General features: G+C 37.9%; 1 protein-coding gene across 3 annotated transcripts; it reads right to left on the bottom strand.

Annotated features, from left to right (window-relative positions):
• Window positions 1-22,255: 22,255 nt before the first annotated feature.
• Window positions 22,256-65,163, bottom strand: DNAJC10 (DnaJ heat shock protein family (Hsp40) member C10). 3 transcript variants are annotated; one of them, XM_024561461.4, is made up of 23 exons: window positions 64,908-65,152; window positions 63,067-63,415; window positions 61,302-61,467; window positions 59,343-59,393; window positions 52,943-53,025; window positions 52,560-52,691; window positions 51,239-51,332; window positions 50,088-50,165; window positions 49,399-49,442; window positions 48,621-48,758; window positions 45,635-45,724; window positions 44,744-44,857; window positions 44,193-44,307; window positions 39,242-39,369; window positions 38,153-38,269; window positions 33,016-33,117; window positions 31,603-31,758; window positions 30,494-30,627; window positions 29,412-29,465; window positions 28,998-29,145; window positions 27,724-27,843; window positions 25,811-25,915; window positions 22,256-24,646 (listed from the first exon to the last, which is right to left on the bottom strand). In XM_024561461.4, the coding sequence occupies exons 2-23, from the start codon at window positions 63,268-63,270 to the stop codon at window positions 24,635-24,637; spliced, it is 2,385 nt and encodes a 794-aa protein (XP_024417229.2). In that variant the 5' UTR covers window positions 63,271-63,415; window positions 64,908-65,152; the 3' UTR covers window positions 22,256-24,634. The 3 variants fall into 3 exon arrangements, with proteins under 3 accessions (XP_024417229.2, XP_024417230.2, XP_071076775.1); XM_024561462.4 differs by having other exon boundaries at window positions 64,974-65,152; XM_071220674.1 differs by lacking the exon at window positions 31,603-31,758 and having other exon boundaries at window positions 64,908-65,163.
• Between the last annotated feature and the right edge of the window lie 6,926 nt (window positions 65,164-72,089).

The raw sequence follows: 72,089 nt of genomic DNA, 5'->3' as shown, positions 1-72,089 counted from the left end.
TGAATTCACTGAACCCTGACAACAACCCACAAAATCAGTACTGTTACTCTCTTCATTTTACAGTGAGGTAACCGGCACCAGGAGAAGGGGTTGAGCCCGTGTAAATAGCAAACGGTACAGCTCTGGGGCTCAAACTGGCACCCCGGCTCCATGGCACCTCCCTTTTTCGACAATGAAGCTGGAGGTGAGTTTCATACACAAAGTAGAAATTGTGAGGTGCTGCAGTCCTGCTGGAGACCGACCAGAGGTTTACCTCTGAGATTTTTGGCAGACAAAATCGAGAAGGAAAAAACGATCAGTTACATGATTCACAGTGTTTAGGAGATAAAAAACAAGCTAGTTGCTCAAGAGTAGCATGATTATTTCTGGTTAGGAGACCAGGAGGAAAATTCTCTTGTAAATTCTCACAAAGAAGTCACTATGTAATGAAGGGGACACTATTCTGCAGTCAGGCTGACAGAGTTTCACAGGGCTGTTTCTTACAACATCCTTCACTGTGTCATAATGTACAACTGGCACCAAAGCCAAATTCAGTAAAAGGCAGTTCTGCAGGGGTGGGGATTGCAGAAGATGTGGGCAGGTTTGTGGATCTCTGCTGGCCTGGCTTAATTTAGGAAAAACATTTCAGGCTATTTAGAGGGAAGAATGGACTTTGGATCTGGCAGGCCACTGTCTGTAATTATTATTCCTCTCAATCGAGCTTTTGTGAAATGTTGCGGGGTAGTGAGTTCGAGGTTATTTCCTGTCCAGGTCCTGGAGTGCCACTCTTCGGTGCTGTTGGTGGAGTATGGAGTATCAGCTTTGGCAGTCAACTGAGCTGGGACAGGAAGGGTTTTCCTGTGAAAGCTGAGGAAATGCAAAGATACTGTGTGAGCAGAGGGCCACCCACTCTGTGCAGAACCACATTCAATGGCTTTTGACCACGCCCAAAATATTTGGAACCAAAGTGACGTGGTAGAGATCAAAAAGTTTCCCACAGAGAAGTGCAATCTGGACTTCTTAAAGCAGGTGTGACCAAACAACTACTTTGATGATTAAAATATCACAGTAAAGGACTCCTAAAATTTGTAAACTTCCAAATAAAGCCAATATGATACATACGTAGGCATGATTTTAAAATAAAATAGTATAAAGAAGCTTAACTAAAAAGGTAATGTCTTTGCACCAGACCTCTCCTTTCACTCACCAGAGGCCACCGCATAAAACTTGCTTTTGTTTTGACATGTTATGCAGATATACCAATTCTTAATATTCCCTCACATTCGCTCTATCATTTTCTCACCCTCTATACAGACACAGACTGACAGACACGTAATTGTTTTGAGTCATTGGTGAGTAGTTTGCTTACATCTTGGATCTTTACCCTTAAATACTACAGGATGTATTTCCTGAGGACAAGTCGAATATTCTTTTACTTAACCACAGTGCAACACTCAAATTCAGAAAACTTAGCATTGTTCAACATTTTAAATAATCTATGGTTCACATTCCAGTTTCATCAATTGTCCCAATAATGTCTTTTAAAGCATTTGTTCCCTTGTAGTGCAAGATCCAGGTCAGAGGCAAGTATTGTATTTATTTGTCAATCTTTTTAATCTCCTTTATTCTGGAAAAATTCCTTAGGCTTTCTCTTTCACAATCTTAACACATTTTTTCATTTTTAAACAAACTTTATTGATAAAATTGCCACACAATAAACTGTATATGAATTGTACAATTTGATAAGTTTTGAAATATATATATTTATAATATATGTAAACATATATAAAAAATAATATTTCCACACATCCCTTTGTAATTTCTCTTTCCAGCCACCCCCTACCTCTGCAATCCTCATTGAAACCTAATCTGTTCTATTACCAGATTAGTTTGTGCTTTTAGAGTTTTATATAAGTGGAATGCAAAAGTGTGCACTACCTTTTTTTCAGCCTAATTATTTTGAGATTCACCTGTGGTGATGCATGTGTCGGTATTTTATTACTTTTTATTGTTGAGAAGAATTTCTTTGTATGCATATACTATAGATTCTTTACCTTCCACCTGCTGATGGACATTTGGGTTGTTTCCAGTTTGGGGCAATTACATATGAAGCTGGGAACATTCATGTACAAGTCTTGTGTGGACATATTTGTCTCCTAAGATAAGACTATAAGCATTATGTGGATTGCGTGGTGGGTATATATTTGACTTAAGAAACTGCCAAACTTTTCCAAAGTGATTGTATAATTTTGTATTGTGACAGTGCTATAGGAGAGTTAAAGATACTTCAATTTCTAGCCAACACTTTTAAATTCTAGTGAATTCTAGTGTGTAGAAGTAGTGTCTCATGTATTTTAAACATTTCCCTAATAATTTTGAGTAGTTTTGTATGTTTGTCATATGTATATCTTCTTTGGTGGGGCGTCCTTTCAAACATTTTTCTTGATATTGAAATTTTTTGAATGTTACTCAATTTGAGTTTATCTGAAGTTTCCTGTTTATTAGATTTAGGTTGTTCATACATGTTTTCTCCTTGGAACTAATAAGCTATCTGTGGAGAGAGACTTTCAGACCATGGACATGCTCCTGTTCCTCATCAAATTTCCCCTTGGATTTAGTATCCTTGATGTTTACTTCCAGAACTAATCCTTACCAGTATCATCACAAAGTGTCAACTTTATAACTAAACCCTTCCTTCTACATTTGTCAGTGTACATTCCAGTGTGAGGTAGAGCTTGACCACTTCTCTCCCTCTCCGCGTTGTTTCCGCCCTTCTCTTTCTCTCGTCAGTGTGAACTCACAAATATCTATTTTATTTAATGGATTTCAATTCATTTTATAACGTTGACGTTCCAGATTTGGACAGATGGTGATCCTTCATGCTACCTCATGTGCCCTTATGACGTGACCTCATCACCGTTTAGCATGTCCTTACTTTCTGCCACCTTGTGTCTTTCCTGTTGTAGCCCTGAAATTAGTCATTTTTCTAACTGTGGAATGAAATTTAGAAACTAAGACCTGAGCATTACATGTGCTTATTTCTACTGGAACACAATTCCTTCTAGGCCTTTTAAGCAAATAGAGCTAGGAAATCTGTCTATCCACCTATCCACTGTCTACCAATGAACAGGAAATGATGATGAGGGTGACAGTCAACGTGGAAGCGTAGATAAACATGGCTTGCCTCCTTGAACAACCACAGCAGAAATTACAACTAAACTACAAAACAGCTATCACCCAGAATCATCAGAAAATCAGGCTGTTTTGGAAGTCTGACAACCAGAGAATTAAAGAAGTCACATTCATTCAGATGGGCAGGAGGGGTGGAGACATGGAATGGGTGGTCCCACATCCATGTGTGGTGGATAAAAGTCAGGAGGGATATCTCAGGAGGGAGGGATCTCAGCCCCACACCAGGCCCCTCAGCCCAGAATTCCACTGCCAGTAACATAAATTCCTATAACTTCTGGCTATAAAAAGCTGTGGGGGTAGGGGTGGTGGGAGAAACTGCAGGACTCTCAGGCATCCCCTCTTAAAGGGTCCACAACAGATTTAGGATTTAGACTCACTCCCTCTGGGATCCGACACTGGGACAGTAGCTTGAGGGGCACCAGTGGCACACAGGGAGAAAGTGAAGTGTCTGGCATCAGGTTGAGTGCCAGAGTACAGCTTCCTCCCAGACAAAACTCCAGAGTCCAGGCAGCGCCATTGTCCCTTTTCTGAGCCCTCCCCACACATAGACAACACCATATCTGAGACTCCATAGACTTAGTTCACATGGGTTGCTTTACCCAGGTGATTATCTGAGGAACTGCCCCATTCAACTTATGGGTGCACTTTTCTACATTAGGCTGCACTACTAAGACAGGGGGTCAAAACAGCTCTACCTAATACATAGAAACAAACACAGGGAGGCTGCCAAAATGAGGAGACAAAGAAATATGACCCAAATGAAAGAACAGAACAAAACTCCAGGAAAAAAAAAAACCCTAAAAAATGGAGACAAGCAATCTATCAGATGCAGAGTTCAAAACACTGGTTAAAAGGATGCTCAAGGAACTTAGTGAGGACCTCAACATCATAAAAAAGATCCAGTGAGAAATGAAGGATATACTAATTGAAATAAAGAACAATTTACAGAAAAACAACAGTAGAGTGGATGAAGACAAGAATCAAATCAATGATTTGGAACAAAGGGAAGTAAAAAACAACCAATAAGAACAACAAGATGAAAAAGACTCCAAAAACAAAATGAAGATAAGGTAAGGCACCTCTGGGACAACTTTAAATGTACCAACATCTGAATCATAGGGGTGCTAGAAGGGGAAGAGCAAGAAATCGAAAACATATTTTGAAAAAAATAGTGAAAGAAAACTTTCCTAATTTGGGAAGGGAAATTTAGACATAAAAGTCCAGGAAGCAGAGAGAGTCTCAAACAAGATGGATGCAAAGAGGACCACACCAAGACACATCATAATTAAAATGCCAAAGGTTAAAGATAACGAGAAAATCTTAAAAGCAACAAGAGAAAAGCAATTAGTTATCTATAGGGGAGTTCCCATAAGACTGTCACCTGATTTCTCAAAATAAACTTTGCAGGCAAGAAGTGTTCAAATTGTTGAAAAGCAAGGACTTACAACCTCGATTACTCTATCCAGCAAAGCTGTCATTTAGAATTGAAGGGCAGATAAAGTGCTTCCCAGATAAGTAAAGCTGAAGAAGTTCATTAGTACCAAACCATTATTATATGAAATGTTAAAGGGATTTATTCATAGTTTTGATGTTCTTTTTCTTAAATATTAAAATGGCAACATTCTCAACTATCAACAATTGAATCTGAAAAACAAACTGAGCAAACAAGCAGAAGAGAAACAGAATCATAGATATGGAGATCATTTGGAAGGTAATTGGTTGGAAGGGGGAAGGGGGAGAATGGGGGAAAGGTATAGGGATTAAGAAGTACAAATTGGTAGGGACAGAATAAGCAGGGGGATATTAAGAACAGCGCAGGAAATGGAGTAGCCAAATAACTTATATGCATGACCCGTGGACATGAAGTAAGGGAGGGGATGCCAGAGGCAATGGAGGGTACTGGGTAGAGGGGGGCAAAGGGGGAAAACTTGGGACAACTGTAATAGCATAAGCAACAAAATATATTTCTTAAAAAACTAGCTGGTGAGGGTGAGGCAGGTAGTGGCAGGAAGCCCTAATTTTTAGCATTTGCCAATTACCATGGTATAACTATTTCTACTATGGATGGTTTTAAACTACCATTATTAAGTCACTAAACACATCTCTGGGAAAAAATGCACAATTGTCACGAACCAATAGGAGTCAACTCCAGCACACCACCCTATCATAACTAGCTAACCCACCTATCTGTCCATCCATCTGTCCATTTACCTCCAGTTCCAATCCAACCCCACAAGGTTCTTCAACTTCACTTACTCCATATTTTTACCTTCCATCTTCTATAGTGAGAATTAACAACACTTACCTGTTAACTCATTTACTCATTTTTATAATATAGACAAAATTGTGTAAAAATTGCTATGTTCATATTACTACCAAAACAAGCCAACTGAAAAGATTTCCAGATTTATTTGAATTTTCCCAGACTGCATGTGCATAGCCAATCAGGCTTTAGAAGTTTCCTGGATTAGTCCCATTCCCCTTCAGTCTGCTTATGCTGTTCATTTGAAATATAATTGGGTTCATTTATATTTGTTTGCATTCAATTTTGGGGTTTTACTCTCTTCTTTGTTGACTTAATTTTATTTCTTAAGTATGTAGAACATTAAACGTGACTCCAAAAGTACAGAAAGGTGTCCTTGGAAAAGTATTGCTTTCTTTTCTATCCCTTCCACCCCATTCTACCACACCCCTGTAGGTCTCTAACTTTATTAATTTCTTATTTATCTTTATTTCTTTTTTTGCAAAAATGTGAATGTGTATATTCTTTTTCTCCTTTCTTTCTCAGACAGAGGTAGCATACTAGAGATGCTATTTTGAACTTTGCATTGTTCATTTAACAGTATATCCAAGAAATTACTCCATGTCAGTTTATATAGGTCTTCCTCTTAAAAAAAAAAAACAAACAAACTTAGAAAGACTTTCCACAGCAACGCAGTACTCCACTGAGTGTATATACTACAGTTTATAAAAATCCATCTCCTATTTATGAGCATTTAAGTTACTTGCTGTGTTTTGCAGTTACAGATGCTGCTGCAGTGATCAGCTCTGCCCATGCGCATTCTCAGAGTGCCAGGGTGTATCTTCAGTGCAGATTTCCTTAAAAGGAGGCTCGCTGGGCAAAATGTGGGTGCAGAAGTAGTTTTGTTATATGTTGCAACAACCATTTTTATTAACTAATTTTTTTTTTAGTTTTTCAGGCATTTGAGTAACATGCTTATAGTGCTTTTAAAAATATATTAATTTACACGTTGGCATTTGATTTCCTATTATGATAGGAGAAGATTTAGCACATTTATATCTTTTTCCTTCCTCCTTCTTCCCAGTACTATGTTATGACTTTTCTCCAGCATTGGCATCTGTGAGTGGCCGCGGGAAAGGAACTTTAGCTCCCATAATTTCCCCTAGCCCCCTCCCAAAACGAACACAAATCGAATGCTGGCGCTGGGTGCAGCTTTAAGACAAGTCCCCCTCCACTTCAGTCAATGGCCCTCCCGTGTCTAAAGCTGCTGGCTCAGCTCGGGTCCTTCAAACCCCTTATTTCATTTTCTTGTCCATCTGCTATAGCAGCGTCACAAACTAGAACCCCCAGGCTGGATCTGGTATTGTTCAGTCCCCCTAATACTTCTAGGTGTTTTAAAGTAGTTGACAACACTTGAAAATTTTTTCATTAAATCCCAGATTTTGGCTTTTCTGGGTAAATTGGAATCTCCTGGTCTCTGTTTCTTCATGACAACAATCTTTTGGAGCTGAGAAATTGCTGCCCTGTTTAGATGTAGGGCATGTGCTAACTGCTCTCACTTACTTTGCCGACCGGGCTACGTGAGTTCGCAGCCCCTGAACTACAGAGCCTCCCTTCTCTCTGGAAGGATGTTAGTGTTCCACCCCTTCCCTTTATCTGAGTCAGTATATATTTATTTTTATGTTGTTAAGCTGAAAAATTAATGACAATATTTGCACTTTTATGACAAATTTCTTTCTATGTTGTAGAAAAAACATAGCTCACTGAAAGCCAAGTAGTAGGCTGGAATCATATTTCTTATTCTGTGGGTTTCATGCTATGATTACTCAAAGGACAGTCTGATTGCATTCTTTACTTCTACAGTCCACCAATTGTTTTTTATATACTCAGGTTTTTTCCAAGCCTACAAACATGGCTGTGCCCTCTGCTTCCTCCTTCCTCCTCAGAGTCTGCTTTCCCAGGGATTCTCTTTCTAACTACAATCTAACGGGGTTGTTGTTAGTCCTCCTGCACAGCTGCTGTCCTGTGATTTTGCTTCACTTTCTCTTGGGTCGGAGTCCTTGTTTCCTGGGTCTCATGCATTTGTTTATGTCTCATTCAGTGAAGGCATACCATCAACTAAGCAGCTAAGAAAAAAACACTTATTTTCTGCCTGCTATTTCTGTCTGGGTAGATAGGATGCAAATATTTTCTCCTCAGAACTTGGAAGGCATTCCTATACAGTCTTCCAGTATTTCCAGAGTCTGATTCTTGTTCTTCTGTAGGTAACTTGTGGGGTGGGTGTGTGTGTTCTTCTGTGGAAGGTTTTTGGATCTTCTGTTGGGCTCTGGAATTTGACAGTTTCACTTACAGTAAAAGTTGAAGTCTTTACAACGACATACCCTGCCCACCCCGTTCAATACTGCAACCTTCCAGCTTCTGCCCCTGTACTCTCCGAGTCCCTCTTACCCTCTTCTACCTTTCACTTTACTCCAGACACAGCTCCTTCTAACTCACTGTAACGTTTACTCGTGTTACATTTATTGTCTCTCTCCCTGCTAGAATCAAATCTTCATGCTGTCAAGACATTTACCATCTTAAATGTCTAAAACAAAGCCTAGTACCTTGGAAGTGCTCAATAAATTTTTGTTGAATGATATGAGATCATGTTGAACTCATGCAGCTAGCTCAAAAATGATTTCTATTCGGGAAGGTGAAAGGAGGGATGGCAAAGAGGGATCACAGTGTTCCCTCGGCGGAAGAGTTGAACCTAACGTCTACTCTGAGATCACAGGCTTGCAACTGATCAGGAAACTGGTATGCATTTTTAGATGGATTGCTATAAGCCAATAGGTCTGTAATTTGTGAGGTGCAAAGAGTTGTTCTTTCAAAAAAAGAGATAGGTTAAATGATAAATCCATTGAATGGGACTTTTTGGACTTTAATCTGAAGGATCAAACAGGAAGCTAGAAAAGAAACCAGTCAAATTCTATCAGGGTTGGTAATAGCGCTAATGAAAAGCTTTAGGGAAAAAAAAAGAAGTTGAATATGTCTTTTACATTATTTTTGGATTTCAAAATATTACGCTGTTCCATACCCTCAATACCCCCTCACAAAGATAGCCAACAACACTAGTATAATCTTAGTTAATTCAATAAAACACATATTTTAGCTGATGCATTTCATTCTAATGAAAACTGAGAAGGATTACACCATAAAGTTTAAAGAACAATTGTTCACTGATGGTTTATATACATTTGTGAGAATTTCTTATAAATGGACTTGTGCACCTCTTTTTCCCTTTTTTTCACTTATTCTCCAAGTATGTATTCAGGGCTCAGTCCATGGGATCAAAAGTGAACAAGACACAGCTCTGGTCTTCAAGGTTCATGTATTTGAGGGCAGGAAACAGACCAGTAAACAGGCTGAAACTTACAAGGTGGGTGGCTAGAATCTAATTTTCTGATTCTCTAGAATATTTGGAACTTAATTTAGAATTCCTAGCTTCAGTGCTTTGTAAAATGCACAATGTAACTTAAAAAAAAAAACAACCCCCCCCCCAACTTTTGCCCTGGCTGGTGTGGCTCAGTGGATTGAGTGTGGGATGCTAACCAAAGGGTCACTGGTTGGATTCTCAGTCAGGGGACATGCCTGGGTTGTGGGCTCGGTCCCCAGTGGGGGCCAAGTGAGAGGCAACTACACACTGATGTTTCTCTCCCTCTCTTTCTCCCTCCCTTCCCCTCTCTCTAAAAGTAAATAAAACCTTAAAAAAATCTTCCTTTAAAAAAAAAAAGACTTTTAACATCCATTGTTAAAATGCGAGATGCATTTTGACTACTGAACGTGTATTTATACCCATGTTGCAATTAAATGTTACACTAAAAATTCTAACTAGAAATGTTATTGAATATTACAATGACTAACATCCTGTTTTTGAAGTGTCTTATTCACATTATATTTGAGTGTCTTGAATCATAGAATTTATATGCCTGGATGCTGGATTTATTGATCAGTAAAGAAATGAGAGGCAGAATAAAGCCGTCATTATTGGAGCCAGGTTTCATTTGTTAAGCCGTTTCATGGCGAGGCCAGTTGGAAGAGTAGCTTGAAGATGAGACTCAGAAATGAAGCAGGTTTGGCCAATATTCTGCTAACAGTTAATAATCTGGTAATCATCACGGGTGATCTATTGCCCTCCCCACCCCCTGCCCCCCCCCCCCCCCCCCCCCCCCGCTAACATCAGGACACACATTGACTTCTAGCTGGGCTGAGCTTTTAAGGTTCAAGACATGTATGGGTTTTTAAAATTTCACTTGACAGCAACTCATTTGATACTAATTTGGTCAAGGTAGTAGTTAAAAATACTGTGGATAAATGGCCACCTGAATACATTTCTCCCTTAAGTTCTACCCCTTGAGGCTAGGTGAGGAGTTTTTATGTTAAGGCTTATTCACACCCAGGCATGCCAGCTTTTGTTGCCAACTACTTATGATTCAGAAGAACTAAAACTAGAGTTTCTTTAATTGGAGAATTACTGCCTGGATTCACTTTTTGTGGCTTGACCCCATAATGGATAAACTGGCCTGCTTCTGAGGGAACACATTTCATGTAGGGTAGATTGGTATGTGGGTATTTATTTATCCACTGGATTTATATAGTGTGTATTTTATCCCAAATGAAGAATGTTAAAAATATTTACTTGAAAATAAGTCATAAAGTTTAAATACCAGGATAGCACAAAGGGAGAAAGAGTAAAAATATCTAGAAGAGGAGAAGGGAATATGGTTACTTGGAAGAAGTAAGACAGAGAATAAAACAAGGACAAGGTCAAAGAACAAGTCAGCTTAACAATTAATGTAACTGACACATTAAACTACTAAGGTTCTTTAATTTTTGGTGAAGCAATTATTGTTACATTCTATTTTAAGAAAAGGGAAAATATGCTTCATTAGACAATGGCTTTTACTTTTGACATTTTATAGCAGTTTTAAAGACATCTAAGTATTATTCAATTTTATAAGGCCAAAGTATTTATGTTGTGAACTTCTCAAATTTCACATGCAGAAAGTCACGTGAACTAAATGAATAAACTACCAAATGCTTAGCACCCTAAGGTATTTCAGTAACTTTTTCTTTTTAGAGGAAAATTATTTTATTTGTCATACATCTATTATAAAAGCCATTCCAATGCTGTAGTCTCAAAAATGTGTCACTAAATCCTCCTAAATATGAGAAGCTATTTTTACAAGAATTCTTGGGTTTCTTTTCCTTTTTTTTTTTTTTTTTTTTTGCTTGGGACTTAAGGTCAATCACAGGCTGATGAGGAGTTTGGGGTAAACAACGAGGGACAAGAAAAATATTCCACATAATAAAGCCATAGATGTGATATTTTACCGCTCATTTTATCGTTCTTCATACCATGACAATACGGAGGAAATTCTCAGATACTTTCACCGATATGTCCCCTAGAGCAAGGGACATAAAGGAAAGAATAAACAAATGGGAGTTGATCAAAATAAAAAGCTTTTGCATGGCAAAAAAACCCAGCAGTGAAATGAAAAGGGAACCAACTGTATGGGAAAATACATTTGCCAATGAATGATACCTCCGACAAGGGTTTGATCTCCAAACTATATAAAGAACTCACATGACTCCACTCCAGGAAGCCAAAGAACCCAATTAAAAAATGGGCAAAGGACTTACACAGACACTTCTCCAAGGACATACAGATGGCCCAGAGACATATGAAAGGGTGCTCAGCATCACTAGCCATCAGAGAGATGAAAATTAAAACCACAGTGAGATACCACTTCACACTGGTCAGAATGGCGATCACAAACAACTTTGATGGTTATAAGGATGAAATAAATTTCTTTTGTTCTTGAAGACCTAACAACCTACTTTGGTAGACAACACATGAAATAATTGGAGAGTGATACAAAGCTGATTAAAAGCTTATGGTTTTTTTACTAGCATAAACTAAATTATGTGGTAGATAGTGAGATACTTATAGAAATTTAGAATTCAATTTGGAGTGAAGAAGTCTGCAAAGGCCTCACAGACGAGGATGGGAGTTGGGGTTTAAAGTGTGAGGTGAAGGAGGAAAAAGGTATCCAGAGGGGAAAGTACTATGAGGCAAGGTGTGCAAGCATAAATTAATGACTTCTCACAAAATATTTGGTATGGAAAAAGTGAATAATTGCAATACTCTAAAAGTGCAAATCAAAACCACAAGGTCTCATCTCACACTCATTAAGACATCTACCCTCAAACCGATAACAGCAAGGGCTGGTGAAGATTTAGAGACATTGGTACCCTTGTGAACTGGTGGGAATGTGAAATGGTGTAGCCACTATGGAAAACATATGGGATTTCTCAAAAAAGGAATCACAGAATTACCGTACGACCCAGCAATTCCACTTGTAGGTGTGTGTCCCGAAGAACAGAAAGCGGGTGTCAGATCCTTGCACACCTGTGCTCATAGCAGCATTACTGACAATAGCCAAAAGGTGGAAGCAACGCAAACGCCCCTTGACAGATAAATGAATAAACACAGTGTGTTATATACATACAACTGAATATTGTTTTGAAAAGGAAGAGAACTCTGATACATGCTATTCTATGGATGAACCTTTAGGACATCACGCCAGGTGAATGAAGCCAGTCATGAAAAGACAAACACTGTGTGACCCCACTTTTACAAGGAACCCAGAGCAGTCAAATTCACACAGACAGGAAGAATGGTGGTGGCCAGGGGCAGGGGCCAGGCAAGAACGGGGAGTAGTCGTTTGATGGGCACAGAGTTTCTGTGTTACCAGATGAAAAATTTCCGGATATTGGTTGCACATATAGTTTAACACTACTCAACTGTACAATTAAAGATAATTAATATGGTAAATTTTATGTTGTGTGTATTTAACCATGATTTTAAAAAACAAAGGAATCCAAGGTTCTAAGGAAGACACATATGACATTTATTAATTTGAAATTTCCTTCTCTCCCTCTAGGATAAAACCTACATGTGTTTAATATTCTTGCCACGGAGTCAGTAGATTCTTCTCTGGGTCTCAAATAGCTGAGATAATAGCAGTTCTCATCTCTGTGTTCTGTGAGGAAAATAGTCACTAACTCTAAGTAATCATAAAGTCCCAGAAATCAAAGGCCATTTTAGAAAATGTCTAAATATTCTACGCCTCCATTTTCTCCGGTAGAAAGTTTCCTGGCTTCCCCCTGAGATAAATGGAAGCCCCTGTGCTGCAGGAGCAGCTCACTTCTGTTCTCCAGGGCTCAGGACCACAAATACGAACATTACTTGCAGGAGGACCTCCTACTCTGAAACCATGGGAGTTTCCTCCTGGAAAGCTAGTAAAAGTATTTGGACTAAACTTGTGCCTCCATGGGGCACAGTGGCTTACCTCGAATGTTTCTGAGCCCATTCTGTGCGTGTGCATCTACACCTCACAGCCGGAACATGCGGAGAATCTAGAGGGTTTCTCCAAGGTTCCCCCGAGGACTGAATTCCCGTAACGTAGGAGGAATGATGGGCTCTACCCAATCACACAGTTCAAGGGTAAGGACTGTGCTCTCTTAGGAACATGGAAGCACATCTGAAGCCAGAGGGAAGTCTGCGGGTGTACCTGTATTCCAGACTAGAATCCCTGAGTCCATTTCCTGCATTAGTTATACTACTATTTACTGTTATATTTAGTGCCTTGGGTAATACATGTTTTTTAAGTGAAGAATGCTATTCAGAAGTCTTCAGAATCATCTGGGATAGGTGCTACACACTACACAAAACTCTCTTAAAGAGCTGTTTTTAGGGACAAAGTCTAGGTGGTGTTTTATGGACACAAGTTTTTGTATAGAAGCAGTATTGAGAGAGTAACACTAAGCTGTGGAACTGCAGAGAAAGGGTAGGAAAGAGATATTCAGTGCAAGAAAGAGCACCCCTGAGAGGAGTAGCAACTGGCTGGCCCTGTGAAGCTGTGCTATCCGTCCAGGGCAAGGGCCAGGTGCTGCCAGCTGAGGCAGCGGCCCTTGGGAACAGCACAGAAGGTCACTTTAGGGAGACGATGTACCCCTCAGGCAGATTCAGTTAGATTGCCCTTGCAGAAGATGATGAGGCCTCCGTGCATTATTAGTCTTCGGTTCGGTTAGTCTGCGTTGACTAGAGAATCTCTACTTAATTCTTTTTGTTTGAGAATCTAGTTATATGACCTGAGTGAGGAAGCAGGGTCATAATTTTCCAGCATTCTGATAGCTCGAGCCAATCGAGTAGGCTCTAAATAGTGAAATGGCTCTGAGGTTCCAAGCTGGGAGGGAGTAATGAAAGGAAAATGAATTGCACATACTCTCGTCCAAAACAGTCTTTCTTAATGCCAACCGATTCCATTTTTCCTCCAGTAATTTTCCTATCTCTTCTAATTCAGTAAACCATTTTTTTTCCTGACAGATGGTTATAAATTTGCCATTTGGGGTTCTACATGAAATTTCACTAATAGAAAGACAACATCGTGTTTTTTTTTTAAATTAGTTATTGAACAACTTCATTATGGAAATTTTCAAATAGAAAAAAATAGAATAGTATAGCTGACCGCTATTTATCCATTATTCAGCTTTGACACCTAACAAGATATAGTCAGACTTGTTTCACTGAACAACCACCTCCAGCCCCTGGGTTATTATTTTTCCTTTCTCCTTTTCCTTCCCCCGCCCCCATGTTCTTGTCACTGAATTATTTTAAAGACATTATCGTCATTTTGTAAATACTACTAGCACACCTAAACACAATTCCCCTCTCCCCAAAATACTTGATTACTGTCAACTATCCACTCAATATTCTAAATAATCCCCAATGTTTCATACAGACTTTTGTAATTTGTTCAAGTCAAAATCCAAATAAAGTCCACACATTGCCTTTGGCTGATATAACTCAAAAGCCTTTAAAAAAAATTTCCCTTTTAATCTATAGGTTACTATTACCTGTTTTTTTAATTGAATTTATTGGGGTGATACTAGTTCAGAAAACCATACAGGTTTCAAGTGTGCAGCTCAACAAAACATCATCTGTGCACAGCACCGTGTGCCCATCACCCCAAGCAAAGTCTCTTTCTGTCCCCATTTCCCCCACTTTGCCCACCTCCACCTAACGCTCACCTCTTTCCCTCTGCCTGTCACCACACTGTCATCTGTGTCTATGTGCTGTATATGGTTTTTTTTGTTTGTTTGTTGCTTAATCCCTTCACCTTCTTTCATCTGCACCCAACCCCTCCCCTCTGACATCTGTCAAGTCTGGTGCACGTATCACGCCTGATTAAGAAACCATGTCACTGCCTCACAAAGTCTCACACATTCTTTTTTCATTGCCTGCACATATTCATTTAAAAAAAAACAAACACATAATCTCATTTTATCTACATGACTACCCGATGAAGCAGGTAGAAGAGATACTTTTACCATTTAGTAAATGAGTTCATCAGGGTACAGATTGATGAAGTAAGCAGTTTGTCCAAACTTAGAGTTAGTAAATAGGTGAACCAGGGCTAAAATCTAGGAAAGCCATTTGTTAGACCAGAGAACTCTTTTTACCCAAACAGTGGGCCTCTTGTTTCATGAATTAAAGTAGTACTAAAAACATTAACAATTCTAAGGAGACTTTGGATAAAAAAGCTAATGTATTAGTACAATTTAATAAATGTTTTATGATTTCTTTTTTTTTTAAAGATTTTATTTCTAGAAAGAGGGGAAGGGAGGGAGAAAGAGGGAGAGAACCATCAATGTGTGGTTGCCTCTTGTATGCCCCCAACTGGGGACCTGGCTCACAACCCAGGCATGTGCCCTGACTGGGAATTGAACCAGCGATTCTTTGGTTCACAGGCTGGCACTCAATCCACTGAGCCACACCAGCCAGGGCTGTTTTATGATTTCTTAATAGCAATCCATGGACACTAAGTTATTTAGGAACCATTTTTTCCCATGAGTGGACATAATTCATGAAATGTCAAGCCTCAATACATGTGTGTATGTTTATGTGTCTATAGTAGCATATGTGCCTATATAACTGTTGAATTTATTCTTTCATGTCATTCACACATTTGAACATTTCTTATATAAACTTTTGGGTTTATAGTCAAAATGCAGTGTTAGTTTCTTCACAATTCTTCATAGTCAAATGTATGTGACTGACATTCAGGGTCTTTTAAGTGAAAAACGAAAGCCGATCAGGCTGTGTGACTTGTTAGTTACCACAGAGGTAGAAACAGCATTTTCTAAGAATGAAATCCCTCTGTGTCTCTGCTTTAATCTTTACTGCCATCTGCTGGTACCTGATGTTGTTCCTGATTAAAATCCTTCAGGGAAGTCTGTCATATGCACTTTTATAGAGACAGCAACTATGGAGACAAAAATTCTTTTAGGATGTTCCCTTCAAAGGAACAGTGCTTCCTGACAGGTGAAGCTACTTTAAGTGTACAATAAAAATGACTAACTTATAAAAAAAAGTTTCCATGGTATCTACTATAATACCCCCTAAGCATTATAAAAGTTGCTAATTAAACTTCTAGACAATTAGCTACAACTTTTAAAGCATAATTTAACTTCTAGCCAACAGTTTTTATCATAATTGAATTACTGGAAAATTAATTTAAAAAATTTACAATATAGTACAAAATTTCTGGCTTCATTAGCACATACATTTTATATGTATGTGCCATTTGAGGTTCTACATAAAATTTCACTAATAGAAAACATTGTTTTTTAAAAATTATTTATTGAACAACTTCATTATGGAAATTTCCTAAGAAATCGAATAGTATAATTGACCCCTATTTATCCATCATTCAACTTCCATACCTAACAAGATATAGTCAGTCTTATTTCAGTTGACAATGGCCTTCTCAAGTTTGCCAGATGGGGAGGATGTTGGGGGTGGGGTGAAAAAAGGGAAGCACTTTCAGGGCTGGCTTCTGAAAACAGAGCAGAAAACAAGAAAGCCATGGCTTCGATCCTCAGAAGATAATTGTAAATGCAAGGGTGAGAAAAAATAGGTTAATTGTGGGGGCTCCTCCCACAGAGTCCCACCCTCCCTCCCCCACCACGGATGAGAATAAGTCTACCAAGACGTGATCTGCTTGGGGAGGAAAGGTGGCCCAACTCTCAAAAGGAGAAGGGCCGGGAGCCTGTTCCTCAATGGGCTTTTATTGGGCTTAATTTGCATAGGAATACGGGGTGTATACGTAAAGCTCATCAATCATTGTCAGGCAGAAATGATCGAACAATAGATACCATTCAAAGAACTCTGAGGGCTTATTATGAATCAGGGTCAGATAGCTAAAGGGCCATAAAACTTGGAGGAACAAACTCATTTCATACTTGGACCATTATGATTTAAATTGAGGGTGTTAGCAAAGCAGATTTCACAGGATTTTATGTATTCTTTCTTAGGCCTGCTCTCCCCAGGGAATCTGCCCTTTCCAGCACAGGGCTGCACGGCCCTCTGGCATTGTTTCAGGCTTAAGTCAGGCAGGGGAAGTAAGGCAGCCAAGAGATTAGGAGATTTCTTGCAGACAGAATGAGGACTCAGGCTGTCAAAGCTGAGGGGCGAGGGTCCATCACCCCCTTTTACTATAGCCCCCCAAGTCCTTCCCTGAGGGTCCCTTTGTGACCATGCTTGTCTTAGCTAGACCCTCCCTTGAGGAATTTTACCTGTCATTGGCTTACTGGTCATCTGCTTGGGGCCAAGCAGGTTGAAGTGAAGGAGGCAGAGGCAGCACACCTGCCAGGGAGATAAGCTTTGTCTCCTTAGTGGCTTATGGTCCCAAGGTCTCTTTACTCAGCCTTAGCCATGGGGGTTTACAGCTTCTGAAACCAGGCAGGGCGGTTCCCAACAGTTAATAGTTGTGTGTATGGAAATAACACAATCATTAATAAATAATAATGCAAGAATAAACTATGTTTTGCAAACTCACAACTGGAAACCCACCTTTTCTCACCCTTGAATTGGTGAGGAGGTAGAAATTTCTTATCATTCAGGTTTTTTTCTAAGTTTATATAAGACACATCAACAAAATAAAATTTAAAATTTATTTAATCTTTGTAGTAAAATAGGAATTTTCTGCATTTTGAATTTATTAGTATAGTTAATACACGTTAAAGTATCTTTGTAAAGCCCTAATAGGGTGACTTAAATTTAGGCCTTTTGATACACCATGTTATTGAGTCTTGTATTCTTTGGTGACTTACCTGAGAGAGAATGAATTGCTGAGGTATTTAAACTGTTTTTCATTTTTCAATTATAGTTGATATTCAATTCATGAATTTTCTTTTTGTAATTGATTTCTACTTATCATTATGGTCAGAAAGATGCTTGATATTTCAAAATTCTGAAATTTATTAACTTGTTTTGTTGCCTAACATATAATCTACTTGGGAAAGCCCCCCCCTGTGCACTTGAGAAGAACGTGTTTGCTGCTGCTTTTGGGTGGAATGTCTTGTGTTAGTAAGCCATCTGGTCTAACATGCCATTTAAATCTCATGCTTTCTTCCTGAACTTCTAAATGACCTGTCCAGTGATGCAAGTGGGGATTGACATAACTTAATACAGCACTGCTGTCTGTCTAAGTTTGTTAGTATTTGCTTTATACATTTAGGTGCTCTTAGGTTTGGTGCCGAAATATTTATAAATGTTATGTCCTCTTGTTGAATGACCACCTTGTCATTATGAAATAATCTCCTTTGCCACTTATTACTGCTTTGGTCTTAAAGTCTATTTTGTCTGATATAAACATAGTTACTCCAGCTTTTTTTGGTTTCCACTCGTGTGGAGTGTCTTTTCCTCTCCTTCAGTCTGAGCCTACGTGCATGCTTGACGTGGAAGTGAGTTTTTTGTGGGCAGCGTATAGTTTGGTACTTATTATTCTTATTGCTATTCTGTCTTTTAATCGAAGGATTCAATTCATTTACATTTAGATTAATTATTGACACCTAAGCTCTTACTAATACGAACTCTTAATTGTTCTCTGGTTGCTTTGTAGCTCCCTTGTTCTTTTTTCCCTTTCTCTGCTTTCCTTTGTGTGTTGGTAGCTACCTACATGGTTTGATTCCTTCCTCTGCCTTTGTGAATATACTACAGATGTTTGTTTTGCGGTTACCACGAGGCTTACATAAAACATATTTCAGATGTAACAGTCTGTTTTATGCTGGTAATTTAACTTTAGTCAGCTACAAAAACTCTATCCTTTACTCCCCCTTTTATGTATTTAACACAATTTATATCATTTTATGTCTTATGTCTCTATTAAAAATTATTGTATTTTTAGTACTTTTGTCTTAACTTTCATACTAGATTTGTAAATGATTTACCCACCAGTATAAATTACATTAGCGTATTCCGAATCTAACCATATATTGCTGATATAAAAAACATCCAAACCTGTAAACAATTAAAAAAAGAGAAATCTCACCCAAGGACATTTTTTCATTGCTTTTAGAAACAGAGGGAGGGAGAGGTAGAGAGAGACATGTGAGAGAGAAACATTGGTCGCCTCCTTGCATGTGCCCTGACTGGGGATCAAACCTGCAACCTTTCTGTATATGGAACGATGCCACAGCCAACTGAGCCACACTGGCCAAGGCCAAACCTGTAAAAAATTTTTGTGGGACTTTGAGCCAAAATGATGACACTGACAGGAAGCAATATCTTAAATGCTCCAGAGAATGACAATGTTGCATTTTTTCTATGCATTTAAAATTAAGGAGGGAACACAGGAAGATTACATGATGGGGGAAGAAAACAAGGCAGGTATTGGATTGCAGGACAGGTAGAGATTACACGCTCTCTGAGGGTGGTGACCTTTGTAGCAAAGGTGTGTTAACCTAGATGCACAAGAACAATGGACAGGGATAGTGTAAGGCAGGGATAAACTTTATATTAAAAAATTTATATGCCCGGGGCATGACTATCCACTATGACCTGCTTAAAAATTTATGGTCAGATCACCCTGTGAGGTTACTTTCTGGAGAATGCTTTTTTCATTCACAGTATTAACCTTTACCTGTGATAGTTACACTTTCATGTTTTCTTGTTACTAATTAATGCTCTTTTGTTTCAGCTTCAAGAAGTCTCTTACCATTTTTTTATAAGGCCCATTTAATGGTGATGAACTCCTTTAGCTTTTGCTTGTCTGGAAAACTTTCTCCTTTAATTCTGAAAGATTTTTAATTGCAGTTTTTCCTTTTAATACTCGACACATGTATCAGACAGGCTCTCTTCAGCTGAAAATCTGCTTACAGTCTCACAGGGGTTCCCTTGTACCCAACAGGTGGTCTTTCTCTTGTTGCATTTAAGATTCTGTCCTTGTCATTAACTTTCGGCAATTTAATTATGTCTTCTTCTTTCTCTTTAGATTCATCTTCTTTGGAACTCCATGGGCTTCTTTGCTCTAGTAGTTAAGTTCTAGTAGATACCTACTTTTTCCAGGTTAGGGAAGTTTACAGTCATTATTTCTCCAAATAAGATTATGCCCCTTTCTCTGGGTGCAACCCATATAATACAAATATGGTCTGCTTGATAATGTCCCATATGCTCTCTTCACTTTTTTTCTTTTGGTTGCTCTGATTGGATGAATTCCTCTGTGACTTTGCTAATCTTTTTTTTTTTTTTCTGCTTCATCTAGTCCGTTATTAGGTCCTCTTGGATTTTTCAGTTGTTACTGTATTTTTCACCTCTGTGTTTAGTACGTTCTTATAATTTCTACTGCTGTGACAAATTTTTCCTTTGCTCATGCTGTGAGACCTGATCTTGCTGAGCATCTCCATGACCGTATTTTCATTAAGGCCTTTTTCTGAGTTTTAGCTTTACATTTTTATTGATTTTTATTTGGAACATATACTTGTTTCTACTTTTTCCTTGACTGTGTTGGTTTCTATGGATTAGATAAAGCAGCCACTTCTCTGTCTGGAAGGAGTGGTGTAGGAGATGAACTTCATTGTTCAATTCTACTGTAGTTCTTGACTACCTCTCAAACCTTTGTGATTGTCTAAGTAGCACTTTTTGTTCTTAATTGGCTCCCAGTAGTTGAGGGAGTGCCAAAACCTGTCATTGTCCCAAAGGGGAGGAGCTCAATCAGCACTTAGATGCAAGCTGATTGGAAGGCACACCCTCAGGCGGCAGCTTTAAAAAGTATGCAAATGTACCACTGTTGGAGGAAGAGTGGGAGATAACCCACTGGACAATTTTGAGCTGTCTCTATAGTCCTGTGAGACCAGTAGATGTAAATACCACTTGGCCACCAGGCGATCAAAGCGGTGTGGCAGCCACAAAAGCTGTGGGACACTAGATGTCTGCAAAACCTTCCCTGGAAAGTACAACCACCTCAAGTGAGGCAGAGGGAGAACACAGAGAGAGTGTTATCTTTAAGTGCCGCAGTCAGATTCTAGAGGTGTTAAATTAGAAGCCAAACCCCCAAGTTGAAGCCTTTAAGATCGCAAATAGGCCTCTCACACAGAAACACTGGGTGCATTTCAGTATGCTGCCTTTGCACGGGATGTGGGGGAGGGGAGGAGGTGAGCCAGGGTGAGTCCACGTAAGCCTGTTGACAATTGTTTCTTAATTCGCTATAAAGCTTGTCGGTCTCATGGACATAGGTCCTGTTGCCTTTCAAAGCTGGATGTTTTAGGGGCCTGCCTCTCAGGTCAAAGTTTTAAAAGTTGGGACACCAGATGTGAGGTCCAAACCTTTTGCTCCTCCAAGAAACTGGAAGCTGAGTTTTGTGCTGGTTGTGTCACTGGCCCAGAGGTGGGGCTGGATGCAAATCGTGTCTCCGTCTCTCCGACCCAGTACATCCTGGGGTTTACTGTTCACCTGATGAGTGGAAGTCACTCAGCTAGTTTCTGTGTTTCCTTCAGACAGAACTGTTCTGTACGGGGCTGCAAATTTCGTGTGTTCTATGAGAGGAGGTGAGTTCAGGAACCTCCTGTGTTGCCATCTTGTACTGGAACCTATTCATTCTTTAACCCCCCCCCCCCTTTTTTACCTCCTCAAATAAAATGTCTGGAATAGCTTAAGCATGTGCTATCAGTAGTTAAATAACATGGAACTTTTTAAATTTTTTTTGAGGGCGTTAGCACAGACCTTTCTGAATGATCACTAAACACCGGAACAGCAGGCTACTAAATAATACAGTCCCGGATTCATCAGTGATGTGAGCCCATGTGCCATCAGCCTCAGCCATAATTTTGGTTGGTTACCACTCAGTACATCTAACAAGGGGTTGGGGGCAGCATGAGTGCAGATCCACCCTTTGACATAAAAATAAATGACTTGAGCCATTTTTTATATGCCATCAATAATACATTTATACTTAGCTTGGTGGCTGACCTTTTGTCATTACTCATTTTGGAAACAAGTTTATTCACAAGAAGTATTGGGGTATATTTAAGTTTTGGTCTATGAGTAAAGTATATACTACCAGAAATATTATTTTTTTCTTCTTCAGAATCAATTTGTTCCTTTAGGTATTATAGAAAGTTGAATATGCATTTGGTTAATTGAAACTTTGTATTACTTCTTAACTCTCATGATGGGCTGAATATAAGTATAATTTAAGACACTTATCTGACTTTGTTCATATATATAAGGAGCAAAACTAGATTAATTGCTGTATAAAAATTCTGTTAAAATGGTATGAAAACATACTACTTCCTCATTGAAAACTTTCCCACACTAAATAGCTTTGTAAAGGTGTCTGATAGGAAACAATGTAGTAACTCTTTTCAGATGAATGCACTTCAAAGAAAATTTCCACTTTGCATACTGTCAGAAAACAAAAAAACAATTTTAAGAAAACCATTACAATATAAAAGTCATTATACAATAATTATTTCATTTTATTTTTCCTTTGTCTTAATCATATACTTTAAGTAAAAAAGATAGGAAAGATGTTCAATAAAAACTGGGAAACTGAGATAGGCAAGCATCATTAATGCCAAAAACAGAAATTCCAAATGGTTTCACATAGCCACGTAATCAAATGCATCTGATTTTCACACCCAGCTGCCCAACAGCACGCAGCCCGCTCTGCTGGAGATGTGCCGTGTTCCTCTGCGCTAATGCAGCCATTGAAACCTTGAATTCTGCCAGCTGTTTTTAATTACCCAGTGACGCTGATAGGACTGAAGAAAATAGCCTCTTGATATATATTACTAATACGATACACATTACTTAACGTGACTCCCAGGTAGCGCTGGCCTCAGAGCCGATTCCACAGGTATGCACTTAGGCCAAATTATAGGATATATAATTTTACTGCTTTATGTACTGCTTAAGATGTTTTTCAATTAAATTTGGAATTACAGGTAGTAGTATACAGTCACTTATATGCTGGTCATGGATTCAGGGTCAGAACTGTGAGTGACATAACCTTGGGAGACGGGGCCGATGCCTTCACTTCCATTGTCCCTCTTCAGTGTCCAGCACACTGGTGTTCATGTGACTGGTACCGTAACTCAGTCGGTATTTACCAGGGCGTCCTTAGGCATTCCATTTTGGGATTCTTTGTAGAAACAAGCTAATTTAAAGAATCTTCTAGGCTTTGAAAATTTAATGAATAAAAGGCACTTGCCATTATTGATCATAATTCAACAAGGTTAAATTAAGGCTCAAAGTGGCAATTCTTCTGTATGTGCCTACCTGTGTAAAATGAAATCCAAGATAAGGAGGTAAGAAGTACACTGAAAACAATATGGGAGAGACTACAAAGAATAGGGTTACACTCGAAAATAAAAAAAATCTATTACTTTTTCTATAAATTGTAGTTGTAAATATTTATAAGGAAACATTGGGGAAGGAGGTAAAGTGGTATTAAAAAAATAAACAAAACTCTTCCAATATAATAAAGCATAATCCTAATAAGTTTTTGGGAAAACTGAGTATTTCTTTTTAATTCACTGACCTCTTTAGATTTATACTGGGGTCTTTACCATCCCATACACCCTGAATTATATCTAACAATGTTTTGTTAAAAGGCAAGGAAACAGTATTTGGATTGAGTCTGAACAACTGAGAAACTAAGAGGTCTCATCCTTACATTTATATATTTAATTTTCTTAGAAAAATAACTTGTTATTGTGCCAATATTTATCTGAACACAGCAGCCTCCAACAGTAAATTAATAATTGTAATGACCGTAGTATTACAAGGATTATAGTGAAACAAACTGCAAAGTTCTCTTTCCTATCTGAATAATGAAGAGACCAGACAAGAGTAAAAACCAACTAGGAATAAAAAGGCAAATGTAAACAAAGATACACATCAAAAGAGTCCAGAAGGCAAAACCATAAATATTAGAAAGATGCTTCAAAGTAATTTACTAGCACAGGGAAAACTTTTATGAAAAACAATTAGAAAATAAATTAAGACATATCTTTAAAATATAGAACTCTAAATACTTGATATATTTGGGATACTCTACAGTGTTCTGTTAATTGATAAACATATTTTTTCCCGCAGATATTTCTGAATGCTGCAGTAATCTATAGAATTTGTTTACTTACTGTAAAAAATTTTGTCTCAATTGTGAAAAATTAAAATCAATTATTCAACCTTTAAGAAAAAAAATGAAGATATCTTCACTATAATACATCATGAAAATAGGATATCTATTTTGCCACATCGTATTTTTTAAATGAAATATATGGTTAGATAATCAATTTTAAAGAATTGTTAGAAGAACGGGCGACTGAAAACCAAGTTCTCCCTTTTCAGGTGAGTCACGACACTGTAAGTGATGGAGTTCACATTGTACAGCTTAGGCATGTACGAGCAGAGTAGGCTCGCGTTCGAGCCAGCCAGCCCAAACACCATTTCCAGTGGTCAGCAACCTGTGGCCTGAGGACTGAATGTGGCTTGTGGCCTGTTAGTGGATGGCCCTCAGCTAAGAATGGTTTGTACATTTTTCAAAGGGTTGTAAAACAAAACAAAACAGAACAGAACAAAACAGCCATATGTGACCAAGAACTGCATATGGTCTACGAAGCCTAAAGTATTTATGATCTGACCCTTAACAGAAAAAGCCTGCAGACCCTTCATTCATACCAATGTTGTACGGAATTTCGATGGTGCAATGACATATCCACGATACTGTTCTTCTCTTCCCACCACGGATGTAGCAGCGGTCTAAAAAGATGTCTTCCGACGTCACCACTTGTCAGAATTTCTTTCCATTTTTTCCTTCATCTTCAATGTCATTAAAGCTCATCCTTCAATAATAATGTAAAAGTAATTGAAAGAGAAAAGAACCATGAGTTTCTAATATTAAAATAAGGTAAAATACAATAATATGAACTAACCAAGATTTTACCTTCTCAAAAATAATTACTTTATATTCTTATATAATGGATCACCACATACAAAATGTACCTCGCCTACCTATAACAATGCTAGAGACAAGGGTATCAGGTAGTTCGTACTCGCCCGTGACAGACACTACCAGTTAATTACAGTTTTACACTTTCAAGGTCGTATTTTGATGTGCTCTTTAACTAAATTTCAGTTAAGATATTCTGATTTATGAGTAACAGTGTTTTCTATTTCAAATGTTTAACTTAGATAAAAGCCACGATTTAAAAAATAAAATGAGTTGAAAAAACATAGCTAAACCAAACTATCAGAAAAATATTTTTGTTTACTGAAACCACGAAAATAAACATTCTCTCTCCTAACTTTTAGGTTTGGATACAGTATAATTCTGGCAGTAGGCTTTAAGGCTTTCCATATTGGGGCCTGCGGTTCCAATGATTCTATAGAGCCGGACGTCTCAGGCCCTTCCAGGCAGTGCTGTTCTTTTGTCCTTTCACCTCACAGGAAAGAATCCAAGAAACCCCCAGGTAATTGCATCAAATTCTATTCAGAAAGCACTCAAACATTCCCAGACTCTTTGGTCTGAGTCTGTCCGAGAATGACAGTGATTTAAAGAAGACAAAAATAAACAGCCTTTCCAAAGTGTAGCAGGATAAAGGTTGTACTACTTGATAGGTTAAATCTCAAGGAGAGGCCCAGGTGAACACAGGCCCCAATGTATCCTGACTATACCAACAACAAAAGACTATTTGTTATCCAAATGTGTCAAGAGGCTCCAGTATATTTATTCCTACCAAGTCCATGTTTTACTTATATGTGAACAAAATTTCAATAATTTCTGGCCATAGTCATTATTTCTTCTTAAATGGTTTTACTTGTCTAAATTTCTAAGCATCTCTGTGTCTAGTGGTTATACTTGAGTCTCATATTTTCCTAAGAAGAAATTTCCAACTACTTACTATTTTTTTGAAGCTTCATTTTACCTGTTTATTAATACATATAAAATACAGGAAGAGTAAGTTTAGATAATGTTTGCCAAAGTCAGCTCTAGATTCAGTCCTTACCTTATTTCTCTTTCCATCTTTTTGGAGACTTTCCAATTTTTCATGTATTAAGTTAGCAATTTCTTTTGCATCTCTGGAATCTATTTGCTCTCCCCAAGTATTTCTCTAAAATTAAAAACACTTTTCTTATAATCTTTTAAGTATCTAATTAAAACATGACATTTCCATCTAAGAAACTCGATTAAATAGTCCTTAAAGTTCTAACTGTTCAAAATTGAAATTTCTTCAAGGAAATAATGCCACAAAAGCACAGTTAACCCTTACTTACCTGAAATAAATACTATGATACTGTCATGGGAACATGTCAATCAATTCCTTGGAAAAAATGCACTGCTAACTCAAAATGCCTCAAAACACCTAAGTTGTGCAAGAGAACTCAAATCATTCTAGTCTAACATAACCACTGGCACAAACAAGACCATGACTAACTACAGCAATGGAAAGCAATGTATATCCCTGGTTCTCATCTGCCCACAGCAGGAAGGTGGCTAAAAAGCTGGGGAAGGAACAGGCCAATGTACCCAACTCTTGCTTATCTGGGATCTGCAGCCACCTGCTTCCTTCCTTGTGGAGGGAACCCCACATTTGTAAGTTAGGATTTTGTCTCTTTGTAAAGCTGCCCACCTTGGTTTGCCTTTCTGTTTATTCCAGTCGTTATTTGGCTTTGGCCCTCTCACCTGGTCTGGACTTCTGGATGCCACACCTGTCTTTCAGTTTGGACAGGATATTCTGGGTCCTGATCTGTCCCCTGGACTCCTCTGGACACATGGTAACATCACCTCCCTCTATGGTCTGATCATTTCTGTGACTGCTCATTATATTGCTATTTCCCCAACATCTTTTTACACGAAAAAGCCCGTTTATCTCACCAATTTCTCAGCAGTTCTGAGAACTGCGAGGTAGAGCTAGTCATTTCAAAGAAAGAAATACTCAGGCTCAGGTTCAATCTCCTTTCCCCACAAGTTATGTCTACCCTAGGCTGTTCTTAACAGAGAGTTAGCCTCTCGGACTACTCAAAATCCTTCACTGAAAAATCTAGATGCCTCGCAATTCTAGATTTCTGAAAGTTGTCATTAATTTCTTTATTTAGCTCTATTTCAAAATGTATTATAATTATCAATAAACAACATGAGATCTTAATCTGATATTCTTAAAAAGTATATATTAAAATATTTGAAATTATCTCATGTTTTACCAGAAAACAAGAATATAGTACAAAGTAAACATTTATTCTATTGTCAAAAATGTCATTCTTTTACTTGGGAAGACAGCAAAGGTAATGAGTACTTTCAGCCAGCAATTACACTGGCTGACAGACATATGCTTGTGTATTAAGAATCATAGAAGTTATCCTCTGAATTTTAAGATCATTGGTAGATGTCTAGTTTCTTGTTGGGGGGAAAAAATGTCATTGGCCCAAAAAAGGAATTATGACTGAACCAAGGGACCCTCACATTTATCTTGTAGCCTAAACCATGAATAAATAGTAATGTTCAGGTGCTAAGGCTATTGCAAAAGTACAATAGTATACTACCCTTTCTTGGAAAAATAATTCATTTTAAAGGTAATATATGTTAATTCTATAAAAGTAGGAAATATAAAACTTCATAGAAAGTAAGCACCTTGAATTCTATTACCCATAGAAAACCACTATTATTATTTTGGTATGTCATACAAGTAATTTTCCTGTTCACGCGTATAAAAATTTTAAGGTAATGGAGACCATATCAACTGTGGGACCAATAAAACTTTTAAAATCTCGCCGTGTATATGTAAGGACCTTGTTTCAGTAATGTGCAATAAGTAATGACAAAGGGAGAAGAAACTACAGAAAAGCATTACTCAGACTAAAAGAAAAATCTTTGGTGCTCGGCCTGCTAAAGGAAAGGAACACAGGAAAAACCCGCACGTACCTTGGCCCTTTCGTAGGGATACAGCTTAACAGTTGGGTAGGCCCTGATACCAGCGTTCTGGCATATCTGAGCATAAGCCTGACAGTCTACTTTTCCAGCTTTCACTTTTCCTTTAATCATCTGAAAAAAGAAAGATATGGTTTACTATTCTCTTTGTCATAAAGTACTTTGGCAAACACAAAGCAAGGTGATAACTAAAAATTTCCAATTTCTATAAACCCAAGGATTTGTGACTTAAAAAACAAGTCCAATCAAGTAAGATTGCTTTTGAATAAGACTGCTTCCAAATTCTTACTGGCTCTTTACATTCCTATTTGTCCAGCAGCACCTCTCTAAAAGCAAATAAACTCTCCTTTGCCTCACCAAGTAAATTGAGCAGCTTTACCCTAAATATCTCACCTTCTTCCTGGTAACCACAGCTTGTCCGCCATGGCACAGACATCCCAATTCTGTCTGCACTCATCTTGTGGAAGGCTGACCACTTCAGCTACACTCTCCAGTCCCCTCCCGGTCAGATCTCTCACTCTCTTTCTCTTTTTTTTTACCTATGAATAATCATTTTATTGTTTTTTAAATTTGAGTGGTTTTATATTTTTTAAAGAATATTGTATTGATTATGCTATTGCAGTTGTCCCATTTTTTCCTCCCCTTTATTCCCCTCTACCCTGCACCCCTCTCCCACCAGCATTCCCCACCGTTCATGTCCATGGGTCATACATATAAGTTCTTTGGCTTTTCCATTTCCTACACTATTCTTAACCTCCACCTGTCTATTTTGTACCGATCATTTATGCTTCTTATTCCCTGTACCTTTTCCCCATTTTCCCCCACCCCACCTCCCTACTGATAACCCTCCATGTGTCTACACCACCCTGAATGTGCCTGATCTCCTCTGATCTCAGAAGCTAAGGTGGGGGGGGGGGGTGCCTGGTTAATACTTGGATGGGAGATCTCTCTCTCTTCAGCATATACAAATACGATCAAAAAGGATTCCTTCCTAACTGCAGGGAAGAGGAAGTAGGGAACACGCAGACGAAGTGAAGCTTTTGGCTGTTAAGGTTAGGTAGGTGATGTTGTCATCCAAGGCAGAGAAGGTATTAGCTAAATTTTTTAATAAAGAATAAAATCGACTGCAAAGATCAGAGTTATAAAAATAAAATAGTTTTTAAAATTCAGAGGAAACATTTAACAAAAACAAATATTTAAAATGTTTTAGCTAATTATTAAAACATACATGTAACTTCAACTTATTTTAGTAGCTAGGCCAGACTTACCCGAGCCAAGAGCTCAAACTCGGGAGCAAAGTTCTGGCAAGGTCCACACCAAGGAGCATAGAAGTCAACCACCCAATGGTTTTTCCCTTGTAAAACTTTTTCATTGAAGGTCTGAGGTGTTAGATCTATGGACGCTTGAGGCAAAAATCTGTGGTGAGGAATTAATGATTTTTCATTATACAAAACCAAAGCAAACTTCCAAAATATAAAACTGCAAAACTTCCTAAGTTAAAAATGACTTCAAAGAATGACAGTGTAATAAACCACAACCTTATCTTTGTGAATTCTAATTCTTTACTAAGTTTTTTAAAATGTTAGAATTTCAAACAGCTCACAGTAACTTTAAGTACAGACATAGAGGAAGGTCAATGGCATTGTGTCCATTTTATACAATGATGTATTTTAATTACTCACCCTAGGCCCCAGATTCGTAGGGAATAGGCATCCCTATTCCAACCATTGTAACTACTGCAAAAAAGAAGAAATATTAAGTTGTAAATAATAGTTTTCATTATTGGCTATATTCAGAAAATCATCTCATTGTAGCAACTGAAAAGATTAAGTGTAACCCAATGACTTTAGCATCTCTCTTCTCAGTTATAACTACATACGAACACTACTTACATGGATTCCCAAATAATATGTTTCACTAGTCTTAATGTATTTGTGTGCTCCAGACTGACGTCAGTGTCCAGCTGCCTGCTGGACATCTACAGGCCCGAGGTAATGACAAGACTCAAACGTCCGAGGATTTAGTTTCCAAATCTTTACTCTGGCTAGAACTGTCTATAAAATTCCTACCCACTTTTAAAAGCCATATCAAAAGCTACCTCACAAATGTAGTATTTCATGATTTTTTTCCCTCATAGTTGTGATCCCTTACTCTTTGAAATCCATGGCTCATTTTTACTTTTTAAATACTCATATATATTCTCATATATATACTCATAAATACTCAAACCTTTACTCATAAATACTCATATATACTCACATATATACTCACATATATTCAAGGCAATATATTCTGCCTTGCTTTTTTCTCAGTGTCCTACCTGAAAAACCATGTGGTGTTATGGAAAAACGGGCACAGACAGAACTGGGTTCACCCCAACTCCAAACCTCAGCCGCTGTGACCTGAGCTCTTTGATTTCTCTAGTCATAGGAGGGGTAATAATTTTTGTTTCTCAGGGTTTGTGTGAGGACTAGTGGAAATAATGTGAGAAAAGATCTAGTATAGTGCCTGAAACTCATCAGGAACCTAACAGATATTAGTTCCTGCTCTTACTTCTTCCTTACCAGACTGTCAGCTGCATGAACAGCGGAACTCTTCGACTCTCTCGTCATCTTCTGAGGTTCTCATTAGCACACTATCTTAGACAGGGGCTCCCTCAAAACATTGGTTGGCTTAGCATTTATTTATTCAGGATAACTTTTAAATTTTAACTGTATAAATAAATGACTGTAATAAATGTCTTCAAATTTTAGATAATACTTACTGATATTGATAACCTTTATTTGATTTGGGGGGAAAAAATCTTATCTCAGGGTATCTCTGAACATTTTCTTCGGCGCAAAAAGAATGATACTGTTGGCAGTCTATGCTGCCCACAGTGATCAGTCCAGCTAATGTCTATAAAAGAAAGAAAAAGGGATAAAGAGGTCAAAGGGATAAGAATAAATTTACCTCCATAATTACTTTATATATATTTGCAATAGAGAAACTGTCACTATGAGATAGTTACTATATTATGTGTTAGTGATTTTCATCAAATAAAGATGAGTAAGGGCTTAACACATAATAGAACATAACCTAGAAATCTAATTTTGTAGTTAAGAACTTAGTGCAATTATTGCATATTAAATAACTGATTTCATTTACCTACTACATATGGAAAATAATACCTTTCTAAAATTCAAAGTATTAAAACCAAGAACTAAGGGAGGTCTTGGCAATGTTATTTCAAAGGCTGACGTTTTCAAATGGAGACACAGGCTGTGGGGAGCATACTGATTAGTATCTGAATTTTGAAATTTTAATGAATAGAGAACAAAATTGTATTTATCTCAAATGTTAAGATACCAGAAATCACTTTAACTCATAGGTTTCTTAATTATTTTTTAATCTTAGAAAAAAATATAAAAGAGTTACTACATTTTCCATTCTGGTACTTAAATTTTAATTCCTTTCTAATCTTTCACGATTTATATAACACTATTTCTATGTGAGTGAAATTTAAAAAATCCAATGTGTCATAAATCAAGGCTATTTTTTGTTTTTGCTTTTAAGTCCTACAGTTGTGAACAAACTATGTATTTAAGATCTAAAAATAAAAAATCAGACACATTTCATTGAAAATAAAGAAGTCTGGGCTGACTTGGGCAGAAACCTGGCCAAGAATGGGTGGAGTGGCATACAGAGAGGGCGATTATCCTCTACTGTCTGCCTCACAGACAGACACGGGGTGCCATCTAAGCGGTATGGTCAGACTGTGATTAAATAAGCCATAACCTAGAGGTGGGCTCACTCATCTCAATTTCAAAGTAATTCTGTTAAATAAGCATCCTTAGTGAATGGTAAGATGTAAAAGAAACTAGTTTACTATACCCGGGCCATTCTTTTCCATTCTGGCATTAAAACTTGACATGGGTGACACCACGGAGAATAGAAATCAACCATCCAGACCTCGTCATGTTTTCTTTGTTTAACTAGTTCATTGAAAGTAGCAGGTGTCAGGGAGATCACTGAAGGGTTCCTAAGATCCTAAAGACAACATAGCTTTCATTGCAACTGATGTAAAAACAAAGTTTTTCATATATTCTTGGCAAATTAGAAAAAATTGTTTTAAATGATAAAAAGATACCTAAGGATATTTTAAAGAGAATCTATAGTGAATTATTTTTAAAAGGAAGAAATAATCCCTAATTTATTAACTTTGGATTTTGACTATCAGTCTTCTTAAATCAAGGTATATTTTGTTGCTATTCCTATGTATCACTAACATAAAGAGATAACTTTATTTAAGATTATGAGTAGATGAGGCAAGACTTCCAAGAGCTGCCCAGATGTCTACATTAGCCACAGTCAGTTCTGAAACCAATGAATGGTTGTAAATGACCCATTATTTAATTAATAATGGAAAGCCTACTCATCTCTTTTCCTGCTACTCTGACGGCAGAAACTGCACAACCTCTCGACAGATCACTTGTTCCAATGCTGTTTTAACACAGCTTCAGTCTGTCATGATTGGGTAAAATTAAGGAAGATGTTAGCTTTTCCCTGGGGAAAACAATCAAAACTGAAAACTATTTTCTAGAGGAGGAAGGAGAGAAGAGTAGAACAGAGAATGGAGTGGTCACTACATAAATAATAAGCTTAAATTTTTCATTCTTAGGAAGCCCCTGTTAATTATTTTAGCCAGTCAAGACTATTGGTGGAAAAGAAGGAGAGGCTCCAGGTACAGGGCACTTCTGCGTGATTATAATCACACAGGCATGGCATAGCTGCCCAGGCTGGAAAGAGGCCCTCCAGTGGGGGCTGGGTCAGACTGCCCTTACCCATCCACACATTGCCTGGATAATAATGAGCTTACTCCTATCTCATCTATATGGGACCTAAAAGAAATAAGCTGTGGTGGTTCTATCTGAGAAAACATGGAGGGGGCGTGGCAAAGCTTTATGAAAGATTATTTCATGTATTTAATAAATAGTTGTGTCTACTAAGTACAAGACACTGAACTAGGTAATAAACAAAACACAGACTTATTCTTAGTGTTTATAGTAAGTATATATTAAAACATTAGAAAAATTTAAGAAATTAATTTTCTTGTTAGAAAATGTTTTGGCACAAAAGAATAAATCCTGTTATTAAACATGATTAAATATTTATACAAAGTGTACACATACACAGAAGGATCTATAGCCATGAACTTATGTCACCTCTACACTTCATAATACTATAGAACTAATTTAAAATATGTCTATGTGACAACTGTAACTGAACAACAATAAAAAAACCTACCTCGATGAACTCCAAGATCTGTTCGGCGGAGTGGTGTCCTTCGTATTCGTGCACGTTGGACTGGTTGAACACCACTGTTGTTGGATAAGCCTGGATGTTATACTGTTAAGAATGAAAAGACAAACTAAACATGATTTTATACATTTAACCTATTTGTTTCAAAGTTATAACCAGCTTGCCTTTATTTAAGTAACAGTAAGATTTAAAAAACCCATTGCTAAATTGCTGGTGACCGAAAAATTTTAGCTCAGCCAATTTTTGCAAAGGAAATGATACTGCTGAATACCTAACCCTTATTTATCGGTACTCCACTAGATACAAAATCCATCGGCATGAAACATAGAGAAGTGAGCACGGGCAGTTAGGGCTTGGTGCCTTTTTACTCTCCAGAACTAAGATGCATAAGGCTGTAAAGAGCAGGGTAATTTCTAGCACAAGTCACTTCTGATGCCCTAATAAATATTTCAATTGTCTAGAGATAGAAGAAAATCAAGAAAATAGAATAGCATGAATAAAGAAATATATTAATAATTAACGTGAACATAACTATACTTTAGGTTAAAGAATTATGAATCATGTCCTAAGAATGTGGCTACTTTTTATTCTTTCTATTCAAGATAGCTTTTGTGGTACAAAACACTACAATTTCCTCCTCAGAATTAACAGGAACTAAGTCAGGAAGCATTTCTTTAAAGTTTCAATTTTTATTTATTTTTTAAAAAGTTAAAAAGAGAGCTGTAGATTTGCCGTAGTTGAACTTTACATCTTTAAAGTTGGCCCATTTATTAGCAAAATGGAATCTCTGACTAGGATTAAAACATAATTTTAGATTTATTTATTTTTAGACAGAGGGGACCTGGCCCACACCCCAGGCGTGTGCCCTGACCGGGAATTGGTTCAGTGGCCTTCCGGTTTGCAGGGCAACTCTCAACCCACTCAGCCACATCAGTCAGGGCTCAAAAGTAATTTTAGGAAGAATAATGAAAACATTTGTCAAACTTCTGTAAAATGAGTGCAAATATCAACAGTTCATTACATTAATAAAACAATTAAATGTAACATTTAAGAAGCGCTTACTGTGTGTCTAGCACTTTTTCAGCACTTCAGCGTGTAGTTTCGAATGTGTTTCTCACGACTACACTAGGAGCAGCTAGAATTTCCAGGTCATCTTTATGGATGAAGTCACTGAGGTTTTGACAGGCTAAGCGACTTGGCCAGGACCCACCAGTTAGTGAGTAGTGAATCCTGGCTTGTTCTGGGTGAATCAACAGCATAGTTTTATACCCTTGCATTTTACTCGACTACCTATAGGCTATTTAATAGTTGAGATAAAAAGTAGAAAAACTTTGGGGTGGAGGGATGGGGAGAAAAGGCATACAACTGTAATTGAATAACAATAAAAATTAAAAAAATAAAAAGTAGAAAAACCAGAAGAATTCAAATTAAGATAATTACTATATCTTTGCTTAGCATACAAGGAATTCAAAACCAAAGGCCTGTTTATTTCATTTTAAACTATTTTAATAAAATTTCAAAAGAAAATAAAAAGAGAATAATCTAACAAATACCCACATATCCCTTCCCTGTATTTAAGGAGGACTAGCTTTTTTTTTTGCCACACTGGCAGACTGCTGAAGTTCTCTTTCTTGATCTCATTCCTTCCCTTCCCGACACTGGGAGCAACCTGTAATGTTTGAGCATTTAAAAGCTGTCTGTAATTTTATCAAGTTCTCTATACTGTCCTCAAACCTGCTTTTTTCCATTTTCCATTGTGTTTTTGAGATTTCCCCAAACTGGTGAAGAGCGATCAGGTTTTAAATGCTCCACTGTGTGACTGCATAATTAATTTATCCATTTACCTGCTATTGTGAGAGTTCCGAATTTTTTGTTAATTTGATTACATGGGGAGGGTACAGGGCTCTTTTGATAGTTTGTTCTTTCTTGATGACTAGTTAAGTTGAAAAATTTTCACATTTTTTACACTTTTTGGATTTTCTCTTTTGCAAAATGTCTGTAAACTTTTTTTCTCTATTTAAAAAAAATTATTTATAATCTTCAAATATTCTGGACACTACGGCTTTGTTAGTTATATGTGTTGCAAAAACATCTTCAGCCTGTTCTGTTAAGTTTATAGTGTCTTTTTGGCAATAGTTTTAACATTAATGTAGTCAAATTAATTCATATTCATTGATTTTTATATTTAATTTTCATGTACGGGTAGGGTAAAAAATTATTCCTCATACAGATGCTAAAAGCATTTCATCCTACATTTACTTCCATTTATCTTTTTAAAAAAGTTTAGTTTTTATGAATCTTAATTTAAAATACACACAAAAGCAGAGAATACTAAAGTCTCATGTACTCTCGTGGCTACAAAAATAATTCACTCATGGCTACTCTTAATTCATCTACATCTCTTTCAATTTTAGTCCTACCCCAAGATTACTTTAGAGAAAATTCCAGATAATTTATCATTTCATCCATAAATATTTCAGTATATTCAAATATATGGACTTTCCTCCAAATATATCCACACTATCATTTTCTTCCCCTGCCAGCATATTGTTTTATTGTTCAATTACAGTTGTCTGCATTTACCCTCCTCCACTCCCCCCACACCTCAGCCACCCCCACCTCCCTCCCCTGCTTCTACCCCTCCTTGGTTTTGTCTGAGTCCTTTATAGTTGTTCCAGAAAACCCTTCCCCCCTCCCCCCATTATCCCTTCCCTCTTCCCCTCTGGTTACTGTCGGATTGTTAATTTCAATGTCTCTGGTTATATCTTGCTTGCTTGTTTTGTTGATCAGGTTCCACTTAAAGGTGAAATCATATGGTATTTGTTTTTCACCTCCTGGATTATTTCACTTAGCATAATGCTCTCCAGTTCCATCCAAGTTGTCACAAAGGGTAGGAGCTCCTTCTTTTCCTTCTGCTGCGTAATATTCCATTGTGTAAATGTACCATAGTTTTTTGATCCAGAAATTTACTGATGGTCACTTAGGTTGCTTCCAGCACTTGGCTATTGTAAATTGTGCTGCTATGAACATTGGGGTGCATAGGTTCTTATGAATTGGTGTTTCAGGGTTCTTAGGGTATAATCCCAGCAGTGGAATTGCCTGGTCAAAAGGTAGTTCCATTTTTAGTTTTGTGAGGAAATTCTGTACTGTTTTCCACAGTGGCTGCACCAGTCTGCATTCCCACCAACAATGTACTGGGGTTCCCTTTTCTCCACAACCTCTCCAAACACGTGTTATTTGCTGATTTGTTTATGATAGCCATTCTCACTGGTATAAAGTGGTATCTCATTGTGGTTTTAATTTGCATCTCTCTGATGGCTAGTGATGCTGAGCATCCTTTCATATGTCTCTGGGCCCTCTGTATGTCCTCCTTGGAGAAGTGTCTGTTCAGGTGCTTTGCCCATTTTTCAATTGGGTTGTTTGTCTTCCTGGAGTGGAGTCGTGTTGAGTTCTTTCTATATTTGGAGATCAAACCCTTTTCTGAGGTATTGTTGGCAAATATGTTTTCCCATACTCTTGGTTCTCTTTGTAATTTGGTGCTGTTTTCTTTAGCCATGCAGAAGCTTTTTATTTTGATGAGGTCCCATTTGTTTATTCTTTCCTTTATGTCCCTTGCTTTAGGGGACATGTCTGTGAGGATGTTGCTGCGTGGAATGTCTGAGATTTTCCTGCCTATGTTTTCCTCTAGGACTTTTAGGGTGTTACAACTTACATTTAAGTCTTTTATCCACCTTGAATTTAAATTTGTGTATGGTGCAAGTTGGTGATCGAGTTTCATTTTTTTGCAGGTAGCTGTCCAGGTCTCCCAACACCATCTGTTGAAGAGGCTATTTTTCCTCTATTTTATGCTGCTGCCCTGTTTGTTAAATATTAATTGACCATAGAGACTTGGGTTTATTTCTGGGCTCTCTAGTCTGTTCCATTGATCTATGTGTCTGTTCTTATGCCAGTACCAGGCTGTTTTGATTACAGTGGCCTTGTAATACAATTTGATACCAGGTATTGTGATCCCTCCTACTTTGCTCTTCTTTCTCAAAATTGCTGCAGCTATTTGAGGTCGTTTATGGTTCCATATGTATTTTTGAAGTGTTCTATATCTGTGAGATATGTCATTGGTACTAATAGGTATTGCATTGAATCTATAAATCGCTTTGGTAGTATGTCCATTTCGATCATGTTAATTCTTCTAATCCATGAGCATGGTATATGCTTCCATTTGTTTGTGTCTTCCTTAATTTCTTCAGTGTTGTCTAGTTTTCTAAGTATAGGTCTTTTACCTCCTTGGTTAGGTTTATTCCAAGGTACTTTATTTTTCTTGTTGCTATATCAAATGGGAATTTTTTCCTGATTTCTAAGTTAACAATAATTCCTGAAAATCATCAGATATCTTGTCAGTGTTCAAATTTCCCCAATTCGCTCTTTATTGTTGCAGTTGGTTAGTTTGAATTGAATCACATGATGCCTAAACTTGCATTTGAATGGTATGTCTTTTAAGTCTTTAATCTTCTTCCACTTACAAATATCTGTCCAATAAACTAGGTGCTTGTCCTATGAGGTTGTCTGTGCTGGGATTTGCAAATTGCATGCCTATACTGTCGCAACCAGTATCTCTCGGTCATTGGATTGTTTATACCCTGACAGATGTGATGACTTGATTTAATTTAGATTTGATTCTTCTTCCCAAGACTATTTTACAGGGATAACTCTATACTTTCATCATGAGGTATAAAATTTCTAGTACTTCTTAGAATGAAAAGAGTGAATATCAACCTCCTATCTCATTCATTGTTTTAATTTCCTTCTATTAGCTACAATTACAAAGAAAGCTAAAGAATAAAGCTATAGACTACCAAGAGGTAATATTAAGTTAAAAAAATATAAGGATCTTAAAATAATTTAAAAATCATATATTTCATCAATTTGACTAAATATTTTCCTGAGTTTAATAAGACCATATCTACATTTAACTACATATATTATTCCATGCTTTATCCATCATAATTTTGTATAATTTTGTTAAATTTGTTTAAACAATTTGTTACTACTCTAAATGTAGATGTGTGTTTGAAAAAGTTGTTATTTTAATATTGGATTGGAATACATTTGTAATGCGTTGCCTTACCATGTTACAGAGCCCCTCATGGACTGTACAATCTAGTGTACCAAACTTCAGCTGACCATAAAGATGCTTTGATGCTTTTCGTAACTCTGGCAATAAAGCTCGACACGGTGGACACCACTGTAAGAGAAAAAGTATTTATAAGCACTGAGCCAAATGAAAAAAACAAAAAAACACATCATTTTTGCAATAAGCAATAAGCTAAGTAAGACAAACTATTCTTACTTGCCAATTTTATGCTTTATACTAGGTCTGTCCAGAAAAAGTCTAGCTATTGTCCATATAATGAGAACGGTTTGCACAACATTGATGTAATCTGGCAGCCAAGGACAGTGGACTGGAATGTGCATGCATGAACAATGACAACATCACTGCACTTGTCAGTGGGTGTGGTAGACACTGCTGAGTGAGCATGTGCACTGTGTGGCCGTTGCATTCAAAATGACTGAGTGAGGAGAGCAATGAATCTGCATCAAATTTTGTGTTAAGCTTGAACATTCCTCTGTGTAAACTATCTGGATGATTCAGAAGGCTGCACCTATGGGCATCTGGTGACTGGCACCTTCATCACAACAATGCATCTGCTCTTGCATCACGTCTTGTGCAGAGTTTTTTTGCAAAACATCAAATCACCTAGGTGATTCAGCGGCTCTACAGCCCAGATTTGGTGCCCTGTAACTTCTGGCTGTTCCCAAAACTAAAATCACCTTTTGAAAGGGAAGATTGAGATTCAGGAAAATATGACGGGGCAGCTGATCGTGATTGGGAAAACTGTGTGAGGTCCCAAGGTGCTTACTTTGAAGGGGACTGAGGCATCATTGTCCTGTGCATAATGTTTCTCATATCTTGCATCTTCTTCAATAAATGTCTGTTTTTCATATTACATGGCTGGATACCTTCTGGACAGACCTCATATACTTAATCCTTAGAGAGGTAAGTACATCAGTGCTCTCTTAGATGCAGTACATGGTAGTAGCCAAAACTGGACAACACAAATCTAGTACCCATGGTTCAAGGTTATCTAGAAAATATCTTTTTGCTATAACAAGAAAATCTGACAATATTGAATTTTGACAGATAAAAATAACTTACAGGGGCAAAAAAGTCAACAAGCCATGGTTCTTTGTGATTGGCAGGAAAATTCTGAGGTCCAAGTGTGGTAACATGAGAATGAACACTTTCTTTGGCAAAGGCAAGTATATCATAGAGAATCTTCTTTCCTTTGAAATGGAGTAACAGAAAAGTTATAAATCCACATTCTGCCTTTTATTCATAAAAACATTTCAAAGTTTTTATGCTTAAAATACTAAAAGGAAAAAACCTTATGAACAAATTGATTTTGGTGAGGTTTAAATGTTCTGTAAGCTATACATACAGGAGCACCCTTTCCTTTACCCTTGTTTCTCGGAGGATGCAGTTAAAATGTCAGTATCTTTTTGAAAATGTTGATTCATCCTCAGTGGCAGAATTATAACTTCCTTGCAGTATTGATTTCTTTATGCTTATCTGATCTATTCCTATGGTCTAACTCCTAATTCTGTTTCTTCAACCTAGACTTCTATTATGAATTCACATCCTGTATTATCAACTAGCTGGTGGAAAAAGTAACCTGAAATCATATAAACATTTCAAACATAAGACTATGTCCAAACTGAAGTTATCTCCCCCCCACTGCTTCTTACTTTCCCTATCTCGGCAATGGCATACTCATCCACTAGGTGCCTAAGTAAGATTTCCCAGAATGATTCTTGCCTTCTTCCTCTGCTCCTGTGTCACAACTCCACCCATTCCACCTCTTGCTATCTCCAACCGCAGTTTAGGCTGCTGCCGAAATTCACTTTGGCTTACTGCAGTGATGAAGGTGGTCTTTGTGTTGTTTCTTAACTAACCCATTTCCTACATTGCTAACACAAAAAACATTAATCATGCTGCCATTGCCTAAAGATCATATACAGGACCCGGCACAAATAATGTCCCCTTTTTTATTACAAAAATCACAAGCATGTAACTCTGTAAGGTAACAATACCACACTCAAGCACACCATATAACATTTTAGGTGAAATGTTCAAATTAAAACTATAAATTATTACACCCATATTATTACCCTACCAACCACAATCAAGCAGGCATTACTTCTGTCGGACACTGTACTTCTTGGCTTGACAAGTAATAGCTTTCTCAACCAGCACATAGTCCCTTTTCCCATGTGCCCTTTGACTTACTCACTCAATGGTCAATATTAAGTCAAGTACCTATGATATCTCAGACCCTGTTTTAAGTGCCACAGGGCATGCAAAAATATAAAAGATACAGTCCTCCTTGAGCTTACAGGTCAGTAGAAGAGACAATTTCACAAATATTTAAATACGGTGATAATGACACCACATTCTCCTTTTTTCCCCACTCTTCAGCTGCTGCTTCTTGAATTGTTTAACGAATTCCTCTCTTAGCTTGTCCCTTAAAAGTGATACTTAGAGCCCTGATCTTGTCCCTCTGTTCACTCACACAAGCTCATCCTCCTTCAAAGCTTCAATTCTGTGATGTGATTATTACTTATATTTACATTTTTAGCCCAAATTCCTCTCCTTAGGCTCAGGCCTATACTCAGTTGTGAACTGGGGGCGTCTACTTCGCATCAACTCTTCCTCCAGTGTTGTTCTCTGCAGGAAGTGACACAGTCAGTCACTCAACTGTCAATTCACCAAGTCAGAAACTTGGGTCTTATCCTCCCCTTCCCCCATATCTAAACAATCATTGAGTTATACTGATTTTTGTATTCCTGTTATTTTAAAAATCTGCCCACTTTTTCCATCCACATTATTTAATAAGCAGCCATTTTCCCTTACATAAATGATTGCACCAGGCTTCTACCTGCTCTCCCTTCTTCCAGTCTTGCTTTTATCCACTCTAGGCTTCCAGTCACCTTTCTAAAATGCAAAACTAGTAAAAGCGTATCTCTGTTAAATCCATGAATGCCTCTGCTGCTTCGTCCTCAGCACAGAGTCCAAATTCCTTTACCTGACAGGCGCAACACACAGCTTGGACCCCTGGTGCCCTCTCCACCCCCAAGCCTCATTCTTTTCCAACACTCAACATTCCAGCTCCCCTGTCTTGCTTTCTAATAACCGAGGCTCTCTCTTAAGAGTCCATGAATACAATTGCTGGTTTCTTTGCTTAGAATGTGTTTGTCCCCTCTTTATTTAAGTAACCGTTACCTATACTTTAGATCTCAAGGAAGAGATTGCTTTCTGTAACCTCAGAAAATTACTCCTCTTAAATGCTCTTCCTAGGTGTATCCCATGCGTATCTCTCGTGGCAGTCAGTCTCCAAAACAGCCCCCAGTGATCTCCGCCTCCTATACTCTTACCATTGTTGTACCAGAGTTGGTGTATGTGACCAACAGAATATGGTGGATGCAGGGTCCAATCCTGAGAGACACTGCTGCTCCTCTGTGTGTGTGCCTTTCTCTGATCATGCATTCTGGAGAGGACAGCTGCCATACTGTAAACAACCCCATAGACAGACTCACGTAATAAGAAACCGAGGCCTGTGACTATCCCATGAGCCAGTGTGGAACCAAATCCTCCGGCCCCATTCTACCCTTCAGATGACTAGAGGCCTCACCTACCTTGACTGCAACCTCATGAAAAGACCTGAGCCAGAACCACTCAGCTAAGCTCTTCTCAGATTCCTGAACACCAGACACTGTGTGAGTTAATAAATGTTGTTTAAGTCACTATTTTTTGTGGTAATTTACTACTCAGAAATAGATAATACTCCTCACTTAAGGCATTTTAAAATATGACCACTGACTTGTCTGCTTTCCTTACTAGTCCATAATGTTCTTTAAGGCAGAGATTAAATATATTTCACAATTTTTCCCTCTCCCTTGTATAACTGGCACATGCAAATGACCAATACCTATTTAAATCCAAAGAAATGATATAAATGATGCTATAAAATTAGTGACAGCACACAAAAGAAAGTACACCACGTGGGGATTCCTGGTGTATTTCCTGGGGGGGGGGGAGGTGTTAGGCCAAGTTTTGAAGGGTGACTTGGAGTTTGCTAAACAAAGGGGTGGGCAACAGTAGGTCTGCAGTTGTTCGTATGGAGGATACAATGAATAAATACAAGACTAAACTCTGTTTCACGTACTCACGAGTGTAAACCTACTTTTACCAATGCCTATATTTTGAGGGGCAGGAAGGAATGATTACAATGCAGGAGGAAGAAAAATTCTGTATGAAGGCACAGAGTGAAAGAACATTGTGTTTTCAAGGATCCTCAAGTAGCTGCAGCTACGATTACTTGGAAGGGCAGAGATGAGCGGTAAGGCCAAAAACGCCGGCAGAGGCCGACTGTGAATGCATCCTGTGAATTTAACTACGAACTACTGAGTTCCTACTACATACCAGGCACCACTGTAGGTGCTGGAAATAGAGTGATGAGCAAAACAAACTCATTGCTCCTGTGAGAAGAAATCTGGGGTCAAGGCAGAAAAGTGACATGAGAATGTTCTGGATGTTCAAGGGCAATAAATGCAAATAAAACCAGTAACCAATTGTAAAGAAGAAAGGCTATGAAATGGAAAAATGTATCAGAGGATGATACTGTACATGAAGGAGATGACAGACCTGAAATAAGGCTGCAACTACAGAGAAGAGGGGGAACCTGAGCAAGATTTTAAAGGTAAAAAAAGAACTCCATTATTAAAACTTGGCCATTTCTAGCACTTTAAGTAAGGAGGTAACATTTAATTAGCTGTAAGCCTAGGCTTTGGAGCGGACATATTTGGATACAAAAATCTACCTTGACTGGTTACTGGTTGCTGCCATGGGCTAAAAGTTACTTAACCTTTCTCAGTCTCAGGTTTCCCCCTCACTGGATTGTTGTGAAGATAAAAAAATGGAAGTGCAAAAGTATGCAAAGCCTTTAGAAAAATGTCTACCTTAGAGAAAGTGCAGAATAAACAGTAGTTATTACTAGGATTACCTTGCCAAGCAAGCTCTGTTCATAGAGTTCCTACGGCCTAAAGGGACAAAGTCCTTGTTCTCCTGTACTTCCTTTGGGAAACTCAGCATTCAAATGTCACCTCAATTCGCAGAGTACCTCCTGACCCATACTATGCAGAAGTCTCTCTATTAGATTTTATTAACTTACACATAATGACCATCACAATGGTTTTCACAATTGTTTATGGATCTCCTTCCTCTCACCTGCACTAGATATTTTAAGCTTCTTGAGAGCAAAGTCCATGTCTTACAACTTTGCATTCCTAACACCTGAAACAGGGTTTGTCACGTTACAGGCAAATATCTGTTATTTGCTTAACTGTGTGATAGTTAATAGTCTGTCTCTTTTGCTACATCTCACCTTTTCCAGGACAGGGACTATGATGTATCCCAAACCCTAGGAATTGGAACTTTGTTGAATGAAGAGCCAAAGTCACAAACAAGCTGAAATGTGGAAATGTAGTTATAAATTCAAGAAAGATGACAAAACAGTTAAGGGAGATGTTTGGTGGTCCAGCTGAGGAAAAATCTGAACAAATGCCTGTAAATTGCCCATAATGGCTGAGATGCTACATTTAGCAAACTGGAGTGAAAACTGTAGGTGCCACTTATTTTTGTCGACAACCAAGAAACGCACTTGAATTCCTCCCTGGTCTTCCATGTCACCACAGTTCTTGCTGAAACACTGATCAAAAGTAAAGAGTACAAAATAACTAATTCAAAGTGTCTTTCCCCACAAGAAACAAATTTACTGATAAATGAGAGCAAAGTTATTTATAAGTATGTCCATACAATACAAGGCAAAAAGTAAAATTACAAATTACAGTCCTACCTTGTTTTATTGTGCTTTGCTTTATTGTGCATCACAGATGTTGTGATTTTTACAAACTGAAGGCGAGACCCTCCACTCGCAAAACAATTACAACTTGCTTTATTCTGTGGGTCTGGAACCAAACCCACAATATCTCTGAGGTACGCCTATACTATTTGAAAATGAAGATAAATTTTTTCATTTTTTCCCTCTTACCATGATGAATTTCATATTCTTTGGTTCCCTGTCCTTTAAACACTGCTAGACACGGCTGGAAAACATAGAGGTCACTGCAGACGGCCGGCGCGGAGGAACAGTCAAACTTGCCAATCTGGGGTAGAAAGAGAAGGTTCAATTCGATGAAAATAAAATCTTCTCCATACAATTGAGTATTCATAAAGGTAATCCCAAAATGATATTCCTCTAACAACACAGTTTCTAAACAGAAGTTAATGGGCTGTAAATATAAGAGACAGAAATAATTCACATTTAACACTGAAACTCAATTTAGTTAAAAAATGTCTCCTAGAGTTCAAAAACCTGAGATAATATAAGGTTGTTAAGACAGCCACCCTTCTAAAAATGTAGAGAATATCTTCGGGTGGGGAGAAAAAAAACCTCTTCATGTAAGACACCAGAAGCAGATAAAAAAGAAAAAGGTTGACATTTTCATATATTGTGGAAGAAAACTAGTTATTTAAAATATAATTTTATGTATTAATAAGAAAGCACGCTAGCAGAAAACTGGGCAGAATAATTTTTCTTACTTGAATATGTTCATTTTTAAGTAGAGTCTTTAATTTCTTCAACTCAGGATCAGTTGAATTTCCATTTTCTCCAAAATAAAAAAATAAGAGCCATCGATGATGAGCCAAACGATCCTTAAAAGTGATTCAGTAAATTAAAAAGTAATGTTAAAGACAGAAAATTCTGAGAGTTCTAGTATTTACTTATTATTCTCTTAAATTAATTTTAACAATCCTACCCATTACTTCAAAATAATGTCAAAAATTCGGACATATCCATATTCTTATTTTGTAGTTTATTTGGAATAATGCTATGTAAATCAATCACATGAAATTAGAGAAGGATAAGAGTCATTACATTATAAAATCTTAATGTAGACAACTGTGCCAGAAAATGGTTTATTTTACAATAATGTAAAAAATATTTGCTCTATGGTTTTAAATGCATATAGCCAAAGTGTTGGGAGGTGGGGCAAGTCAGCTTTTTCATGTTTACCAGTCTGGTGGGATAATAGACTTAGAAAGCTTTGGGATCAGTAAGTAGGAAAAAAAATTGGTTCTACTATAAACTAAGTATTTCTCAAGCTGCTTCTTAATTTCCAGTGAATAATATAAATAGTTCTGTAAGCAAGAACATAAACTCCCAAATCAAATCCAATGGCTTTGTGATCACAATCTTGCCTTTTCTGACACCCCTGAAGCCTTTTGGGACTGGTGAGGCTTTACAAAGTTATAGATCCTCTCTGTAACCCCAGCAGCGCCAGCAATTAGAGTGCAACTTAGAGCTGGCTCAGATGTAACCCTTTGAAAGTGCTACTTTCTCTCTGGTGATGAATAAAGTAAACGCTGATTTTAAAATACTAAGACTTGAAATGTTACCAACATTACTATTAATTATTACAAAAATGTTACCTCTAGTGTGTCTGCCGAAAGTAGTTCAAAATCTGGAAGATTATGCATTATTTCCAAATATATTTCTTTAGCATCCAATGAATTAAGAAACTAGAATAAAAGAATCATATTGTACTCTTTTTAATCAACATCCATTTATGTCATTGTCTTTGGTTTTTTTTGTTTTCACAAAAGAATTTTTAAGAAAAATGGTCACAGAAGTTAAACAATTTTCAAGCTATTTATCCTAAATGTTGTCTTTCCCTCCTCTAAAAAAACTATTACCGTATTTTGGCAATTATTAAAAATTGTATAACTTAGCTGTTTCTTTAAAAAAGTGATGTAAAACAAATTCCATCATTAGGTGTTTTATTACCTAGAATCTTCTATTAACTGACCTGTGAATTCTATAGTAATCCTCACAATAACCTAGAGAACTTCTGAATCATGAAGAAAAAGCTGTATTACATATATTATGTTCAATGCAATTTTAATGCAAACCATGTTTTAGAATGCCAACACTTTACAAATCCTTTAGGAATTGTTAAAAAACTAGAACAGTTGATGATCCAAGACACTCACACCTCAACCAATAATTAATAGGAATTAAGATAAGAACTTATAACTGGAACTTACAGCTGGAAAATTAGAATGGACCTTGTTTATTACAGAGGTTTTCAGAAATAATGTCCAAAAAACCATGAGTTTTGCAGAGTAAAGTATACTGATAAAAATCTTATTTTAAATACGTTTTAGATCAAGGTCTCTTCTTTAAAATACAACCGTCTGAACAAGGCGCACCTCCCTTCTAACACATCTCATTTACTTCGGTCTGTACTTTACCCTCAGTGCATTTTCTTACAGAACGATCTCTGTTGGTCTAATGCTCAATGAAGTGGCTGTTACTGCAAAGAGTGCAGAAGTGGTTATAAAAATATGTATGAGCTGAAAAGACAGTTTAATGTATATCTTTCCTTATAAACAATCCATGTTTGAAAATTCAAACACAGTATTGACAAATCTAAAACTCCATTAAAAACTTGTAGAAACTACCACTGTATTCACAGTTTAATTGTGCTTGATAGAAGCATAACCATATGGACAGAAACAATGGGAATAAGAACAGAAAACTCAGTTTTTTTCCTGAAAACTTTTTAAATCTATAGCATAAATATTCTGAAAACTCTTTATGACATATTTTCTGTTACTGAAGGTCTTAAAAGGCCAACGCAACAGAATTCTTTCATGCCTCAGTATTAGCGCTCATTCACTTCTGTCACATGCATTATATGAAGATTTCACTACAAATACCCCTAAGGAAGCTTGTAAATATTCGTGATGAATCCCCTTGAATCTCCTCATAAGCCTGCTTGTCTGTCTTAGTATGAAACCTGGCAGTCACATCTATGAAAGGATACCGTCCAGTCTCTGAATTTCACTTTCCAGACATGTTTAGCTGGCATAGTGTCTCATATTTTTTTTAAAAAACTTGAATGCTTTTAGAAGGGACACGGACTATTTAATTAATCACTGGTCATTACATTTCCAGTATCACTCACTTACATTTTCTAAGATCGTATCTGAGCTTGGAGTTTATATCAGAAAGCCCAACGATCTCACTAAAAGTCTGAGGTTGTAATTTACGGAAGGTAGGACCCTGTACTAACTGTTGGCCGAGGTATAAGCAAACCTCATGAACTGATGGAACAGGGTGAGTAAACACAAAGTTCTGTAGGGCCATCTGGCAATAAGAACTGAATTTAAAATTGCCACAGCTATCTCATTCTAAACATAACTGAACAAGTGCAAAAAAGATGAACGAGGTTGTTCATTACAACACTGCTTATAGTAATAAAGTAGAAACAACTTAAGTATCTATTAAGAGAGGACTGAGTAACTATGTCACCTTTGGTCTATGAATTACAGTTCAGGGATTGTTGATAACTATTAAACGTGTGTGCATGTACTGAATTTTGCTGTGTATACTGCACACGTTTTTACCCAAATTTTTGAGGGAAAAATAAGGATGCACATTATATATGGCCATAATGATTACATACTATGGGTATAATAACACGCACAAAAACGTGGGTGTGCATTATACACAGGAGCATGTTATACACGCAAAATACAGTGTGTGTATAAATGTATATATTGTGCAGAAGTACTATATACATTAGTACATATATATATTTTATCAACTGAGATGGGGAAAACTGCGGGTAGAGCCAATTTATTAGGGACTATCAGGAGTATAGTTACAACTAAGCTTGAGACATCAATTAATATCCCAGGAGAGACGTTAAACCCTGGAGTGCGGGGCAGTGACCGAGGCCACAGATAAAACTGGAGAGTCATCAGCACTAAGTCATAACTGTATGCACCCCTAAGTAGAGATCTGGAAGTATATTTACCAAAATTCGATGGTATTAGACTATTGGTGATGTGGTTTTAGTTAATTCTGCATCTTTCTTTAAACATTTCTATACTGTTATGAATTTCCGTAATGAATATGTATTTTTATCAACATCAAAAAAATTAAAATACAGAAAACTAAAAGAAATTTGTTCTTTACTAGAGTCTTTTATTTTCTTTTGGGGTTTCCTGGGACCTGTCTGTATCCCGTTATTTGTCCCAGCTCCTTGACAACTAGTTTGATCCTCTGGCATAAAATCAGGCAGGGGAACCGTGCCAGCAGATCTCTAAACTGAGCTCATACTGGAACCTAGCAGGGCGCTTAAACAAAAAGATCCCAGGTCCCAGCCAAACCTACCGATGATCTGTACTTTATACCTTGGGATTTCAAAGTATAGTGGTTCATGCCAGTTAAAAATAATTCTCACAGCAGACTTTAAAAACTGAAGTACAAACAAAATCCCAGAAGATGTTTGTTCTAAATTATTAAATGTTCCACATCCAGATGATATAAACTGATTTATTTTCTTGCTCATTGTTTACAAAAATGCATTTCCATGTGTGCTTTTAAAGAAATTAAAATGATTCATACCAAAACACTGCTCTTCTCTTTGTTATGTAAAGTGGCTCCAGGAGGAAAATAGGCAGTAGTGCTTGTTGTAATATCCAGACTTGTACAAAGGTTGGCCTGGGTGGCACAGTCCATCCAGCCTACATTGACAAGTCCATCCTAAGATGGAAAGAAACAAAAAAGTAGGTTGTGTTGCAAGGGAAGAAAAAGTCAAAGGGATTTAGTTTTATTTAGCAAAAAAGCAACTTTACTATTGTAAATTAAACTTTTATAAAACACTAAAAAAGTGATGCAGATTTGAATAACAATATTATTAATAGGTTACTACTAATAACAATTACAATTTGACCTAATAAATATGAAATTACATTAAACATACATAGAAAGCATTATTTTTAAGTATATGTAGAATTTTAATAATTTTCATAAGTGACAAAATCCCAACCATAAAAGGAGTTCCAACAACAAAGACTATTCCCCAACCATAATATGATGAGAGCTGAATAAATAAATGACAACAAAACAAAGTTTGGAAATGACAAAAACACTAATACATAACTCTGGTTCAAGGGGACTTCATAATTAAATTACAGAATACTTAGCAGTGAATGACAGGGAAAGTACCGTATGTCAAAAATGTATTGAACACAGCTAGTTAGTTAGAAACCTATAGCTATGAATTTTATCAGAAAACAAGAACAAATAAGTGTTCAAGAGACTACCAAAGAAAATATGCGGAATGTTTTTACATGTGTTTTTTAACAGGGCTATGTGGTTTTACAAAATAACTGATGCTTACCAACATGCCACTAAGCCTGAGACGTGTCTGTGAAGTCAAACAATCTAGAGGGAAAAAAAATAGCAGGTTGCTTCAGCGTTAAGTCTATACTTTCATTTGCCTTTCCCCGGACTACCACGCCGATTCTTAGGCAATTCATTAAGCTCTACTGGTAAACAGTGAAACCTTTATTTACTAGGTAGATGTGTGGTCCAAATCTCATTCTACACATGTAAAACACACCTCTTATGTGTAAAATAATAAAAGAGGTAGGTATTTTTTAATTAAATATTATAATTTGGGTATAAACTGTAGTTTGAAGTACTGTAATCAATTAGAGTAGCATGCTTTAGATGGGCACCTAGTCTAAGGGTACACACTTCCAGTTATAGATTAACAAGTCCTGGGGATGAAATATACAGCATATAGTGATTACAGCTAATGACAGTATGTTATGCTTGAGAGTTGCTAAGACAGTAGATCATAAATGTTCTCACTAGAAAAAAGAAAGGGCAGTTATCGGACAGGATGGAGGTATTAGCTAATGCTATGGTAGTATTTTGTAAATATATCAAATCAAAATGTTGACACCTTAAAGTTATATAATGCTATTCAATTATATTTCAATAAAGCTGAAAAAGTAAAAAAGATTGTCATTTAATAATTATGTCATGGTCTCTTCATCATAACAAAATAATGAATAAAATTACCTCCTTCTTTGGAACAGAAAGTGATTAGCCAGCCGATACCAGCAGCAAAAGCAGTTTGTATGGCATTAACAAAATTTCCTTAAAAGAAAATAAAGCAAATTTCTGATCACTTACTTATTACTCGATAATGAAAACACTTTTCTAAATGATTTTTCCCTTCTAATCTAACCCTCTTCCAATCCATTCTTTAGAATTCAGGATTTCCTAAAAATCCTCTTACGTATGTCAATTTCATTCACTGGCTCTCCAGTTTTTTCACTGCATATAAACTAAATTCATTATTTCATTAAGAAACTCAAATTGGTAAGAAAGGCCCCTCAGGATCTGAGCTTTTCCTACCCATTCAGTGGGCCGTGTTTTCCCCCATGCCACTCCAGGGCATTGCTCATCCGTTGTTAGATTCATGAAGTACTGTCAATTTCCCAAATACACAGTGAGCCCGGAAGGCTTCCTCTTCATGTTCACGAGAGCTTGGGTCTGACTTCATTCCAGTAGTGTTTTCTAACCTTTTCTCTTTTCCACACCTGGGTCTGCATATCCTTCAGATTCCCTAGCTTACTCGTAAGTATGATAGTTACTATGTTGAATTTTAATGGTTTACTAATGTCTTCCTTGCTAAAATAATGAGGCCCAAAGGCAGAGATTATATATTTTATTACTGAAGCCCTAGTATTTAACATAGTTTCAGAGGTATAACTGGTATTCAATGAATAGAGTGAATACCGTCATTTCATGGGTAATATAGAATAGTTAAACAACTCACCTAAAATCACTTGATAAATTAAAATCCTAATATTAGAAGAGTTTTTAACTTTAAAATTAAACTGGATAGTTACCGCCCAATATATTATACTTATGAAAGTGATAAAACACTTAGTTTACTAAACATTTAGTTGCACTGTGAAATTTTCCCTTTCATTTCATATATAGTTCCCATATCTTGTTTTAGTTTCTGTACACATATAATTCATTTGTTAAATGCCTACTACTCAGTAGAGGTGAGATCAAATGACACAATTTACTTCTAAAATGCAATGGAAAAATATTTTAAAATTATAATATGACCAAAATATTAATATTGCCAATGAAAAACTTAAGACATCAATTTCAAAGTAGCCTTGAAAATGAAACAAATTAAGAAAATAAATTACCTGCCCATAATTCTGTCACTGTACTTTTAACATGCCGCATGGCGAAACTCACTAAACTTTCCTTTGATCTGTCCCCATGGTATTTCACGGCAGCCTATTTTTTTTAAATAAAAGAGAAACAGTTTTCACTTTTTCTTTTTAAAACCCACTAAAATAATATGAAATACTTTTGATTCTACATTATTTTTTTTCATTATTTCAAATAATACGGTAAGATCTATCTCTAAAATGTACAGTTATTTCCAAACGATATGCTGAGATTCTTGATTGTGTAGATTCATGGAAGACATTTTAATAGTACTATTTATAATACTTTTAATTTCAGTTTTGTCACTTAAAACTGGAAAAAAGGCATATCCTAACTTTATATTCAATGAAACGATACCTGTAAAATACTTTGTAAACTACAAAGTAGAATATGCATATCAGTTACATTATATTGTTTTAAAAAAGATTTTGTTTAGTTAGTTATTTAGAGGGGAAGCGAGGGAGAAAGAGAGGGAGAGAAACATTGACTGGTTGCTTCTCACACATGACCCAGCCGCGGGTCCAAATCAGCAAACCAGGCATGTGCTCTGACCAGGAATCCAACCAGCAAGGATGATGCCCCACCCACTGAACCACACCAGTCAGGGTGGTTACATGATATTCTTTAAAACAGAAAATGAAATTGGCCAACACTTAATTTTGAAAGTACAGCTGACCACTGAACAATGTGGGTTTGAACTGCACGGGTCCACTTGTACTGGGGATTTTTTCAATTGGCCTGCTCAGTTTAAATGTCCACAGCTCAAAGCCCTGTTGAAGGGTCAACTGGAGCTTGGGAGTCCGTGTATGTGCAGTGCCCACTTGAGTTACATGCATATTTGTCTTTTTTAAAGATTTTATTTATTCATTTTTAGAGACAGTGGAAGGGAGGGAGAAACAGAGGGAGAGAAACATTGATGGGAGAGAGAAACATCAATCCGTTGCTTCTAGCATGTGCCCCAACTGGGGACCAAACCTGCAACCCAGGAATCTGACCGGGAATCAAACTCGTGACCTTTTGCTTTGAGGAACGATGATCAGCCATCTGAGCCACACCAGTCAGGACTACAGGCATTTTTTCGACGTGACCCAACCTCCATGTTATTATAGGTCAACTCAAATGGCATCTAAAAGTGTATCCAAAATGTTTTTTATGACCAGAGCCTAGTTAGATGGCGCCTAAAATAAGACTTAAATATCAAAACATTCTACAAATTCACATACAGTGTTTTCTCTAGTCTTTTCCTTGTTATAAAGGTCCACAAATTTAAGAAATACTAACTTTATCCCTTACCATTCCAGACCTAAAAATGAACAGGCTGGGATAGCTGTTCACTCCTTTCATTCGGCAAAGCCTTCGATCATCACCACAGTTAACCGCTCCAATTCGAAGCAATCCATCTACTTCTTTAGCAAAGTCTCTCCACTATGAGAGACAGAGGGAAAAAAGAAAACATAAATATTTTTCTGATAAGACCATTTTCCTTGCCTTGAACACTCTTCAAACTATATATTCTTAAAGGAGACTATATTAGCAAATAAAAACCATGAACATGTGAAAATAAAATTATTTCTGTTGTAATTGCTATTAACAGAAATACCCCAATATATTAAATATCTCAACAGACCAATGAGAAATAATAAAACTTTAATGATGAGGATGTAAAACATACATACCGTGGGGGCTAAATCATGGCAGTGCGAACATCCGGGGGAGTAAAAGTTCACAAACCACAGTTCTCCAGAGTTAACAGCAGCATCTAAAAGTACAGGAAACCAAGACAACTTAGAACTATTTACTAAAGGTTTGTCATATTTGGGTTAAAAAACTTTTGTTGAGATCGGAAAGAAATAAAGTCATACATCTTTCATACTGCCTTTATAAATTATTTTCTGTACATTTTTTTTCTATAAGAAAACACCTTTCAACTGTCAAATAATACCTTTTATTCGAAGTTCATACTTGAACTGCTTAATACAGTGGCCATGAAGCTGTAAAAAGAAAGGAAGCAACAGCCAAACCTCACAAAGTTTGTGTAGATGAGAGAAATGAAGGGAAACTGAGATTTAAGCTCTTCTACTATGGGCAACATAGGTTAAACACGTGGTCAATCAATTCTGACCGCTACTGCAAATACTGAAAGAATGAGATAAGAGACCTATAGGGTATTAGTAAGGACTTTGGGATTCAATTTAGTCTTTGCCCTTAAGACATTTGCGGTGAAAATCCGGGTTGTATGAAAAGTATTAAAGATTTTTAACAATTCAAAACAAATACGTATTTGGGAAAATAATAGATCTGAATACCAAGTAAAGTCTAACCAACAATACATTATATGTTGTAAGATGACCTGATGCAAATCAACAAAATGCATTCATTTAAAAACTCTAGCACTGTAAGGATATGCTCCAACATTTACGATAAAAAGGTAAAGACATCGGCTTTTGGTTAAAGGTTGAATATAATTCCACGTTAAAATTAGTTTATTTAAAATTCATTTTTAAATGAAATTTTCATAGGTTATAGTAAGTATAGTAAGATATCAAAACAGGCATACTATTCTATGTGTAGCTGATTCAGGTTAATTTGTAACATGTGTAGGACTCAATATTCACCTACATTTCAATTACAAGACACACAAACCTGTAGGAAGAACAATTAACCTACATATTACAAAGTGTGTAATTTAGGATTTTATCTGCTGTTCGTTGGCAGTGTTTAGAAAGTCTGGTAAATAGGTAACTCTATCTAGGTGATCGAAATAATTGCCATGCTGACTTAGACCACTACCTGGTACTAATTTAGATAAGATCTTAATAGACAGTGCAAACATTAATAGAAATGGGACATTTCATTAGCTGTAAACAAGTAATGAGGTGGTTATTTACACGTGAAAGGAGCAGTAATTAGATATGGTATTACTGTTTGTAAATCTTAAAAATAGGATGCACAACAAATCTGAATGGCACCTAATTTGACACAAAACCTTGTTTACAGTAAATATATCTCCTATCTTGGTACTTTGATTTCATACAGATCTTAACATATTTACTCATTTTCTACTGTTGAATAATAAGGTTAAAATGTTTTTAATATTGTATTATCAAGTACCAATGGGGTATTTTTGCATAACCCAATGACCAAGAATATAACAAATATATTTCAAAATGCAATTTTCTGGCTTCTAAAATACACAACTACGCATATAAGTGAAATCATATGGTATTTGTCTTTCTGTCTGACCTATTTCACTTAGCACAGTACCCTTTAAGTCCATCCGTATTGCTGCAAGTTATAAGACTTTATTCTTTTTTATGGCTAAGTAATACTCCATTGTATGAGGGGGCACACAAAAGAACCTGGAATTTATTTGTAAAAAATTGTGTATTCTTACATGTTTAAACTTCAGTCACCTCCAAAGTACTCTCCATTTGATGCAATACACCTACTGAGACATTTTTTCCCACTGCTCAAAACAGTTTGAACTTGTCAATTTTGATGCCTTTCAGTGCTTCTGCTGTTTTATTTCACCTCTTCCACATGGGTCAAATGTTTCCCTTTGAGGACTTTCTTCATCCGGGGAAACACACAAACTAACAAAATGTTGCTTGGGGTGAGATCAAGTGAGTAGGGAGGGTGTGGCATAGAGGTTATGACCTTTTGGGTCAAAAACTGCTGTACACTCAGCAGGGTATGAGCAGGTGAACTTGTAAATCACCCATCATGAAATAGCCAAGTGCACTGAAAGTCTTCCAAAAGAATTTACTGAAGCTGCAGCCTCTCACAATACCACCTGCTGGTATACTGATACAGATGGGTTCCTAGAACACTCACCTACCAGGGAAAGCCTGTACTACAAGGGGCCAGCTGTCCAGAAAACAATTTTTTTTTTGCGGGGCGGGGGGGGGGGGGTGGCCCTTTCATACATGTGACACATCTTTATCCAGTCAGCTTTTGATTGGAACATTTAATCCATTTACATTTAAAGTAGTTATTGATAGGTGTGTAGTTATTGCCATTTTATTTTTTGAATTGTTTTTGTATTTCTTCTCTCTTCCTTTCTTATTCTCTTACTCTCTCCCTTGTTTGTTGATGACTTCTGTAGTGTTGTGTTTGGATTCCTTTCTTTCCTTCATGTGTATCTCTTTGGATGTTTGGTTTGTGCTTACCATGTGCTTCATATATACCAAGCTGTATTTGTAAGTCTATTTTAAGTTGGTGGTTGCTTAAGTTTAAACACATTCTATGATCATTACCATTTTGTACTCACCCCCTCCATGTTTATGCTTTTATTATTTTTTACTTCTTTTGTGGCATGTTTGTGTGCATCCCTTACTGTTGTAATTACACACGATTTTCCTACTTTTGCCTTTTAACCTTCTGTACTAGCCTTAATGTTGGTTGATCCACTGCTTTTATTATGTGTTTGCCTTTGTGAGAATTTTTTTCCTTTGAGATATGTTCTCTTTCATAGGTTTTTTTTTTCTTCTTAAAGAAGTTCCTTTAACATTTCTAGTAAAACTTGTTTGTTAGTGATTTACTCATTTAGCTTTGCCTTGTCTGGGAAGCTTTTTACCTCTCCTTCAATAGTAAATGAAAGCACTGCTGAATACTGTAATCTTGGTTGTAGATCCTTGCTTTTCATCACTGAGTATTTTGTGCCAATTCCTTCTGAACTGCAAAGTTTCAGTTGAGAAATTAGCTGACGGTCTTATGCGAGTTCCCTTGCAGGTCACTAACTGCTATTCTCTTGATGCTTTTAGGAATTCTGTCTTTAACCACTGGCATTTTAATGTCTTGTATGGGTCTTTTAGGGATTCATCTTGCTTCGGGCTCTGTGCTTCCTGGATTTGTACGTCTATTTCCTTTGGCAGGTTAGGGATTTTTCTAAATAGGTTTTCAATCCTTTGTTCTTTCTCTTCTTCTGGTATCCCTATGATGAGAATGTTGTTATGCTTGATGTTGTCCCAGAGGTCTCATAAATTATCCTTTTATATTTTTTACTGTTCTGATTGGGTGTTTTCTGTTATCTTGTTTTCCAAATTGCTGATTCAATTCTCACCTTCACATAATCTGCTCTCGACTCCATCTAATGTATTCTTCATTTCTGACTGGTTATTTTCTTATTTTCTACCTCCTTTTATGTTTCTTTGTTGATGTTCTCACTGACATCATCTATTCTTCCCCTAAGTTCATTGAGCATCTTTATAATCAATGTATATAATCTGGTAGATTGCTTGACTCCATTTTGTTTAGTTCTTTTTCTGGAGTTTTGTCCTGTTCTTTCATTTGGGACCTTTTTCTTTGTCTCCTCATTTTGGCTGTCTCCTGTGTTTGTTTCTATGTATTAGGTAGATCTGCTAGGTCTCCCAGTCTTGGCAGAATGGCCTTATATAGCAGGTGTCCTGTGGGGCCCAGTGGTGTAGCTTCCCTGCTCACCTGTGCCAGGTGCTCCAGGGGTGTCCTGGGTTGTGTGTGCTCTCCTGTTATAGTTGAGCCTTGATTACTGTTGGCATGCCAGTGGGTGGAACTGACCCTCAGGCTGATTGGCTGGGAGTACTGGCTGTGACTATAGCAGACAAGCTGTTGTGTGGGGGCTGACCCCACCGAGTGGGATTTGCTTTAGCAGGACTCTGGTGCCTGCTGAGTTTACCCTTTGAGTGCATCTTTTATGGTACTAATTGGGTGATACTCTGGTGTGGTCTGAAGCTGGCCACTTGGTGTATTGGTTGGGGGGGCCTCTGGTGGGGATCCAATCAGGCCAAGGTCAGCCACTGCCTTGGGACCACCTGGTAGGAGCTACAAAGTGATTTGCAGTTGGTAACTGCCTGTGTTGAGCTTGGACGTGCCCGGGAGTAATTATGCTATGAACCAAGGCTGGCTGACACTAATTCTGAGCTTGGAGCCCCTTAGCAACATGTGCATGGCATGCTGAGGCCAGCCAGTGCTTGTTTGGAGTCTGTGGATCTCTGCTAGGTTTTAGGGAAGTCAGCAATGAGGGCCCAGCCTGCAGCGTGTATGGATTAGCCTCTGAAAGAAGTTTAGTCTGGCACGTGAATTGAGTGGGGCAGGATTTCAGAGAATCATGAGCATATGGCAATGGTGTTAGCCGTGTTAAGGAAGACTTAGATTTAGTGCCTGCCTGTGCCTGAAGGCTGTGTGTGGGGAGGGCTTAAAAACAGAGCAATGGCACCCACCGGCATTTTAGTCCAGGAGAGAACTACCCATCCAACCCTCTCCCCGAGGCCTGACAATTTAGTTCCTCCCAGTACATGCCTTCCTTAGAGCTTATGTTGAGTGTGTGGGAGGAAGGGAGTCTGTGCTTGGGCCAGTTTAAGAGTATGCCTGGGTCTAAAGCAGCCCTCTGCCTCACCAGGTACAATCCCTGCTGATTTTCACAGCCAGCTGTAGTAGGGACTCTTCTTCTTGGCACTGGAGCCCCAGGTTCAGGGGCCCAGTATGAGGCTGGAACCCACTGCTCCTCAGTGGGGATCTCTGCAGCCACAATATCCCTCCCAATTCTTAATCACCATGTGGGAGTGTAGTACTAACCTGTTTCGTTTCTCCACCCCTCCTACCAATCTCAATGTGGCTTCTTTATAGCCTTAGTTATAAGGCTAGCCTTCAGGTGGTTCTCAAGGGTGCTTGTTCTATAATTTAATTATAATCTTGATATGGTTGTGGGAGGAGGCAAAGACAGCCTTTACCTACTCTGCCATCTTGAAACGAAGTCTGATGAGAATATTTTTAAGGCTTTCTGAGTGGAGTTTACTAATCACATTTTCTCTTCTATACTACCGATGAACATTCTAGAGTTCCACTCCTGATAAAAGTAAACTATGTAATTAGGACTACCCGCCTACAACTACAGAACTGCACAAAATATAAAAGATTTCTGTTGAAAGCAAGAGAGTTACCAATGTAGTGAAGAATAAGGGGGCCAGGGTATGGAAGGAGGTAGAAATCAGAGGGCCAACATTCGCCACCTCTGGTAGACGAGGCTGATATATAAGAAACTGAACAGAGCTTTCAATAGATTTATGAGGATAGAGGGACAAAAATGGAGTTCAGGCTCATGTAAGGATGGGTCTTATAAATAAAGATGAACTGGAAAATTCCTCTTAAAATCCAAAGCTCAGCTTCTAAATCATTTTATTCTGTTTGGCAAAGCAGACCTGAGATTGTTAGTGACCCTACCCAGAAGAAAGCATAACTCCTCTCTGGAGGCAGAAAACATATTTAACTTTAAAATAACTTCATATAACTTTGTATAACATATATAACTTCAAAGTAATCTAATTTGTATAATTAGATAAACAAAAAATAACACTAAGCAACCCAAACCAATAGAAACAACTAGTAATGGAAAGAGACCCACAACCAAGTAGACTAATGTGATATTTACATAAATACAAATTGATAATCCTACCATCTGTGCTATTTTCCCTCTGCTTCTTCAACTAAATTTCAGCTTCAGCTTGTCTTAGTATAGTAACATGAAGAGCAGTATTAGAGGTACCAGATGGAATGGTGGCGACTTTGTTCTCACCCAACTTTTATCTTCTATGCATGTGTGTACAATGTTTACATGGTTTGTATTATACTGCACATACAATTTTGTTTTAGGCTTTATTCACTTAACATACTCTAAAGTGTTGTAAAAGCCTTTTAGTAATATGGAAAACACACATAGAACACAGAATGATACTGGTTCATTGTAATTTCAAATCTGTCAATCTTACGCAAAGACACATGCATAGAACGTTGAGGATGTTGCTTAGTTAGCCCTTCCCAGACTTCAGTTCCTCACCTTTAAAATGTGAGGAATAACTGTAGTAGCTACTGCATAGGAAAGTCACTAAATTTCATTAAGACAATGGAAGAAAAGTTGATTATAGTAAAATAAACAATGTGAAAATCCTATTATGGTTATAAAACATTTTTAATACATAATCTATATCAGATAACCTTGCAAAAATAAAAAAAAATCTAAATTCTAAATACAACTGTCCTCAAGAGTTTTAGAGAAGATTTTGGTCTGGACTAGTTTAGAAAATTGTATGCCCATAAACTTACCAAATTCTCTTCTATCCAATGTTATGATTTCAGGATCATCATCATAAATACCTAATTTTTAAAAGTATATAAAAATTATAAAATTAAAACTTCATCATTAAAGCAAATTTCCACATAAAAATAGGTCATTTACTCTTGTTTTAATCATCAAAGATCAGATTACCATACTAAATCTCAAAGCTGAAAAATATGCAACCACCAAGAGAAAAGCCAAGAGTATACAAAACTACTGTTGATGATACATTTAGAGAGTGGTCAAGATACCAGTTTTTGGTATGGACTGTCATGGGTGCGTTTGTGGAGTTCCCAAATTCACATAAATTCATCTCCATAGAAAACCTCTATTATGGTTTTTTAAACTTTTATTCTTGAAACAATTATAGACTCACAGGAAGTTGTAAAAACAGGACAGATTGTATGTACTCTTTATCCAGCTTCCTCTAATGATGACACGATATAGTTTTAGGATACTATCCAAACCAGGAAATTGGCACAGGTACACTACTGTTAACTAAACTACAGACTTCATTTACTTTTCAATTATGTTTTTATAAGTGGTATCACTTAAAATTATATTCTAGAACTAATTGTCTTATAATTAAAATATTTACAGTTAGAGACAAACTGATTAAATAAATATAAATTTTATTTACCATAATAATCAATACCAATGTGACATTTTGCATTACTGTTATAAAACATACAAAATAATAGTGATAGATATAGACCAAGGGTGAGCAAACTTCTTCCGTAGAGGCCAGTTAGTATTGTTTCAGGCTTTGTGGGACATACATGGTTTTTGTCAGAACTATTCAACCCTGCCCCGGAAGTGTGAAAGAGGCCATAGAGCCGGGGCGTCAAACTCATTTTTACTGGGGGCCACATCAGCCTGGAGGTTGCCTTCAAAGGGCTGAATGTAATTGTAGGACTGTATAAATGTAACTACTTCTTAACAGTTGAGAGCTCGGCGCTGTCGCCGGGCAGAAACAAGGTGGAGGGCCGGATTAGGCCTGCGGGCCTTGTGTTTGCACTTGTGCCGTAGACAATATGTAAATAAATGAACATAACTGTACGGGCATACTTCAGAAACACTGGGGGTTTGGTTCTAGACTATTGCAATAAAGCCAGTACCCTAATAAAGTGAGCTGTAATCCTTTTGATAGTGGACAGTCTTGCCTCCAATTTGTAAATCCCAATAAAATGTGATTTTTGAATCCCAGTAAAATGGGTATGCCTATATCCAACAAAACTTTACAAAAACAGGTGGCAGGCTAGATTTAGACTGTGCAACGATAATTGCTGACACCTGATATAGATTATCATGCTGTAGTGAATATACCTAAAAATAATACTTTGGAAACAAAGTTAGTCTTGAGAAACAAATACAATTGTTATATATTGAAAATATTTAATTTAGTCTACTATAAAAGCATACTTCAGTTCTCTACCTGCATTTGAGGTTAACTAATCATTTAAGAGACAACTATTGGGTACCTGAATGGTCCCTCTTGCCTCGATACCTGTATGTACTTTCTCCATCCTTTAATTTCTTAACTTGTTTACTCTCTCTCCTGTTGCCTCATTTCTTATTGCTGTCAACACTGTACCATTATTAACAATGGCATTTCTACTGAAGTGACAATAAACTTAAAAGAAACTTTAGCCTTTCTTGGAAAATGAGACACTCCTTAAAGGCTTCAATATTTAACTTCTAATGCAAATATTTTTCAATTAAATTGCAATCCTTATTTTTAAAACATTTAACAAGATTATGACCTAAACACCTTCAGATCTGTGCAGATAACAGCTACCACATGACTTTTCTTTTGAATTCCACTCCCACGTTACATTAGAGTCAAGGTAACACATATTAACTACATAAGTGGGGAACAAAATTAATTTTCTAAATTTACTCAAATAAAAACCAAGAATTTCATAAGGAATATCATATCATCTTACCAAAGTCGTAGCGATAATAATTCCAGCTTTCATACTGGCCTCCTTCTTGATTATCTGCAAGTCCCTTTTCTCCATATTTGTCATATTTTTTCCTCAGATCTTCATCTTTGAGTACTTCATATGCTCTATTTATTTTTAAAAAATCACTATGTGCATTTGGGTTATTCTATTAAAAAATATTAGATATAACATTTGTTTCAGAAACAAAATCAAGTCTCTTCAGAACCTGCAGCTAGATCTAACTTAATCCTGAAATTTCTGGGAGACTAGAGTAGTACAAGATGAAGTAGATTATCATGGGTTGAAATTAAAAAAGGATTTTTAAAGATTTACAGTCCAAAAAATAAGAAAAGTAAAAGAGATATGAGAACTAATGCCTCAAAAGACTAACAGAAGTGGTTATACAATGTAAGTCATTCCTTCTAAGAAATGCAACTGAGGAAAAACTAATGAACCCATGGAAATGCTTAGTATTGTTAAGTATTATGAGTTACCCCTAAAACAATTACAAAGAGGTTATTTTTCTATTTGAGGTTAAACTAATATATTAACTAAAAAAAGCATGTGCCACACCCTGGCCAGTGTGCCCACTTGGTTGGAGCATCGTCCTGTAAACCAAAAGGCTGTGGGTGTGATTCATGATCAGGGCACATGCTGAGGTTGCGATCAGTCCCTGGTTGGGGCATGTGCAAGAGGCAACTGATTGATGTTTTTTCTCTCTCCCTCTACCTCCCTTCCCCCCCTATCTAAAATCAATTGCCATGTGCTCAGCTGTGGATTAAAAAAAAAAGTATGTACCCTAATCCACCAGATAAAAAAACCTAGTATCAGAGGAACTAAAATGGACTGGAAATATTCCTTATTTGTTACTATATCAGAGAGTTGGTTTTTAAACAATGCTTTCATCTAAATAATACTTAGTTGTAGAAGGTGTACACCTTTCATATGGAAACTTAAAAAAATCTCATTCTGAAATTTTAAAGAAAAATAAAAAAATAAAAACCTAAAAACAGCACAACATAGATTCAAAAGATTACCAAGTAACAGGAGGTTTAGAAAAATATTGATTCTAGTGCTCAGTTTTATGCAATCAAAACAAAATTATCCTATGTTTAAACTATGTAGAAAGTAGAAAATTATAACCATCTCTCTCTCCTTGATGAGTATGAAATCTCAATAAAAAATTAAGTAGATGATTTGTAAAAATACCATAAGATTTAAAACTATTTTTGAAAGATTACATTATTTGATACACAACAAAATATTATGATTGAAATTAACTTGATTTGACCATTCTCAAGCTTTATTTATAATGCTTCCTGACTCTGGTCTTAGATTTATGCATGGGAGAAAATAGAGAAAGTTGAAGCATGCTATTACTGCCATTTTTAGCAAGACATACTCTCTAAGTTCTAAGGAAATATATATATACACACATATATTACTGCTCTAAAATACTTGATTTTAACCTGCTTTACTAAGAAAACTACTTCACAGACATTGTCTGCTTTGGGGTTGACATCTGTAATAGAACGGTTGGAAATTTAGTTTCCAAATTACGTGGGAATTGCATTTTTGGTACTGACATTCCTTTATATTGTTTTAAACAAGAACTTTGTTGTTTTTAGTACTTAAGTTGAATTTTGATTTTTGACATGTGATTGTTCTTAAGCACTTTGAGCACTTATTTAAAATAATTTGGGTAAATATCAAAAGTTACTAAAATATATTAATCAGGTATGTTTAGAAAGAAATTTTTACCTACCGGGTTCTTATCAGGATGAAGCTTCAGCGCCAACTTCTTGAAAGCTTGCCGTATCTGTCTACTACTAGCAGTTTTGGATACGCCCAGTAAACTGTAAAAATCCTGATCTGTGTCCACTAACATGGCCATGCACACTATTAAAAAACAGAGAATGACCTTTCTCAAGTGTCCGACATAGGCATCTTTCTTTAACCAGACTCCCATTTTTTTCCTTATACAAGTTCTGATTTAAGTGAACATTAAGAAACACCACTGGTTCCAGTTGATGTAATCTGCAAGATTGAGAAGTTCTGTCCAATTACTCCAAGGGTGACTCAAACATCGTTACAATTGTCTCTCAACCGTTAATCTAAAGAGAAGAAACCAAGTAGTTAAAATACATTTAAAAAACCCAAACCCAACAATAAAACTATGTATTAAATAACATAGTTAGCAGTATAATCTCCATTAAATACCAAATCTGGGTGAGTGAGTGCCCAAGCCCTATTCTTTAGGGGCCCCTTTCATTGTCTTCTTATCCAGGTATTCAAATTTATACTGGATAAGATTTTACCTACTATCCTCAAGATAGTAGGTAAAAGCTACCTAGAACTATTAAAAAACAAACTCAGCAATTTATTCCGATCAGCACCAGAACGTAAGGGCAAGGACAGGGGGTAGCGTTGCGGGGAGAATGGACTGTTTCCTTCCTTTTTCTTATCCAGCTAAGGCATTGCCCTTCTGTAATACCGCTTCCTTCTGGGCTACTTCTTCACCCCTTGGACACTATTCAGTTTTCATTTTAATCAGATTTCACTTGGAGGAAATATCCTTTGGGGAAGAGGGGGAGGGGGGTACTAGAAGGAAGCACAGACCTTCCAAAAGGTCTGTATTTTCATATAACCTTCCAAAAAGGGCAGTGAACTTTTATTGTTATAATAAACAACTTACATAGAAGGCCCCCGTCCTCTGGTATTTTCTCAGAAGGTGCTTACATTACATTTTATAAAAATAGAATAACTGCAAACTAACAATGTAACTTTACTGCACATTTATGTTTGGTGGAAATACATATATAAAAAGAAAAAAGGAGAAGGGAATCAGTTATTTTGACATGCTCACCTGGGTAGTGGAAAAATAAGATCAGAGAGCACTTGTATACTTTACTTCCAAGGATCTCATAATGCTTGGGGAAAAACTAACCTTCCTAGCATCCTCAGGTTCTTTCTTCATTTAAAACTGAACGTCCATTTAAATTTTTGTCCTTACCTGTTAATGGCCTTTGGCTCATTTGTAACCCCTCCTTTTCATGCTACTAAAAATACCTTTGTAAAATACAGTGATGGATACTAACAAATATCCAGACCAGAAAGCGATTAGGAAAATATAGAGAACATATTCCCAAACACCACTTTGGGTCTAGTGGTGTTCCCCGCCTAGCAGTTGTTCTCAGTGTGGGTGTGAATGACGCTCTGGGTCGAGCGGTGGGGACAGGTGGAAGCTGCAGGTAAAGGCAATGTGAACACCTCTTGCAGCCATCACTCTAAAATGGGATGCGGGGAGAGGGAAAAGATGGAGATACGGGGCTACAGAGACGGTCAAGTGTTCCTGGAGTGTTCAGTCTTTGGACAGAGAGAGGAGAAAGGAGCCCTCATAACTGAAGCTAACGTGAGAAAATGAATCAAGAAGCAGGGAACCGCTGGCGTGAAGAAGGGTAATACGGAGGAAGACGGGAAGCGAGAACACAATAAACCAGCCGTGGAGGGAAGAGGGTTCAAGTTCAGGTGCACCGCAGTTCCGCCCTCCCTTCAAAGAGGGCCCTGGACACCGCAGGCTCCAGCAGGGTCCCGGCATATGCCCACCTCGATGTTGCGGGGTCGCCACCAGCAGCTACTCCCCCATCCTCAGTCTCCCAAGGCTGACCCTACCCGGCCAAGCGCAGCTGTGCGTGTGAGAGGGAAGCACGCTCTCTCCAACCGCCGGGCCGCGGCACTCGGGATAGGGGAGGTTAAGCCGCACCGGCAGCGGTGAGCACGGCCAGCTCCTGCCGGTTCCCAGCCTGCCCGCCTCCGGGGCGAGCCGGGGCGGGGCCTAGCGCAGGGCACTGTGGGAAAGGCGGCCGCTTGGCCTGGGAGGACCGGTTGCGGGCCTAGTGAGCGCAGCAGCGGGGTGGGGAGGGCGGTGTAGGTTTAGGTTGACGTGGCGGTGGGCGCGGAATCCGGGTCCGGTTTCAACCCGGAGCTAAGCGACACGCTATAACCGCAAAGTCCGCGCCCCAGCACTTTGGCGACCGGCACAAGCCGTGCGCCAGATGCAGAATAAGGAAGCCTGCCCCTTCCTGCTCCCGTTGCTGTGGCGACGGGGAGCTCCTCCCCCTCCACCCCCCTTGGGGGCGGGTTTCGGCTGCGATTTTTCTGTGATCCTGTTCCTGACGGGAAGGCAGAGCTAACAGAGGACCTTTTTGGTTGGTGTGTGGGTGGGTGAGGCGGAAAGGGGAAATTTTGGGAAAAAAGGAAAGCTCGACTGAAGTGCCATTGTTTTCAGTGTCAGAATGTAGGGTTCTTTTGTAGAATGATATTTAGATAGCAAGTTCTAGGTGTTAGGCATGCTCCATGCTTTTGGTATGCTATTACTTCCATGCCTTCTCAGTAGATTGAGGGACGGCATATATGTACACACAGGTTCATATTTACATATATATGAAACTATGAGTGTACACTAAAACTTGTAATTCCAATATAATGCTACAGGAGTCATTCCATTCGTTCTAGTTTTCTCCTTTCCTTACGTGTAGCTCCTTTCCCTGACACTGAGAAACCCGGTTCCCATTATCCTTGCTATGTATGTACTTAACTTTCAGTCCCCCCATATGTAACCAATCTCCCATTGTTGATGCTAGCCCCTCTCCTGGGAAGTTGCTCTCCATCCCGCTTGGGTTCCCGCCCTTGACAGTCACACGGATGCTCTTTTTAGCTACTTTGCAAAGGTTCCAACCTGTGCCAGGCTGCCCTCCCACAGGGACACCCTGAAAGGGCTCTAATATACACTCACCCCCGCCCCCCCATCCCTCTACCTCTACCCTCTGGACGCACTCCTCACCTGGGTTGGACTCTGACACTGTGCCCACACCAGCTAATCAATGGCTTTTGGTCTGAATTATTCAGGGTGGGGGAGGGCCATGATTATTTTTTAGTAATCATTTAAACCATAGTTTGGAGAATGTATTGTAGGAGGGCAGTAGCAAATACAGGAAAGCTGGCTATGAGACTATTGCAATGGGCCAGGCGATAGATAAGGGTGGCTGGGCCAGGGCGTAGTCAATTCATACTTAGATAAATAAACAGATTCAGGAAAAAAGGTAACATGTATAGGACTTGGTGGTGAATTGGTCATGTGAGAAAGAGAAAGATATTTGAAGGTCCATCTCTCTTTCAGATAATTGACATCAGGGATGTCCACTTGCTTCAGGGAAACCAAAACCTTGCCAACCACAATATAATAAATCAAAACTTGCTACAACTACTCCATCATATATGCATAAGATATGTTACAACAGATGGACCATTTTGTTTCATTTTTAGTTCCTTCTGTGGAATTGCTACTCATCTTTCAAGACCTAGTTCATTTTCTTCTGAAAAATAACTTCTGTGAGCCATTCAAGCATTTTTGATCCCTCCATCTTTTATTATTGCATTTATCATACCATATTGTAATTATATTTCATTGCCTGGCTTACTATAATGAATTTTTTCAGATCAGGAATTGAATTCTTTTTTCTGTTTGCTTTGTAATGCACTAAATATTGGATACATCAAAGATCTGCTTCAGAGACCAATGGTACAATGAGATCTTTTTTCTGTGATGACATTTAAAACGCATTCCTTTGGAGACTTCTGGTCAAGAAATGGCAGTGTAGGTAAAGGTGGAACTAGCCTCCTCTCACAGCCACATCAAAGTTATAACTAAAGAGAACAATCATCACTGAGAAACTCCTAAAAGTTAGCTGAATAGAAATTCTACAACTAGGGACTTGAAGGAGAAGCCACATTGAGACTGGTAAGAGGGCAGAGAGAGACACAGAACAGGCTGTTTTATCCAAATGTGGATAAAAGTTGGGAGGGATTTATCAGCTGCAGACATCCCCTTTGAGGAGTGAGGGTTCCAAACCCCCCACCAGGCCCCCCACCCAGGGTTCCAGTGCTGGGAGGAGAAGTCCCCTATAAATTCTTACTGTAAAAACCAGAAGAATTGAGGCTGAGGGAGATGGAGATCTGGAGTCCCAGGCAATTCCTCTTTAAATTTTTTTTTTTTAATTTATGATTTGAGAGAGAGACACACACACAGAGAAATTGATTTGTTGTTTCACTTATCTGTGTATTCATTGGTTGATTCTTGTGTGTGCCCTGACTGGGAAATCAAACTCGCAATCTTAGTACATCAGGACCACACTATACAAACTGAGCTACCTGGCCAGGGCCCCAGGTAGTTATTCTTAAATAGCCAGCACAGACTTACTCAGATTCACTCCCTCTGAGCTCCAGCATCAGGGTAGCAGCTTGAAAAACATCAGAAACATATAGGGATGAACCGAATTGTCCAGCATCAGGGAGAGAGCTGGGGTGGGAGACAGTTTTCTCCCAGACAGAAGTCCCTGGCAGAGGCCATTGTTTCTTTGATGAACCCTCCCCTTCAGAAGTCAAATTTTATTTACTTTTCCCCTCAATTCCTAGCTAGAACATACTTGCCATCTATTCAATGCATGTATTATGATAGAATGAAGAATCAATATTTATTATGTGCAGAGAGAAAAGAATAGCCTTTTGTTCCTGAAGTCCCTATTGTCTGGCTTTGGGGAGAGGCATGGAAAACACGCACACTCACATGCAGTAATATCTTGTTGAACGAGTGATTTAAACAATGTTGCATAGGGACTCAATTTGGGGCTTAGTGCTCAAAGAAGAATCAGAAGACAGTATGGGTATTTTTAAATTAAAAAAAAAAGAATTCCTTAATAGACTTGAAATTATTGTAGAACCAGGTAGAAACTTTGAAGTCTCTTAAATTTGTAGGGGAGAAAACCGAGGCCCAGGAAGGTTAATGAGCATGACTTGCCTAAAGACACTCAGATGTAAATGGTTGAAGTGGAATATAATCTGTTTTCTTAGCCATTGGGAATTGATAATCATAATCATAATAACTGAAATTTACATATGCTTTGTGTTCTCAGGCACTACATCAAGCACGTTACTCACATTAACATATTCAACTGTCATAACAGCCCTGTGAAGTATGTTTATTATGTCAGCTTTACAGATGAGGGAACTGAGGGTGAGAGAGCTTGAGCTCCCAGCCCAATGTTGCACAGTTACTAATGGTAAAATTCGGATTCCTACCTGGCAGTCTAGATATGGAGTCTGTAAGGAACACCACAATCAGTTCACTGGAATATTTTTGACAGCATTTATTCAAGCTGAGATAGATGCTATTTTCATAGCATTTTTTATAATAACATAGTAACCTATCAGAAGAGCTGGATTTGGGAGGGGGGTACATTGTAATACTTTATTGGACCAAACCTCATTTGTAAAGACAAATTGGTTGACATCTTAAAATCATCTACAGCACTAACCAGTGGAATTGACATTCAACATATGTGTTAAATTCAGCTGAATTTGCAGTTTTTCATAAGTAATTTTATATTTTTATCTCCAATAAGCAGGCCAGCCTCTAGCTGTAACTGACCTTTCTTTTGTGTTTATTTCCTTACATTCAATTCTTTTGACACTATATGTTGTTTAAAATGTTATGGGCTAATTAAACACAAACTAACAAAAGTCAAAATCAAGCAGACATAGCAATGTATACACACAAATACATGTGTATGTACATGTAAATACGGACATATATTTTGTATACATTGTCTTTTCTTGGCACTCATTCCTAAATAAATACTTGCTAGATGAACAGATAGCAAACAAAAAGCAAATAGGGGTGGGCAGTCCTAGTGCAATACTTTTTCTTTCCATTTTACCTGCTAAACAGCAGAAGACCAGGAGATCAGATTATCAATTGATGAAATGTGCCTGCACGTGTGCCCACATCCCACATCCCACATCTTTCCAGGACAGAGAGATTTATTCTTTGAAAAATAAATTCACATCATTGTTGCAGAACCACAAGGGCCCTCAGCGGACCAGAAGTTTCGAAGCAACCCTGAAATGTGGAAGACAACGTGCTGAACTGCCAAAAGACTGAGCAGCACACGAAGAAGGGCGCTGCAAAACGTGAGAATGGCTCTGGATGTTTTGAACAAAAGAACAGAATGAAGCAGGAATTTGGGAGTCACAGCTGTTGGTTGGTAGAGGCATTGCATTTAGGGCAACTTTCAGGTTGACCCCTGTGTCTGGTGTTCCCAAAATCATCCCCAGATTTGATGACTCACTAGAAGGACCCATCAGACTTAAGAATATAATTGTACTGATGGCTAAGATTTATTGCAGGGAGAAAATACGAAGCAACGTCAGCAAAGGGAAAAGGTGCGTGGACAGAGTCTGGAGGAAATCGGGAGGAAGCCTCTAAGCATCCCATCCCAGTGCAATCACAGAGGAAACACAACTCACTGTTGGAATTGTAACAATGTGTGCAAAGGGTTGTGTACAAGGGAAGCTCATTAGGGACCAAGTTGCTAAGGTTTTTACTGGGAGGTGGACATTAGGTATCCTCTGCTTGGCAGGCACCAAAATTCTAGACTCCTAGAAGAAAAGTAGATGTCTAGCACAAACAATATTGTTTTTAGAGTTCAGGCACAGTGAGCCATTCTTGTCATTTAAGAACTTATTATTTTTGACAGAGCCAATAGATCCAATAAATGGGAGGCTTTACATGAGAGGAAATGGAACATCTATGCATTATGAAAAAACCTTAAATATGTATGTTGAAAATATACAAAGGAATAACTCAGGTGAAAGTTTAGAATAAAGTTGTCTGAGACATTCCTTGCAGGCTGTTCTCTCTCAGAAGGGAGTGGGCCTTTTGCTGAGCTCCATGGAAATCAGCTACAGCTGAGTGTTTAAGGATCCCAATGCTGGAAGAATTCTGAGGTGCTAGACCAAGCCACTGGTCCAACATCTGCAGCCACAAGGCTTAGCTCCAGAGCCCTGGTCATGACAGAGAGGTGCTGGTGTTTTTCCTGTCATAACCTTCTCAGTACAGGGCCAGGATGCTCTCTCTGAGTCCAATGTTGGACCTTCTGGATGTCTGGGTCCTAGTACAGGATGAATAAGGCAATGGAGTAGTACTTCTTTCACCTAGTACTTCATTCTCAGGAGTTTTATCACAAACCTGGTATGTTTGATGTCTGTTCATTTGACATTGTTCACTCTACAACTGGCACAAAAAATAGGGAATCTGGCCCAGCATAACAAGGTACCACAGAGCTAAGACCTACCCTGGAAATGAGAAGAGCCCAGATAAGGCAGTATGACTATCTTCAAGGATTGGGATGGATAAAAATCAGCTGGTTGCAGAAACTAGTGCTTTGAAGTCCCAAGTTTCTTAAGCAGTAAATTTGCTGATAATGTCAAGACCCGGGGAGGTACATACTGCCAATATTCCATGGCTGCTGTTAAGGCCTGAGAGGGAGTTGCACAGGAGGTGAGGCAGAAGGGGAAAGGTGAACTGGAACTGGGGGTGAAACTACTGGTTGGGTATTCTGATGGGTGGAATGGGAAGAGATTTTTAGATAAGGTAAGAGCAACTGAGTGACCATTCCCTAATGCACTTCCTAGAACCAGAGCAATGTAGGTCGCTACAATGAGGCAATGTTGTTAGGGCACCATGTAGCAAGAAGAGGGAGAAGTATAAACTGTCTGGCCGTTCTGATCGCTCCCATGAAGGTGGTAACCTGATATCAGACCTAGGGAACTGAAAGAACTTCTGGGTAGGCCTCCACAATGAGGCTGCGTCTTGAGAGGCCACACAGTTATGGCATTTATACAAAGGGACCAAATGGAATAACCTTGAAAGTGTTCCGAACTATGTTCTATGACACAAAAATTAGGATGTAGAGGCCCCTTCTTGTGATAACCAGACTGAGAGCTTAGTGTGTGAGATAAAGGAACTACTAGGAGAGGGCCAGACCATCGGGAAGATGAGAACAAGGAGAACCAAAAATTATACTCCCTTCTATGACATGCCAATAATCATATGGCTTCTCTAATAAGATAGGTGTCCTCTGGGTAGTTGCTAACCAATCCGACCCCACCATGACCCCAGAGCCATCTGATCATTCATGAATTAAAGCAGAGGAATTGATTGTCCAGGGCAGATACTCACACGCACAGTCAAAGCATTGGCGTATGATGCTGTGTACTTTTGGACTGTCCAGAGAGCCTCCAATCAGACACTGGATTATACTTTGAGGCCCAGAAAATAATAAGCTGGGTCTCCCACCATAGGTTCCTATGGCGATTACATGCGCATATCACTGCGTAGTGTGCGGCAATGGAGTGCTGGAACAGGTCCCTGAAAAAGACAAATTTCACCAGTCTGATGCTCACCATCCCATTGGTAGGCTGGCCGGACCTCCTGCCTAATGCTGCCTCTGCCCTAGGTGCATCTCCTCAAGGGTTTATCTGTTCTTAACCACCATTTATCAGTCCAGAAAATGGGGAGCATGGAAGTGTCCGGAGTGGAGCAAATACAGTGCGGGACCCAACCCAGATCTGAGTTTCCAGTCTCTTTTTCCCCCGTCCTGTTCCGACTTGATCTGTCAGTCAGGAAACCTAGACCGAATCCCGTGTCAGTGGGCAGCTGGACACCAACCTGGAGGCACTCCTATATCCTGAATCACACAACCAGTGCCACGCCTATTGTCTCTGCTTTGTCCCTTGTAATATCCTACTTCCACTTCTCCTGGATATTGTATTTCCCCTGGAGTGTACAGTATTACAAGGAACAAGGCAGAGAAAATAGGCATGGCCTGGTTGTGTGATTCAGGATACAGGGGCAAGCCAAGGAACATGAATAAGGACTCATGGGGATGG

This window comes from Desmodus rotundus, chromosome 2, assembly GCF_022682495.2.
Source record: "Desmodus rotundus isolate HL8 chromosome 2, HLdesRot8A.1, whole genome shotgun sequence".
NCBI classification, from domain to species: Eukaryota; Metazoa; Chordata; class Mammalia; order Chiroptera; family Phyllostomidae; genus Desmodus; species Desmodus rotundus.
Note: the sequence above shows the minus strand (reverse complement) of the source record. Positions and strands in the feature narration are given on the sequence as shown.

What these genes read in the sequence shown, in the direction of transcription:
- DNAJC10 (XM_024561461.4), bottom strand. Translation starts at nt 63,270, where the DNA reads ATGGGAGTCTGGTTAAAGAAAGATGCCTATGTCGGACACTTGAGAAAG. An exon ending in TTATTATCGCTACGACTTTG is followed by an intron (nt 59,394 to 61,301) that starts GTAAGATGATAT and finishes TTTAAAAATTAG; the next exon opens with GTATTTATGATGATGATCCT. An exon ending in CTACGAATCTGGGGCCTAGG is followed by an intron (nt 29,146 to 29,411) that starts GTGAGTAATTAA and finishes TCCTCACCACAG; the next exon opens with ATTTTTGCCTCAAGCGTCCA.